The 70891-nt window shown below is 48.0% G+C and overlaps 3 protein-coding genes across 5 annotated transcripts; 2 read left to right on the plus strand and 1 right to left on the minus strand.

The window, feature by feature from the left end:
* Positions 1 to 2153: 2153 nt before the first annotated feature.
* Positions 2154 to 17087, minus strand: amx (TM2 domain-containing protein 3 almondex). The gene is made up of 6 exons (XM_089543825.1): positions 16953 to 17087; positions 16673 to 16820; positions 16413 to 16587; positions 12102 to 12264; positions 9962 to 10037; positions 2154 to 5534 (listed from the first exon to the last, which is right to left on the minus strand). The coding sequence occupies exons 1-6, from the start codon at positions 17059 to 17061 to the stop codon at positions 5366 to 5368; spliced, it is 840 nt and encodes a 279-aa protein (XP_089399951.1). The 5' UTR covers positions 17062 to 17087; the 3' UTR covers positions 2154 to 5365.
* Positions 17088 to 20259: 3172 nt separating this feature from the next.
* LOC149341671 (uncharacterized) lies at positions 20260 to 43581 on the plus strand. Of its 3 annotated transcripts, XR_016282955.1 has the most exons (9): positions 20260 to 20382; positions 21333 to 21451; positions 22809 to 23242; positions 28938 to 29169; positions 29364 to 29716; positions 36360 to 37219; positions 37751 to 37798; positions 39145 to 39202; positions 43463 to 43581. XR_016282955.1 is itself a non-coding variant. In XM_089543826.1 (6 exons), the coding sequence occupies exons 2-6, from the start codon at positions 21342 to 21344 to the stop codon at positions 33412 to 33414; spliced, it is 1230 nt and encodes a 409-aa protein (XP_089399952.1). In that variant the 5' UTR covers positions 20261 to 20382; positions 21333 to 21341; the 3' UTR covers positions 33415 to 33885. The 3 variants fall into 3 exon arrangements, 1 of the variants encoding a protein (XP_089399952.1); XR_016282956.1 differs by lacking the exon at positions 36360 to 37219 and having other exon boundaries at positions 20261 to 20382; XM_089543826.1 differs by lacking the exons at positions 36360 to 37219; positions 37751 to 37798; positions 39145 to 39202; positions 43463 to 43581 and adding an exon at positions 33314 to 33885 and having other exon boundaries at positions 20261 to 20382.
* An 11530-nt stretch (positions 43582 to 55111) lies between these two features.
* LOC149341672 (uncharacterized) lies at positions 55112 to 58211 on the plus strand. The gene has a single exon (XM_089542006.1). It carries the CDS (start codon positions 56604 to 56606, stop codon positions 58068 to 58070), a length of 1467 nt encoding a protein of 488 aa, XP_089398132.1. The 5' UTR covers positions 55112 to 56603; the 3' UTR covers positions 58071 to 58211.
* Positions 58212 to 70891: the final 12680 nt, after the last annotated feature.

The raw sequence follows: 70891 nt of genomic DNA on the forward strand, positions 1-70891 counted from the left end.
TGGTGTGACTTAGAAAGGCTCACAGGTGGGCAGGAATGAATGAAAAAATAAGCTTTTATTGAGGCAGAGCCTGTGGCCATGGTTGGGAGATGGGGAAGAAGAACCATTAGATAAAGTATTAGTTCACTTGCAGGAGATAGGGCTACAAATTGCAAATAGGGTATGCCATAGGCAGCAAGGTTCTCCTTAGTGCTGCGGAGGCCGGGAGAAAGCAGTTGACTAAAGGCAATGGCGTCTGTGGGTGTGTCATGTTTGGTTCTCAAGGCATCCCTACCTTCATCAGAGAAGGAGTAGTATCATATTAGGTGAAATAGATCTGGTTTGCAATTAAGGGAACAGCACAGGCATTTCAGTAATCTGTGCTCATGTGGGATCTACGATGGCGATCATGAGAGATGGGGCGCAAGCAATCTGTGGAGATTGTGGAGGGTTGTAGGCAGCATTAGCGCAAAGCTTGTTAATTGAAGCTTGGTCTGCCTAGGAGAGCTTGGTGGTGTCAGTGAGGAACTCTGAGGGGTGGTGTCATGAAGCCGCCGACAACTGTTGTTCCTGAGGTGATTTAATTGAACATGTAAGATAGCAGGGTTCTGCTCACACGGAGCTTCGGAGAGACGCATGGAATGTCCTCGTTAGCAGGGTCCAGTGGAAGAGCGGAGGTAAATAGACGCTCCCTAGCCACTTCATGAGCGGACTGATTCCCTGTGCCGGCATCCGTGTCGCCCAGAGTCCATATGACACAAATGTGGCCGCGCTCTTCAAATGCGTTTACAATACGATGGAGCTTGGTCGTGACTAAGTTGGTAGAAGTACAGCGGTTTAGCTTGAGTGGCTGCATGACAATCTGTGACGAGCCTAATACGGGGTGAGGTGTCACGCATGCGGGTCAATGAGCCAAATGGTGGTGTTTCAGGGTACTGCAGAGCCCCACAAGATCACCGTTAGTCTGAGTAGCCTATGGGAATAAAACGCAAGGGGCATTTGCTTTTGTCTCCAAACATAATTCTTGGTGGACAGCACTGCGCAATTCACTCACAGCCGAAGTCAACCAATAAAGTTCACAAACATAGTCCACCCATAAACAGGAAAAGCAGTGAAAATCAAATTATTCCAATTAGTATTATAAGCAAGGAGACCCTCCTCGATTCTCGCACATTTAGTCACATCATTTCTTTACTAAGTTGAGGAAATAAATTCCGACCTTTTATATTAAACTGCTGCTCTCCTCTGTGTTGAAATATTTTTACAGTAACTAATGTGTCCTTGTAGTGTCGTGTGGACAAGAAATGCTTTCCAAAGGGGCTCTGAAAGGAGCTGTCAATAAAGTTATAGTATGGTTGGGACAAGAACGGAAAACTGGGCAAGTTGGTAAGGTTTCATGCTTAAGCAGCGCAGAAAACAGGACAAAAGGGAGACAGGAGACGACATATTCTTTAACAAAACATTAAAGAATAACCTTCAGCAAGTATTTTTTTACTGCGTTTGTTGGAAGCTAGGTGATCTGTAGTTCAATTTTTTATTTAAGCATCTTTGTGCCTTTCCCTCTCCTCTCGTCACTTTTTGCACGCTGAAAAGTCGGCACTGCTCCACCAGCCGCACCCACTCGACCCCACCACCGGCTGTCGACACGCAGGGGAATTCCCTTGGGAAAGGGGGGGGGGGGGGAGCTGCCCGAGTCACTGGTGTGACGTGGCTGAATGGCCGTGGCCATAGAGGCTGCGCGATGGCTGAAAGAATCCAGCCAACAGCCATCTCCGACAGAAATATGCAGGAACGCCAGATGGAGGAGGGTGCAAGCACGAAGGAGTAACCGGAAGGGCTCGCCAACTTTCATGTGCGACTGTGGGTTCTCTGCTACATGTAGAAGTGTATTATTTGGCTCAGGTGTTCATGACAACACAATATAATGATTGAGTGAGTTTACATACTCTCCTCAGAAGGTGTTTCAGGGCCCCTTCAAGGAAGTAAGTGGGCACAAGGACGGTTACTTAACTGGCGCAGTGGCTCGGCTCTGGATTTCGATGTTTATCAGTGCATCGAATGAACCCCTTTCTTTTGTGTCATTTCATGCCATAGCACTGGACAAGGAATGTCGTCACACACAAAATAGACAATACTGACTGTAGACCACGGTCATTTCACAGGACTTCCACAGAGAAGCTTCAGAATCTTTATTTCTGGACAGTTATACCAGACCCTCTATGTACATTATTTACAATAACTGATTTGCCACATACTAAGCATAAATCCACATGAAATTTCTGTGTTTCACTAATAGGATATGGCAAGCGAGACTGGTAGCTCAAACCAAGTAATGGGGTGGATAGATGATGATGGGATGGGCACTTCGGTCTTCACCTGAAGCATCTTGTCTTCTTCACTGCATAATTGTCTCTGGTTCGAGCTGCCAGTCTTGTTTCCTGAAGTAAGTATCAACCTACAATCCCATCAACATGAACTGCCGAGTACATCAAAATACTAACATCACATGCGAGCACTCTCACATGCAATACTGCATGTGGTGTTCCAACATCCCAAAGCTGCACACAATCTATGAGGGCCATCTTAGCGGATAGCTCCGGATTAATTTCGACCACCTGTGGTCCTTTCACATGCACCAACATCACAGAGCATAAGAGCTTTTTCTAGAGAAAGCCCTCAGTGCTTCCATAAGAGATGTCTACTGCCTGGCATAGCCATGATAGAGATACCTAAATTAGTCATGGGACATCACACTGCATGCCCATCGTCTATGCCATCGTTATAAGCTTGATTCTGTCACTGCCCATGAATGCGTCTCTTGATGTGTGCACATACAGTAGACTTCCGGTAAAACAAACTCGGTTAAGATGAATTCTCCGATGAAACAAACAATGGCATTTGATTGGCTTCCCATAGACTCCTGCTTAAGATAATCTTTTTCGCATGTCCTTGGGTTAAGACGAACTTTTGTAGCAACCACGGCACTTTGAAGAGTCTGCAAGGCAAGCTAGAGCTTTGAAGAATGTTTTCTCACCAGATTGTACCCCGCAAGAGAGCTTCCTTGCATCTTTATATCACCCCCACAAGGCAACTTCCCTGCACCTTCGCACAAAGATGCGGAGTTGCTGTGAAAGTTTGTTTTAACCTAAGGACACGTAAAACAGTTGTCTTAAATGCTTCCCACAAGGAAAAAGTTACTGCGGGTGCAGGTAGAAAAATCAGGGCTCTTCGCGCTGGCCTGAGCGTAGCGCAGCATGTTGACATAGACAGATCTCAGTCATGCTATGCGTTGCCTACAGCCGATGAAAAGGCTCGTAGGCGCAGAGTACACCTGCTAGTCTGCTGGTCGACTTACACAGTTAGGTGGAAGCCGAGCTTTAAACAGATGCGGTGTTACAACACAGGCTCTAACGGTGTAGAAATCTGACATAGCCACATATCAGCACCAAGTCTGCATCACCTGCAGCAGACGGAAAAATGAGAGGAGCACCTCCTCATATACTAGATAAGAGCCGCGCCGCAGATGGAGTGGAAGAAGAGAAAAAGATGGTCATATGCTTTCAGAGCGTATACTGCGTGGCTAGCCAGCTGGGTGCCTTCAGTGCACTTGAACCCACTTTGGGAAAGCAAAAGATGGAAAAAAAAAAAGAAATAGTGGCCATTGCAGAACGGAGAGAAAAAAAAAAGAGAACAAAAAAAATGAAAATAGACCAGTGCTGTTTTCAAGTAGGATGACGTGAGCATTTTTATTTCTTCACTCTTGCGCTTCATTCATATCTAATGGTCTCTTTGAAATTACCACTGCAAGGTAATTTTATGGGGGCACATGTGATAAAATAAAACTTCTGAAAAGACAAACAAATTTTCATGGTCCCTTCAAGTTCATCTCAAAGGGAACCTATTCTAGGAACAACTACAGCATGATTTAGTACAAATCTGAAGCACTACTAGAACAATGAGTGGGTAACAGGACACATACCAAACTGCTCACTCAATGCAAGAACACAAGGTGCAACCTGCCATTGCATGCCAGCTGCAATGGGAGAGCACGCTCCATCTGCAGTCACCAGACATGTAATGCTGCTGTCTGACAACACGACTAGTCGGGGGAAACGAAACCAAATGTACACAGCAGTATCTGAAGCCAAACACATATGCGGCACTTTAGTGAGCACAATACTCTTCAAAAGAAGCCAGCTAAAGTGCTGCTGCCTTAGTCGTAATATCCCAAGTAAGGGTGCCTAGTACCGCAAGCCACTGCTGCTGTAGTACTCCAACCCGTCATGGTAGGCACCCCCGAACAATATCAAGCACAATTGGCGGGTCGCACCAAATGCTTTAGTACTGATTATACAAGAGTAAGTGAGTGCTGCTTATTTGAGACGAGCACACAGAAAGACATGACAGGATGGGCACTGTTTGCTCGTCTGAAATAAGTAGTGCTCACTTACTCTTCTAGAAACAACGCAACACCAACTAGCCCCTCAACATGTTTTATTAAGAGAGCTTTAGCACAAACGGCCTCGACACGCCTCAAACGAGTGGTAGTGGTGTGTTGTTTGCTGAACCTCAAAAGAGTGAGAAACTATGCAGAACTAAAAAAGATCATGTTGGCCACAAAGAATGCTGAAAAACTGGTCATGTCATTTTCTGCTGCAAAACACTTCTCAAGGCCATTAAGTGTTATGTCACATTGTAGCTTTTGCAGGATTCCTGTGATATAAGAATGTTTCTAAAAACTGTGCATTTTGCTCAAACTTTTACAAACTTTTTACAAACAACACTGTATACAGTATACAGTGGTATTGTAATGTAAACGTGGTATAATCTTTTTAAATGTATTTGCAACTTGGTTTGCTAAAACAGCACACAGCTCCACACAACAAAAAACTGGTTCATCACGGTAGCGGTTTGGGCTAGTTAGTCGTGACATATACATAGTAAAGGTAACATAGTAAAAGTCGCACAGCGCAAAAGGAACATGACACGACAGAAGGACATGGGACGAGCGCTATCCTATGTCTCTTTACTTTCATGTTGTGTAACCCTTACTATGGTTCATCATCACTCAGTATGCAGGAAAAAACAGAGACACTTCCAGAACACTATACAATTCTCTGCAGTCAATGAACTTAAACTATGTTTGTGTGAATCCTTTTATCTCATATCTTTACTGTAACTAATCAACTTGAAGTTGTTTTCTCTGTATAAAATTTCCAGGGTCAGCAATTGTATGAAGCATATTAAGCTGTGAATTAAAGGTGGACCCATAGCTTCTGCTTAGGGTGTGGCAGTTTCGATGCAACTTGGAACTCTATGACATGACTGTGTCCAGTGGATGTACACCAGCTCTACAGGGAATTCTGCCACAGACTAGAATATCCTCTCAGGAAATGTACAGAGACCCATCAGCTGGGCCCAGGTAACCAGCAGCTACGAGAACAACGTCAACCAGTGTCCACACGCCCAGGCCACCAAAACTGAAAAGCTTGCCAATGCCCTCCTGCCACATGCCCAGGTAGAAGCGGTCCGCACCGAAGCCACCCAGCACTATGCTGCAAGAGAGAAGGAGAATCGAGTGGTCAGACAGAGCTATGGCAGCATGAGAGCTCAGAAAATTTATCCTCAGGCTAGCTCCAAAGAGCAATCAAACTGTGAGCACAAATTATTCATAGTCCAGCAGCTCCTACCATAAAGACGTTCTTCCCATTGGCAAAAAAAATCCTGTCAAAACCTGGGACTTGCCACTCAATCAAGGCCTCCAGATTTCCTGGATTGTCATTCAGTACTGGATGCACAGTACAAAGTTATTAGGCAGACAGTTGAGAAAGCCGATTAAATGGTCATACCATGGTCATACAAAATGCACATGACAGCCCAGAAACAGCTGAATGTCAGCAATGTTTATGTTTCGAAATTTTTACAGCGTTCATATTTTTCCCCAAAATTTCCAGACAGGACAGATTCAAGTGTGCGAGTAGTGAAAGTCGAACTATTGGTTTGGCTTTGTACAGTAAATGGCTACAGAGTCAGCCAAATTATAACATGCATCCAATCGCCATATTTACTCGTGGAATAAATTCTTCCAGGAAAGGTGACATCAATTCGGGGGGGAGGTTCACTACATGGGGAAAAAAGGTTTGGTTTGGTTTATGGGGTTTAACGTCCCAAAGCGACTAAGGCTATGAGAGATGCCGTAGTGGAGGGCTCCGGAAATTTCGACCACCTGGGGTTCTTTAACGTGCACTGACATTGCACAGTACATGGGCCTCTAGAATTTCTCCTCCAAAGAAATTCCAGCCGCCGCGGCCGGGATCGAACCCGCGTCTTTTGGGTCAGCAGCCGAGCACCATAACCGCTGAGCCACCGCAGCGGCACATGGGGAAAAAAGTTTATACCGTATTTTTCGGTGTATAAGACGCGGCTTTTTTTCAAAAATCTTGCTGGTGCGTCCTATACAAGAGTGAGTCTTATATGCGAATTTTTTGTTTTCTTTTTGCGAGTTCACAAATTACTCAGGTTCATGTTCAAGCTTTTTTCACTGAAAAAATATCACTACCAATGACCCAGTTGTAACACGGTTAATACTTCAATACGAGGACCACTGTGCGCAACTTTTTTTTAGGTGAACTTAATCATGAAACGGCGAGGATGACGACTTCCGGGATCACAAACACGCGACTGTTTCAGAGGCCCCAAGCAAAAGTAATGTTAAATGCCAAAAGACGGCGACTATCACGCTTCTCGCCATTGTCAAGACAAGCCACGACAAGCCGGCGTTCTTTTTTAGTTTTTAGGCACCCTTTGCAACTTTCTTTGCTCCGTGTACGTAGTGCGAGGAGAATGTTTCAGCCGTGTTGCCTCAGAAATGGGCGAACTTTTTGATAGTGCATCCGAAGACGAAGACTTCGAAGGTTTTAAGTAGAAATAAAATGTTGTTATGGACGTATGAGAGAGTTCTTTCATTTTTTCTTTCTTTTTTCTAAAACGTGGGCGGGTATGGCGTGAGTGTTGCCTTCCTCGATCACTTAGCGTTGCTTGAGAATTTCTCACAGGTACCGTGAATTTCGCGATGGTCGTGCAAGCGAGTTTAATTAAGTCTCAGTAGCCTAACTGGGTAAATTGGAGTGCGTCTTATACACGGGTGCGTCTTATATACCAACTTTTTCAGTGACAGCCTGCATACGAGGTCTGTTAGAAAAGTATCCGACTTTATTTTTTTTTGCGAACACCTGATGGATATGAAACAAGCGCGCTTTCACCAGCCGACTTTGAACCTTCGTGCGCATGCACGAATTTTTTCCGGCCTGCCGATAACGTCAATCGCTGGGACGCATCGTTTGAGTGAGGCAGTGCGCAGTGCTCTCGTCGGTTTTTTATTCCAAGGAAAATGGCGGAGCGACAGGAGCAGCGCTACTGCAACAAATTTTGCCAGAAACTGGACGACAGCCAAGTGGAAACCGTTCGGAATGTTCAGTACGGCTTTCAGTGAAGATGCTATGAGCAGCACACAAATTAAAAAGTGGTACAATTGGTTTAAAGATGGCCGCACATCGGTGAAGAGCGAGCCACGCTCCGGTCGGCCATCAACTTGCCGAAATGACCAGGTCATTGCCGAAGTGAACGCTGTGGTGATGCGGGACCGTCGTGTGACCATCCGAGGAATTGCGGAAGAGGTGGACATCAGCAATTTTTCTGCACATTCCATTATCACCGAAGATTTGGCCATGGAGAGAGTTGCGGCGGAATTCGTGCCGAAGCTGCTCACGGTGGAGCAAAACCAGATTCGTGTTGAAGTCTCACAGGACATGCTAAATTCCACAAACAGCGACCCCGACTTCATCAACACCATAATCACTGGTGACGAGTCTTGGGTGCACAGGTAGGACCCGGAAACCAAATCCCAGTCGCCACAGTGGAAGCATTCCATGTCACCAAGACCAAAGAAGGCCCACCAAGTGCGCAGCAATGTCAAAGTGATGCTGACAGCTTTGACTCCCTCTGTGTGGCACACCACCAGTACACACCCTACAGGGTAAAACAATGACCAAAGAGTACTACAGGAACATCCTCTGTCGCCTACGTGGTGCTATGCGGCGCAAGAGACCGGAGTTGAGGTCAATAGGAAAGTAGCGCATCCATCACGACAATGCTCCTGCACATTCCTCACACTTGATTCAGACTTTATTGCGAAAAACCAGACTCCTGTAGTTCAACAGACTCCTTACTCTCCTGACATGGCCTCCTGCGACTTCTGGCTGTTTGTTTTCAAGAGGACATTGAAAGGAGCGCGATTTCAGACAAGAGAGGACATTATGGCTGCAACGACAGCTGAGCTAAACTCCATTCCCAAAGAGGCCTTTTCGGAATACTTCCAACAATGGCAGCACCGCTGAGAGAGGTGTGTGGAGTCCCAAGGAGACTACATTGAAGGTTATTAGGTTTCCAACGCTCCAGTTATGCCAGTTTTTTTTCTTCGGCCAAAGGTCGGATACTTTTCTAACAGACCTCGTATATGGCGGGTGCGTCTTATACAAGGGTGCGTCTTACACACCGGAAAATATGGTACACATTTTTACACACTGTATGTCTGCCCGTCAGCCCACCCATCCGTCTCTCCATCCATCATTAACGAAAGCACATGGTCAGGCACGTTCATCTCGCCGATGTTAAGCGCTGTTCACATCAAAAGGTATTTGCTGTACGATTTTGTGATAGTTATTGGCGTTGGCCAATTAGTGGCGAGATAAAGCGAACATGCAAAATGTATCCAAGAAAAGCTTAATGCTTAAAAAAAAAAAAAGAGTAAATTCTCAACAAAAAAAGTAGGGGGTGGGTTCATTACACGAGAAAATACAATGTATCAAGTATACCATGTTTCTGAGTCAAAAAGGAAAAAAGTGCAGCTTCTGGCTACAGAAACGCAAATCTTGTGCTGCATGACTGTCATCAGTCAACATTCACACAGGTACTATCTTTGTCAAAAGTAAAAAGGTTTTTTTTCCGTTTACAATGTACCAACTGGCCCGCATTTCAACCCTTCTGCCAAAAGTAACCAAGCTTCTGTAACTGTAGAAAAGGTGGGCTTGCGGTGGAGTGGTTAAGCTGTGGTCACCACCCCTTGTCACCTGCAAGGACAACCTTGTGATGTAAACCAGTGCCACCACTACCCTCCTCTGTATCGTAACAAGTCTCACGATAGCATGAGAAGCAGTATGAGCAGCGTGGTTACTGCTGGTAAAGACACATCACAGCATCAGATTGCATATTATGCTATCATAGAACAGCTATGTTTTTTTTTTTTCATAAGATAAGAATTTATCTTATTATTATTCTCATAACTTTCATGGTATCCGTTAGGTTTGAAACATGATATATTGGGGTAACAGAACACTTAACACTGGTGGCAACAGCTAACAAGTCTTGACAGAGACAAGTTCAGAATTACCCCATCCACACCACAGTTTATGTTCCTACTCCTCAGTCTCATAGCAACAAATTTGCACTTGCTTGTTTTTGCAGTGCAAGCGGACACAAATACAGGCAAAATCATTTCATAAACCACATACGCAAGCGGAACTCTCTGATGATACCAGTTGTGAAACACAGGACCACTTCATGGAGGTCAGCGAACGCAGGCACTACCTAGGAGTGGCAAATAGGTAAAAACTATCGCTATCTGCTGTCAACAGTTAAAAATATGGTGTAAATTTATCCTTCGGACTGTTACGTCTATGCATTTTTGTCTCAGCACTGGTGCTACTAATATTGTTGCCAGGTGCTAGCGCGGTTATGAAACATTTCAGAGTTTGTTATTCGTACACAGTTCATTTTAAAGCCCCCCACCCCACAACTGCTGCGAGTCAGCTAACCTCAGTGGCCCAATCAGACCTCTGGATTTTAGAGCAAGGGCCCTAAGAGTTACATTTTACATGAGCTTCAATCTCTAAATTTAAATAGTCAACAGCAAAAGATAAGAGACCTGAGCACAAGGGCCGTCCACCAGCTGTAGCCCTTTGTCCAATTGCAGAGCAGGTTCTTGTGGAATTGTCGCCTTCCTGCAATCACAAAGACTCCTTGTCACTCAAATGAGCATCAATGATGGCACTACCATGCAATAAATGGAGTTTTTCGTTCCATTAGAAGTTTGCTCAAAACAAAAACAAGCCACCTCTGATGCTGCATTTCGATAAATAAGAATGCATAGAAATACAGTTTCTCAAGAAAATGCTCACCCACTCCCAGTGACTATGGACAAGTAATAATAATAGACTGGCAATGAAAAAAACAAGAACTGCAACACTCATATGTGTGTGCGGCACACGGAGACAACCCAGTGGCTCATGGCAGTGTGCTCGAAGACTACTCTTCTGCTGTACAGCACCAGAAAAGATGTATGACAACGACAATGGGAAAGTGCTGCTCTTTGAGGCACGAGCTGGAGCCCTACGCGCCCTGCTATGCTGTTAGCGCTTTGACACTTCCACAGATGTTCAGGCAGCACAGTGCCAAAAGTGTTGTGAGGAGCAAGACAGCACTGAACATGTGGTCATTCATTGCTCCTAGTTGTCTCTACTACACCCAACCGGCACCACTCTACACAAGGCGTTGGGCTTCACGGCCCCCAATGGTGCTGCATCGTCTGCGGCAGTGATGGCAACTAAGGAGAGACTCCGACAGTGGTGGTGGCTGACCCAACAACGTGGCCTCAGAGACACTGGACCCGACAGTGCAAACCGCAGGGACACTGATGCACGGGGCACTAAGTGAGTCGCACGTGGACAGTTAATGTGCACCCCCCCAAACACACACCCTTTTTCTCCCTCCCTCTTACTTTTTCTCGTCCATGTTTTCTTTGTTTCTTCTTTCTACACAATGGCTAGGGCGGAAAACTGTGGCCCGCCCTATGCAAAGAGCCACATCATCATCACCATCATCATTAGCAGAATGTATTGCAAGCGACATTAATGAGCCAGGAGGAGAGGACGACATAATTTCGCTAAGGGACAAGAGCTGAGAAGCTAGCAGCAAGATAGAATTTGAGGAACGACTAAGAGAAATGAGGGAAAGGCAGTGGGCTAGGAAAGTTTTCAGTTCTTCATAAGGGATGTCCACTAAATACAGCGAACTAGGAAAATTACCAAGCAAATATCTGGACAGTAGTGCGAAAGGGGGGGGGGGGGGGGGGCACATCAGGAATTATTGGATAATAAAAGGTTAAAGAAGTGGAGTCAGTCTTCGGAAAACAAGGGTGCAGACGAAATGAGCACTGGAACATACAGAACATTCGAGCCGGAAATTGCCATAGAAAATGTCTACAATAATTCTAGGGAAAGTTCTTCGATGTCCGAAGCCAAGACGGGAGTACTGCGGATTATGACGTACCCAGTTTAGTACCAAAAGATAGACAAGTTATGCGGTGCGTGTGGGGAGGAGGAAACGGATGAACAATCGACACTTTTTCTGTACTGAGCTTCACCCTACAGTTGAAGGCAACAGGGCTGATTTATCCCATGCATGGGGGTTTAAGGACAATGGAGGAAAAATATATTTTAAATGGGCAGAAATAACCTAGCGACGGCTACCTGACTGGTGGCGAAAATCAAGGCAAGAGTGAAATTTCATCTGCACTCTGCAGGAGTCCGTGGAATGGCTAGCGCTAAAGGTGAAGAGGAACGTTTCCCGTCCCCAGTTTAAGTACAAAATATATTACGAGACAGGGCTAGGTAGTGTGAGCCACTGCTCGATTAAAATGATCCGTCCATCCACTTCAGCTGCATGTTTCGTTTACTTTTGTCCACATCTGTGCACGATCAACTAGTTCGGCACTCTTCGGAAGCATCGAGGGAAAAAAATGAAGAAAACAAAGCACAGCAACTAGTCTCTGCGAGAGTTCTAACATGGGTGTATTTTGTCTCCTGTGTCTTTATAAGCATGCATAACTTTTACACAAATAGCTTCTGGGCCATCGCATGTGATGTGCTTTGTCACAGGCACCGTAGAATGATTTCTGCGCTTTACTATTCATATTATGGCGCACAACACGAAGAGCACTTCTGTGCCCCTACTATAGGGGAACAAAAGTGGCTTCTTAGCTCACCACATTGCATACAGCTGCTCACCTAGGCAAAGGACGTCTGGTCGAACATTGCATGTTGCGATGTAGCGCTGGCGCGGGGCACTGTTCACCTGGCAGCTGCTGTTGTGGTCACAGGTGTGCTCACTAGTTGCTGTCTGGTAGCAGTAACGGCAGACCATCTTGCGCTCGAAAGAACCAGACTTGTCCTGCGTGTTCATGAAACTGGACTTAGCTGCTGTGCAGCTTTCATTCCGTGCAGATCACCAGGGCAGAGACAGACGTATAAGTGCTTCCCATGCCTTAAACAAAAAATTTCAGAGATTGGAAAAAGATCCAATTTGTTTCATCAATGCACAGAGATGTCTTTTAACAAGTTTCGGACAAAGGCAAATTCCAGTATTGGCTGACAAGCAGTGTCTACAGTTCTGTCCACACAAAAGAACCAGTGAGGTGCTATTCGAGCAGAAGATATATTGTGACACCTCTAAGTCCATCTGTTAACAATTGGTGATGTGGAACCAAAATGGCTATTGGTTACCACACAATGCTGACTGAAGTGCAGTGAAAAGCAAATTATTATCAATTATTCATGTTTACTCCGGCTTTTGTAACTAACTTTCATAATTATTATGCCTGGAAGGTCTTTTTTTAAGTAAAAAACACTGGCATGCAAAAATTTTGTGGCAATACGCCATAAACACTAGTTTTCATGCACTTACATTTCATACTGCGATAGCACCTGGCAGTTAACTTTGTCAGATAGTGCATTTAGCCACAGTTACAGCAGTTTGTCAAGTCAAGTATAAGTATGCACAAATGCATGCACCATGGCAAGGCCAAGCAAAACCATTGAGAGCAAATTATTGTGGCAGTATAAAATGAAGTACAGGTATCAACATATGGTGTGGTATGTGGCATGGTACCCAAGATTTAATATCCAAAAGCTTGTGGGGACGCCTTCGTCCTCTGCGTTCGGTTTCCCGCATTGCACACCCCACTGTTGTTAGCTCCCCCCGAAAAGCACAGGGGAGGGCGCTCGCGTCGCAGCAACACCAGCGCCACGGATGGCGTTTTGCTGCGCGCGCGTGAGGGATAGCGGGCTCTCTTCTCCCTGGGCCCGGGAAGCGTGTTGGACGTTCACGCGCAAAGCTCCGCTCTTCGCTGCGGGCGTCCTCGTGTGGAAACGTGTTCCCCTCAGCTCGTCCCGTCCGGCCTCGGAGATATTCCCTTTGCCCTAGCGTGGGCGAACGTTCGCTCGTAGCCGTGCTGGTGAGTCGGACATCCTCGATTCCTCAGTGTATTTTGTTGCTAGCTGGCGTTATTGTTGTTATAGCAATAAATGCCTTGTTTGTGTCAGCCAGTGTGTCGTTCCTTTGTTCCGTAGAGCAAGGCCCGCCGTGGTCGGCGTGCGCTCAGTAGCGCTCGCGACCACGGGGTGGGGTCCGCGCGGCTTTGAACTGTGTCAGCCGTGCTTAAACGGGGAGAACGGATTTATCTCCCCAGTTTTCAACCCCACAAGCTGCACATGGAGAGGTGCAGCAACTGTTCCACTGCGCACCTAAAAACTGCTGCCGTCAGCTGTTTGGGTCACAATAAACGCTAGACCATGTTCTGAAAAATTAGAGGCGCGCATATGATTGATAATATTCCTGACTGCTAACAAAGCCCCATTAGCTGATAAATGACATGAGTGGCTTCAACACAGCGCAGAAGCCCATACCTTAAGTGCAGGCAGGTGGCATGGACAAGCACTACAGGTTCACCTAAAAAATGCTTGCTCCTCTCACTAGGCTCTGTGTTACGGCTCTGCACTGACACTTCAAACGTCATCTTATGTTGCCTACAGGAGACACCATAGTTGAGGGTTATGGCATAATTTTGACCACCTGGGATTCTTTGATGTCCGCCATCATTGCACAGCACACAGGCATTTCTGCACTTCACCTCCTTTGAAATGTGGCCATCGCAGCTGGGTTTCGAGCGTGCACCTTTGGCCTCTGCAGCCGAACACCAGCCACTAAGCCACTGTAGTGAGTATATACATATCCATTATGCATTTTCTCCATGGCCATCCTTTTTTAGGACAACCCAAAAATTTCCAAAAGAGCAAAGTTCTTCATTCACAATGCATGATGAAACTTACAGTTGCACTGAACAGAAACCAGCTCAAGCAAGAATTGTATGAGGCAAACTGGCAGCAGTATTTTTCCAAACGCAGTAAAATGACATGCAAGGTCAGCAAACAATTTGTTCAACAACAGTACTGCCTTAAGCTTTTTTGCAATTATTTGGAAACTATTAATGACCCCAAATACTTTGACACACACACCCTGTACCATTCTGTTACAAGAATTTAAAAAAAAAACTCATAAGATGTGCAATGGCACGTTTTATCACAGATAGCCCTTGATATACAATATGAGGGGGTGCCGATAAGTCTTGGACCAACGGTTTGGTCCAAGACCATTTTTTCTCAACCGTTTCACCCCAGAAAAGCCGATCACCAGGCCGTGGGAAATCTTGTACCCATTAGAAAACCAGTGGGTGCCCGGCGGCACTGGGAATCAAACCCACCATCTCCCGAATGCGTGGTGGATGTCTACCACAAGACCACCGCTTCCGAAGAGCATAGAACTATAATAAACTTCCTGTTTCTCAAAGGGAAATATGCAAAGCAGATACATGATGAAATGTCGCAAACTATGGGTGACAGCGGCCCTTAATATAAAACAGTTCAATGCTTGGTTGTAAATTTTAAAATTGGTCATTTCGGTGCTCAAAGTAAGAAACCCAGTTGAAGGCCTGTCTTCGTCTATTTGCCAGCGAATGTGAAATCCATTCATGATAAGATCAAGGAGGACCACCAAATATCAGCCAAAAGTACTGCTACATATAAGGAGATGTCACATGAAAGAGTTGGTGCCATTATCCGCAACGACTTAGGAATGAGAACACTTACAGCCAAGTGGATCCCGAAACTTTTCACAACCGAACAGAAGAGGAGACGTGTGGAGACATTAGTGGCTGTTTTGTTTTGAAGCACTTTGCAAGAAACGAGTCAGATCACCTGGACAAATTGGAGACTAGTGATGAGACATATCTACTGTCATGATCCAAAGACAAAACAAAAATTTTACATACAGAGGCACAGTGGTTCCCCAAGGTCAAAGAAGTGCAAAGGTCAGTGCAGAAGCAAATGGCAACCACTTTTTGGGACCAGAAGGGAGTTTGAGGACTACTCATGCCACACTGAAACATACAAGAATTCTTTCTTCCCCCGTACTGTGCGGGAATGGAATGTCCTCAAAGCGAATATTGTAGAGGCTTCTACTGTGGAGTCGTTTACGGCGTCGCTTAGGAATTTGTAACAATTTTGCAGCATTCAACATTTCCTTTTTTTTCTTTCCCCCAGTGCTCATTTTGACGCGAGATTCGTCTAATATTGTGTAATGTTGTTTCTTTTCGTCGTTCATTTTTTTTTTTTTTTTCGGTATTGTGTGCTGAGTTGCGTGTGCCTCAAGGAGGTTTTTCTTTTTGTCAAAGTGTATTTTACACCCACTCCTGCTTAAGGCTTTGCAATAAAGCCAGCAGTCTTCAGTAAATAAATAAATAAATAAAGGGTTCAACCATCAATGCAGCACATTACTGTTCGTTATTAACAAAGCTGAGGCAAAATATTAAATAAAAAACATCGACAAAAACTCTCCAAATGTGTCATCCTGTTGCATGACAATGCCCAGTCACACAATACAGGCCTCCTTAGGATTTCAGCTGATGCCCCATCCACCCTATTCGCCCGACCTAGCTCCGTCGGACTACTATCTGTTCCCGAATCTCAGAAAACACCTACAGGGACAAAGGTTTGGGATAGTTTTAGAAGCAACTACTGCTACAAATGGCTGGTTTGACCAGCCGTCAGAATTATTCTATTTGCAGGGACTTAAAAGGCTGCAGGAGACATCTCGCAAGTGAACTGACATTCTGGGGGCATATTTAGAATAGTGTAGCAGTTTCAGCTCCCTCGATCATTTTTTTTTTTTTTCTGAGTAAGGCTTAATACTTATCAGCACCTCCTCGTATAAAAACTTTCAATACAAATCAGAACTGAACTAAAGCAGAATGCATAGTCTCTTTTTCGTTTCTTTATACCCCTTAAAAACTGGGCAACCTCATCAACAGTGGGTGCCTTGATAAGAATGAATTACATTAGCATATTACAGTTCTTTGCACAATGCTTGCACTTTTACGGCCGCCCTAATCCTAGTTTCACGCGCGATCGCTGTCAGCACGGTGCGCAGAAAAACATCTTGGTCAAAGCACTTGTTCAGCATCTACCACTGGCTGTACCACTCACAATGCATTTAATTTCTTGCTTCGGCCGACACATGACTGTCAGCTCCTCGCCATAAACGCAGGTGTAGTTGAACTCGCACTTTAGGCACTCGGCGTTGAGCCTATTGCAAGGCACATCCGACGGACAGGTCTCATGGCCAGCATCTTGAACCAACGGTATCGCCTGGAGCTCCTGCCTGTTGCACAAGCATAAGATGTGTCAACAAGCCGCCAAGGCTGGTTACAGAGGTAAAGCTGGTAAAGCCACTGTGCAACACTCACTGGGGAACATCTCCGATGCTGTAGATCAAATCCGCTTTGCTTCGGTAGACACGGGAAACGGCGCTGTCGTTCGCGAAGATCGAGTGATGAGCGTTACCACTGGAAGGAGGTCTTAATACCTGGGATGTGTCGCTGGAAAGCTCGGCTTCTGCGGTTAATAAGAGAGCAAACGAACTGTCTTGAGACTACCGACAAATCTGGCGAACATGATGCTAATCACCGGCAAGAATATTGAGCGTTGGTCTTATCGGCCAGTATTAGCAGCAGGAGGCGTTCTTACCGTTATAAACCGAACAGCTGCACACGAAAAACGAAAGAATAACGAACGAAAAAGAAACTGTTAACTGAGACCATCGACGCAACAGTTTCGACGCGCCCGCAGCCACCATTATTGTTGTTGCACATTGATGCCAGAGCTTGACCCAACTTCTGCCAAAAAGAGGACAAAAAAAAAGGCAGTAAGCTCTGCTATCATGCTAAAAAGAATATTAAGCACCAAGCAACAGTAAACATTATAATGTTTGCCTTTGTTTTGTTAATTTTACGTTTCAGCAGCCCAACGTACAGCGGGAAGCACGCATGCAAAAAAGGGAGGGAGCACGGCCGCTTTCCTTCCTCCATGGGAGAGCGCAAGGAGCGCAAGTGCGTGCGCCTCCATTGAGCGGCCGTGACATGGCCTCACTCTTTATTGGAGGCTCACCGAACAAGATACTGTCCCATGGGCGCCGCTTGCAGCGTTGCCCCTAATAGGACATTCAGAGCAGCTTCTGAGTGCATCAATGGCAACTAAATGTCCTCATGAGGATGTCCTCTTTGTACCCTGTTGGACGACTCGAGAATGAAAATTCCTCAAATGTCATACAATCGTCCTATCGTAGGAAAAAATTGCGGGACTGAACCGAGATCAAACCAGTTTTATCCCTTTGCATTCGGCTCATTATGTGCCTTGAGGAGATATCTTTGCTGCTACACGTCTTATCTATCGCATATGCTTCTGATGACGTTGGACTCTCTGCTACCCTGGGCATGGTAAAACCCGTGCTGTGCCTCTTCTTTTTCAGGTTAGCTTCTCACATTACGGAACTCCCATGAAGAAAAAAAGCGCTTGGTACAAATCCTGAAGCAGTACTGAACCATCGTAAAAAACCAGCGCTTAAGAACACGGAAAGATTAAGGTGAAACAGACGGCGCTGACTTACAGCTGAATTTTATTCACACGTAGGCAGTCAATTTATACATTTACACAAATTGTCAAACCCAGATACACTGTTACATGCGTAAAACTAGAGAAAACAAAGGAACAGCAATCATCCATTCAAGACACGTGTGCCATTACCTCACCCTCCCTACCTGTCCTCTGTCCGTGTTGGATCACCACCAACTCGCCCAATCCTCAGTTCTTCTGCAGTACTGAAAACTCCCCCGACGTACGTGATCCTCAAGACACCCATGAGTATATGCGCAACGGATGGACAAATCCCAAATACAAAAAAAAAAATCCCAGTTGCTTGAGAGACAACTTTCTCCGGAGGTTCTAGTCACAAAGCAGATCGACAACATGGAAGCGAAATCCTGCATAATGCAGACAAAGTGCCCTAAGAGGAGCCATTAAGAAACTGCCTGTTTGCACTCACGTGCTCTTTTTCAGGTTAGCTTCTCACATAGCTGCCATGAAGAAAAAAGCGTTCGATACAAATCTAGAAGCAGTACCATAGCCTCCGAAAACTTCACCAAACATGATCCTCAAGACCAAGACCTGACATCCTGATTATGTGCAACGGACAAATCCCAAATCTAAAGAAAAAAAAAAAAGATCCCCAGTTGGACTGCTTGAGGACCAGTTAGAGACAACCTGAAGCATTGCCTCTCTTTGGAAGCGATGCCTGAAGACGTCTGAACATCCTGACGAGCGCGCGGATCGCAGCTAGCCTTGCAGCTTACGCCACTGATCTCCACTAGTTCGCTGGATTACAGAGGCTCTGTAGCTGCTTTCCGAGACGAGCGCGAGTGAAGCCACCGGAAGTTGGACGGCTTGTCCCGGAAGTTGGACGGCTTGTCCCGGAAGTCGGGTGTCTGCTGTGTATTTCAATGCAAAAAGTCGCGTATTTCGCCCTTTCGTTCTCAGTTTTTTGCGTTGTTCTCGTGTAATGTCTGCTGTTATATGAAAGTAACAAGCAAGCTGAACGCGAGAAATGTGAGCATTGTGTACAGAACCCTGTAATTTCAGAGAAACCGAAGAAAACAGTCATGCATGTCTCACCCTGCAGCGGCAAAGGAGTACACGTGCATTAAACACTACGTCTTGTCTGGTTCTTGTCTTCCGAGCGTGAAGGAGAAGTAGTGGAATGACGATGAGGCTAAGTCATCCTAAAACCGTATTTTCGTGCAGGAAAGAAAAGGCACAGCGCGAGAGGAACGACGTACTGACAAGAAAGACGAATGCTGCAGTGCGCGTCAGAAGCGCTGTTAGATGTCAACTGCACCAAGCACCACGATTAAAAGCCCATTCAAGCTTAACTTGCTACAATACGAAACAGTACATGACACGCTCCGTCGAAAAAGCAGTACCATACCTTTTGGAGACGCTAATGTGAACCAACCGAACACCGTCGACACATCACAAGATAGTAACCTAGCCCTCGCTCCGGTTCGGTCAAAACATAATTCGGTAAAATGGTCGCTGCGTGGGAACAAGCATCACAGTAAAGAGCAGAGTTGGCGAAGCTAGGCAAACGAGACGACACTGAGCCGAGTAGACGAGGCTCCATACTTGCTGCGTGTAGCGACGTCCTGTCGTCTGCTAGTGTCGTCCCACTGAGATGCAATGGACCCTTATTTTTGAAACGTCTTTCCCGAAGACTTCGCTGGTCTCCTCGCTCAGTTGACGGCGCAACAGGTAGGTATTGTCATATAAAAAGACGAGAATAACGAAAAGACGAAATGCTAAGTAGGAAAACAAAACTGGAACTGAAAAACCGTGCTGAGGTCCGATTTCATACACTGCCAAAGGCTGACTTCCGGGACAAGGCCGCTTACTTTCGGTGGCTTCACTTTCGGGCGCCCGATGCGGCATCCAGCTCCACTAGTGGAGATCAGTGGCTGGGACGGAAGTAGCACACGCGCAAAAAGGTAGGCCGTTCGGTTCAGCGCTGTCAGGGAAGGAAAACGAAAACGAAAACGAAACTGTTTGTGAGTCGATGGTGATACGCCCCCCCCCCCCCCCCCCTTTTTTTTTCTTGGTCGACTGAAATCTATCTTGTTTCGGCTCGTGGCCAATGTTCGTGGCACGATAGGTGCGCGCTTTGGAGAATACTTTCTTTGTGTATGTATGTTTTGTGACGCTTGTTCTCTAAGACCCCCACAAGCCATCTATGATACCCCTGCTACCCCTGCCAGCATCCCCACCCCAATGAGCCCTTCAACCAACTATTCAAATAATGTGTCGCAGATTTTTCTTGTGCAGGGTTCTAAATAAATGATCAGAGTGCTGATTATGGAACACACAATTCTCGTACTGCATTCTGCATATTTTTGTTGAATGCGTTCACCATGGCTTCATTTCATCGGCTTCGTGGAATTTCACAATTTTCATAGCTTACTTACTCATTTCACCGGTAGTGGCGTTCCGATCTGTGCCGGCGATGCACTTCCCGTCATTCATTGCGTTTCTTTCATAAGTTTTGTGTGGGGTTCTACCGGCGAGAAGGAATGTAAGTGCAAATTTCTCCTAGTATCCATATGTGCTGGCTTGTAATTACTTTGTGAAATACTCTGGTATGTTGTCATGCTGTGAGCGAACTGCTCTGAGGCCGCTTGAAATTGCGAGTGAATTTCTTTTTGCGGATTCTGTATTAGGCCTAGCGCCTGCGTCTCTAGCACGACGCACTTGTTCAGATTAAAGTGTTTTTAAAATCGGAGTCAAAAGTTGTGAAGTTCTGGATTTCTGGTTTTAGTTTAGTTGCGTCGTGAGCTAGTTTGCGGCAAGCAGTGTTTCTTTTTTTAGTGAGTAAGTGCTTTTTTTGGTTACCTGTCAAGTCGGCTTAGAAGTAAGCCTACTTGGTGTGCTCTTTCTGGCAGTGTGCAAGATCATGTTGCGCAGCAGGATACCGCGCTAGGAGGTGCATGCTCTTCGTTCGCCGAGTGTTACGTAGTGGCGTTTCTCGGTTAGATTTTCGCACGTGCTGAAACAAGTTAACAAATTTGTTTAAAGTGCTGATCTTTGCAGATCAGTGCTGCGTTTAGTGCCTGGTATGTGCGCGCAGAAGCTCGGAGTTAGCGTCGAAGACTACGTCGTTGTGCAGTACTCTGAAAAACAGCGGAACAGGCTATTCTTGGCGGTCGCGAAAAGTTTTGGAGGCTGGCCTAATGCTATCCGCTGGGAAGCATTAGTGGGGACGTAGGAGCCTGTAGGAGGTAAATCACTTATCGTGATGGCAGCGAGCAGAACGGTTCATGACCAGAAACACGGCTGAAGCAGAAACCGTGAGATCACTGTGCGTTCATTTGTAAGCACTAAATGTGTTGATGGTCATGCCGGCGCGCTCGCGTTGTGCGGTTGCGTTTGTCCGTTTTCGCATCGTTATTGTCTTTTTCCTTTACGCTTTTGCCCTGGTATGTTTCTTGTCAGTTCTGCGCACTAATCGACCATTCCTTTTCACAGCATTTGAAGATGGACGGTGGAGGAATGCGTGGCAGAGGCGGCTACTCCCGGGGTATGAGCAGAGGAGACTTCACGAGAGGGCGTGGGGGTCCCATGAGAGGCCGTGGTGGTCCACCTGGGTGAGCTTTTTGGCTTTACAGTGAAGCAGCTATTTTACTTGAATGCTCGGAAGCGCATATAAATTGTTTTTTAGGATATTGTGCTGTGTATTTCAGTTGGCGGTGAGATTTCTTAATTTGAGCTTTTGAGTGGAACTATGACTGTGAAGCACTTAACTCGCTGCTGCCGTCTGTTCAGGCAGAGGTCTAGTGGCACTCTGTTGTACTGCGACAACTGTTCACTGGGTGGAGTGCATTTTCGAAGAGTGGCAAAGAATCATGGGAAACTCACCTGCTAGACACCTAGATACTTATAGCTGCAACTATTTGGACTCGCTTGTTCTGTCTCTGTGTTGCATATTCACATATATTTGTGCTGTGATATCACAGATTGCACTGTATCCTTGCAAAACTATTGTGTGCTGTGTATGTGCAGGACATGAGTGCAGAAATTGTCCTGGAAGGTAAGAGTGCTGCACTGTCATGGATTGTATGCTGTTTTAGGCCGGGTTTTGTGCTACAGCAAGTTTCAAGTGTGCGTGAAGGAATTTAATGCATGAGCATTATACGTTTTTTCCTGCACTGTGAAGCGATTCAAAATCTACAGAATCGAGGGCTAGCAAAATGGCCCATTACCACGTTGCAAGGTGAGCCCACAGGAAACATTGTCCCGTTTTTGGGCACTTAGTGTGTGTGTGCATGCGTGGGTGTGCACACCTGTGGGGTTGTGATGTCACAAGGTCACGTGACCTAGTTAGTAGGTGAGCGACCTAGACAAACACCGTAGTATACCAGTGTTTAACGATGCAAAAATTGTGGAACACACCGCGCTGTTCACATGTAGCATGATGTCCGTGTGCCCATGATATGAAACATGGACATGGGCAGCTCTGGTGAACACTTTCAAGGTTAGGTTACACACAACATAAATACCTCTGAAGGCAGAAGATAGGACAGCTGTTGCTGTAGCTCAGTTGGTAGAGCAGCGGACTCTCGAAGGTTGTGGGTTCTGATCCCACTTGCAACGCGTGGTCTTTCGTTTTCTTCTGGTTTCTAAACGGACATCTTTCGGCGATAAAATACACTATTAATCTCCCACTGGTCAGCACCACAAATTTAAAAATAAACATTCACCTATGCTTGATTTCGTTGACTATTTGCTGCTTTCATGTGATATGGCAAGTCGTGGCATGTAAGTCATGTGTGCCATCTGCATTTCTGTCTACCTAATGGGCTTTATATTTGTGCCAAAGCATCTTCTAGGAACACAGCTTGTAGCATAGGAACAAGCTGCATGGTGGAAACATCCTGAGCAAACCCACATCTAGATCTTGCCTTTGCAGGTGCCTGACTGACCTCTCATTTTCTGTTCATGCAGTGTGTTCAGGGGTGGGCCTGGAATGAGAGGTGGTGGAGAGTTCCAAGGCCATGGGCGTGGCGACTTCACCCCGCGGGGCCGTGGCGACTTCACCCCACGAGGTCGAGGGGGAGGTGGTGACTTCGCACCACGAGGGCGAGGTGGGGCCAGTGGCGAGTTTGTGCCCCGAGGACGTGGCTTCACAAGAGGGCGTGGTGGACCTCCCACACGGGGTCGTGGGGACTTTGCGCCACGTGGTCGTGGTGACTTCACACCGCGGGGTCGTGGTGACTTCACTCCGCGGGGTCGGGGCGACTTCACGCCACGAGGCCGTGGTGACTTCACCCCACGGGGTCGTGGGGACTTCACACCACGTGGCCGTGGTGACTTCACTCCCAGGGGTCGTGGGGACTTTGCTCCTCGGGGACGAGGAGACTTCAATGCCCCTCGTGGCGGTGAGCTTGTTTTTCTCATCCTCCCCCTGGCAAGTAGTGGTGCATGGCATGCAGCAGAAGCTCACTGCTGCATTGGCGTCAGTTGTGTTCCCTACCATAATTTCCTTCAGACTGCCGGCACATAGAACGAACTTCCCAGACAAGGTAACAGGTAAAATATAAAGGTTTAATACATGATTGAAGGTGAGACAAGAAGGAAAGTAGGTAGACAAGGTTACAAGGTTGAAGAAAAAAGCCTCTTTCCCATGCCGAACAGCGGCTTAAATAGGGTGTCCTGTCCCCAGGTCCCTAGTTGGGGAAATTGGTTAATCAAAAATGTGTCCAATCACTGTGAACTGGGTCACGTGTCCATTCGTAGTGGTCCGCCCACAAGGACGTCCCCCAGTTCACCCTCGCCACTTCTTCGAAGATGCTGTCCGGCCGATCCCTCGCGGCAACGATGACAAGCCGTTGAGTTCGAGCCATTCGTCAGCCGAAACACGAGTCCGACGCCTGCACTTCACAGCGAGCCGCGGGGACGGAGGGCCGGCGTCGCACTTGCGCCGAAAGGTTCCAGGAAGACCGGAAGCCGTTACCGAAGCGCGAGCACGCCAGCACCCGCGCTGGCCACAAACAACACAGAACAGCCGCCGACCCACCATGCCGTCGCGTTGCGTTTGGGTTTGGCACCGCTAATGGGCGTTGAGCTGAAGACCGTTCCCGTGCAGCGGATGTCCCCCCGTAAACCACCAGGGGGTCCCCTTGTTGACGCCGCTCCCTGCTTTCGGGGTACCGGGGCCGCCACGCCGACGCCTCTCCGAAGTCCTGTCTATTGACAGTTTCCAGATGTCTGGAGATTCTTTGTTGCCTGGCGCTTCCCCGTCTTTAGCACATACAGCACCAAGGGGCCGCTCCGATGCTTCGGCGCTTTAGCGGAAGGAGTCGAGCGTAACACCTCCGCACCAACTGTGTTGCATGGTTTTCCTAGCGTGCAACACAACACACCAGAATAGCTCGACAAGCCCGAGCCCCGGCGGCCGGGAGTTCCCGATGGCCTCCCGCGCCGCGTGCAAAGTCAAAGCCTTCTCCCACTTATCTCCCCATACCGCAAAAGAAAAGAGAGAGAGACAGAGAGCGAGAAAGAAAAAAAAAACTACTTGACCCCTCCCCCGTACACACAGAGATCCCGCTGGAGATTAGCCGGCACCCACAAGCCTTGACATGGCGTCGGCGTTGGCATTTTGGACCCCCTTTTTGTGTCCTATTGTGAGGTTGTACTTTTGCAGAGCCAACGACCGTCGAGTGAGCTTAGCACTATGTGGACTGCAAAGGGTGAGGTAGTGAAGAGGGTTATGGTCGGTGATGCTCGCACCTTAGTGCCGAACACCCACTCCTCGAGTTTATCTAGTGCCCAAATGATGGCATAAGCCTCCCTTTCAATGGTGGCCCAACGGGCCTGGGCCGGACTCAGTTTCCTGCTCAGGAAGGACACGGGGCACTCCCTACCCTCCTCGTCGAGTTGCGCTAGACACGCGCCGACGGCGAAGTCAGACGCGTCTGTGGCGAGAACATATTCTCGCGTGGGATCTGGCGCGCGTAGCGCTGTCGCGGACTTTAGCCTAGCCTTGACCTCGTCGAATGCCCTTTGGGCCTAGCTTTGCAAGGAGCTCCTGAGTCAACTTAGCTGTGAAATTTGTGCCCTGATCGCAGCAGATCGTCTCTGGGACACCTAGTCGCGCAAATATCTGAAGTAACCCGTCGCAAGTAGCCCCCGCAGTCAAGGCCTTCAAACATATTACTTTTGGCCACCTTGAATGGACGTCCACTACACATAAAGCATAACGGTGTCCTCTAGCGGAAGGCGGCTCGAGCGGGCCTACACAGTCCATGTTTACCACTTGGAATGCGACGCCCGGTCTGGCTAAAGGTGAGATCGGTACGCGGTCCTGTGTTCGCATAGGGGCTCTCATCTGACAATCATGGCACGTGCGGCAGTGCTGCTTCACATCGCGGGCTACCCCTGGCCAGTAGAATGACGCCTTAATGCGCTGTAGAGTTTTCCGCTCGCCAAGGTGTCCTGCCCATGCGGAATCATGGGCCATTTCTAGGACTTCCTTGCGGCGTTCTGATGGCAGAACGAGCTGGCAGCACTCGTGCCCGGCGACGTGCTCTCGGTGATAAAGCAGCTCGTCGCGCACGAGCATGCCGTGCGTGCCCTCCTTCGCCTGTGCCCATGCTTCTCTCAGCGTTTCGTCCATCCGTTGCGCCTCGCGGAACGTCTGCCGCGTCGTTTGCGCTGCCTCTTGCGAGGTGCTCTCGACGGTCACCTCGCATGCGCGCACTACTTCTTGGCTCTCGTTCTCGCACGATTCCTGCCCTGGGTCTAAGTTCTCATCTTCGCCTTCAGGCTCGCCGATAGGTGGTACTGCCACTCTGTCCTCCAAGAGCTGCTCGTAATCATTAGGGGTTATCAGCGCGTCTATGCCCTTTGCCAACTTGTCGGTGATTGCGCACAGTATGCCCTTCTCCGAGGGGTAAAATGAGATACCTGGAGCGCCCTCCGTAGTCGACATCGGCACGTATGCTAGCTCGGCAACTACTTGCTCTCCAAACGCGCCTGTCAGTTTGATAGTCGACCCTGCGCTGTCGTACCTTGGGCATAGTGATTTGCGAATGACGGTCAAGTCCGCCCCGGAGTCTATTCGCGCGTCGAAAGTTTGACCTGCACTCTTTAGCGTAACCGTGCTGGCCCCGCCGACTTCTGTTACTCGCACTGGCGCGTCCCCCGCCTCAAGTGGCGCGGCTACCCGAGCAACGACCTCTCTGTTCTCACTACGATTTTTCTTTGTCGCCTCCCTCGCTGATAATGCGCCCTGCGGGCATTCCTTTGCTACGTGCCCGTAGCTGTAGCAATTAAAACATTGTTTCCTGCGCCGCGAATGGGGGCTAGCGTTTTCTGAAGGCCGCGCTGTCGGTGTCCCTTCAGCTTTCTGTTTTTCGTTCGCACTTGATGTCCTTCCCGCTGTTACTCTGCACCTGACACTCTCCTCGAATGCCTGTGCTATCGTAGCAACATCTTCGGGTTTAAGGAATCCTCGCTTTTGGCTTTGATTTAGTACAATGTGTGCTCTTGCGTCTGCGCTGAGACAATCCTTCAGACGGTCTGAGACTACCAGCTGTTTAATTTTCTCCAACGAGTTTGCTTCACTGCTTTCGACATAGTACTCCCAATAATTCTCTAATCTGACCGCGAATTGCTCCCACGACTCTTCCGGTCTCCTGCTGGATGACTGGAAGAGGCGCTTGTACTCCGCAGCTGATAATCTGAGTCCCTGCAAAATTTTGCTTTTTAGAATGGCGTACTCTCGCCTTTCATCTGAAGACAGACGTGTAAGGAGTCCCCGCGCCCTCTCACTGAGTCGCGGCAACACAAGTCCGGCCCACCACTCTGTTGGTACATCGTAGGATTCCAATGTTGCCTCGATGTCTTCAAACCAACCCGGCACTAGTGCTTCTTGAGTAGGCATTGTCGCGAGTACCCCCTTCAACAGGCTAGCAAATTTTAGTTTCCGGTCCTCCTCCGACCGCGTATCCGCACCTGAGCAGCTGCTCCCCTCGACGGACGCGACTCCACTTTGCGATTGCAAACGTACTGTTTCTAGGACCCTTTCAGCAATTTTCAATTGTAACTCCAGCAGCCTTTCTTGCTGCTCCGACGCCGTCTGTGGCGAGGCGTTACTACGGCCTTCTACCATTTCGCTTGTTAGTGCCGGCACCTCTCCCCCTTCCCCATCTACACCCGGGTTCTCCATTACTGTTTTTTTTAGCGATGTCACTCCTCAAAACCCAAGGCTTTGACATTACACGCAAACACAAGAAACCAAACGGGTACTCGCCTAGCTACCGAAGCGTCGCTGTCGGTGCCCCGGCTGGGTCAGATGAGCCTGGAGGTCTGGTGGGTCTCCTTGGTAGCTCGGTCGCTCCCTCCGCCACTCTCGTCGTCGTTGTCGCTTGTCCCCGGTGAAGTTCTTCCGCTCAGCCTAAGCAGATCCTGCCGACTGCGCCAGTTGTGTTCCCTACCATAATTTCCTTCAGACTGCCGGCACATAGAACGAACTTCCCAGACAAGGTAACAGGTAAAATATAAAGGTTTAATACATGATTGAAGGTGAGACAAGAAGGAAAGTAGGTAGACAAGGTTACAAGGTTGAAGAAAAAAGCCTCTTTCCCATGCCGAACAGCGGCTTAAATAGGGTGTCCTGTCCCCAGGTCCCTAGTTGGGGAAATTGGTTAATCAAAAATGTGTCCAATCACTGTGAACTGGGTCACGTGTCCATTCGTAGTGGTCCGCCCACAAGGACGTCCCCCAGTTCACCCTCGCCACTTCTTCGAAGATGCTGTCCGGCCGATCCCTCGCGGCAACGATGACAAGCCGTTGAGTTCGAGCCATTCGTCAGCCGAAACACGAGTCCGACGCCTGCACTTCACAGCGAGCCGCGGGGACGGAGGGCCGGCGTCGCACTTGCGCCGAAAGGTTCCAGGAAGACCGGAAGCCGTTACCGAAGCGCGAGCACGCCAGCACCCGCGCTGGCCACAAACAACACAGAACAGCCGCCGACCCACCATGCCGTCGCGTTGCGTTTGGGTTTGGCACCGCTAATGGGCGTTGAGCTGAAGACCGTTCCCGTGCAGCGGATGTCCCCCCGTAAACCACCAGGGGGTCCCCTTGTTGACGCCGCTCCCTGCTTTCGGGGTACCGGGGCCGCCACGCCGACGCCTCTCCGAAGTCCTGTCTATTGACAGTTTCCAGATGTCTGGAGATTCTTTGTTGCCTGGCGCTTCCCCGTCTTTAGCACATACAGCACCAAGGGGCCGCTCCGATGCTTCGGCGCTTTAGCGGAAGGAGTCGAGCGTAACAGCGTCTCTGTCGGTAATCGATTTAATTTCGTGAAGGTGCAGACTGATTGCTGGGCCAAGTCGAGTTCATACAGGCACTGTTTCATAATGATAGTCATCTTAAAGGGGGAAGAGGGTCTGAGAAAAAAATTTTCAATGAAGCCGCAATTATGGAATTTTCAGGGAACATGTTATTTTTTCATGCTGTTTTCAGATATGTCATTTAGTATTATATTAATAATTATAGTATTTACTAGTCCTACGGCACTTATGCAATATGTTATGTAACCTTTTGCCAAGAGCTTTAAAGAAATTCTGCTGCAGGTAACTTGCTAGATTGCATGCCATTGGTTTTTGACATCAAGCTGTGTAATACTGGTAAAATTGTCATCCTGTAGCCAGTGTGTTTGCAGTATGCGCTACACTACCTCTACCTCTGGCGAATGACGCATACCTTACCTATGGCATCATCGGGGAGCAAACGATGGCTTGCACTACTCGGGTGCCACGGGTCGCCGCCCCTCCACTTTCCTTCTCGCACTCTCTTCACTATTGCAGTCTTTATTGCACTCAGACCTCAGTTACGTTTACTACGGCAAGGCACTCCACTCAACCTGTGATTGGGCGCTGAAGAGCTGCGCTCTGAAATAGCCTAACTCAAAGGAGGCATTTTTATTGCCTGCAGTTTTTGAGCATACGAAGCGGGAAATCGTATGAACTAAGAGGGTGTCAAACAGGTGTAACTGTGTAAGACTCAAGTAGAGCATCTGCACTTGCTTTGTCTGATGGCATATATGCTCTTGCCTGGCATGGTGTGCAGGAGGCTTTGCGGGTGGACCACCCGGCCATGACATGCCTGGAGGACCATCGATGCGGGGAGGACCGGCAATGAGGGGTGATGCTCCACCACCTCGGGGAGCAGGTCGTGGCATGCCACCTCATGGAGGGCCGCCCATGGGGGCTGGTGGACCACCTGCCAAGCGAGGCCGTTGGGAGGGACCGCCAAGTGCGGCCTCCTCCTACCAGGACTCGTACTACAACAATGGCGCAAGGTGCTCCCTTGTTCCCTCTTGCCTCTGCTTAAGTTTCGATATTCAACTACTTGGGCCGGTATTTCATAGAGCATTAAGTTGTATTTTTTTCTTTCTATAATTTTGTAAGGCCCGTTAGTGATTGTATTGGTGCAAGGTGCTCAATCTGGTTACTCTTGTGGTTACTTAGGACTTCCATTTCATTTCTTCTGCAGTCAAGACTATGGAAACAGCGGTGGCTATGACGATGGTTATGGGCAAGCACCTGTCAGCCAGAACACCTATCAAGACCCGTACAGTGCGCCCGCTGACATGATGGGCAATGGCTACCAGAGCCAGGGAGGTGGCAATGCAGGCGGATATGGCGATGGTTCTGGTGGCTACAGCACAGATTACTCCAAACCGCCCATGGAGAGGGGAGGCGGCGACTTCAGAAGCAGTGGCGCTGGATATGCACCTCCTGCCCCTTCCGGTGGTGGCTATGCTAGCAGCTACGACGACAGGGGATATGGGGGCAGGCAGGGCAACTACGGCGGAGCACGTCCAGCAGCCGACAGCTTCAGTGGAGGTAAGATTTCAGTGTGTTGCTGCTTTGGCTTAGGGGCTGCTTGCGAGGAGCCATCACAGCAGACTCTGTAGATGCATGTGCCTCAAAGGATAATGTGCTTGCAGTGATCTAGTTGCCATGGAGGGGGACCAGGGGTGTGATGAAAATTGCACATTGGTTCGCTCTGCTGGTTACCTTCGCCATGAAGCTACAGTAAAACCTCGATAATTTGAACCCTGTTTTTACTGTGTGCAATATTCGAATTAACCTGGGTTTTGAATCATCTGAAATTACAGTGAAACGAGAAAGGAAAGTGTGATATGCTGTTCTACTGCATGCAGCACTTCGTGGCTGTTACCATTGCACTCAACAAAGCTGCTGTCAACGGTTAATGATGGAGTCGTATACTTTAGGGGACTGATGTTTCGGACTTGGTTGATAAATGTTCGCATACCCTATAGGAGTGTGTACATATTCATGACGTATATACATTTTCAAGTCCCTTGGGAAAACAGGTTTTGTGGTCTGTGGGGAGAACATGGGGGAGCTTGTCCAACTCTTTCCTGTACTACAACCACAGACAAGGTGGCCCAATGCGATGGCCATTGACCTCTATTTAAAAAGCTGAATATATATGTAGAATCGGCAATCAAAGGTATATCTCCATGCCAATTTTCAGCATGATATGTTAGGAAATAAAAAAACGTTTTCAAGACCCTCGTCCCCCTTTCACTGGGGTTGTGCCAGCTCTTTCGAGTAAAATTTAAAAAATGCGAGATTGCAAAAATTCAATGATTTATTAGGATTTCAAATTGACAGTTAAAAATTTAGGTTTTACTGTATGTGTGATGCTGCAATATGATTCATGGTGTTGTATGCAAGCAATCTTTGCCTGCTGTTGTTTAGGAGAGGAGCTGTAGTCCCGAATTGAGGGCTTGCACAATCAAGGGGTTCTTTTTGTTACGTGAGTGGTCCATAGCAGCTGTTGGCAAAATGTGGATCTCATTCAGCACTTGTGCTACTCCAGCTGAATTGAGGCTTTTGGTTAAACTCTCGACCAAATATTCCAGTGTTCAGACCGTTTGGCTCCCTGCTGCCCTCAGTTATGTTTCCCTTCTGTTGGCATCTTCTCAGTCACTCTACTAGAGTACAGTCTGTCAGTTCTTTGTGTTACGTGTCTTTCCAGTGTCTGTTCCCTTTCTTTTTCTCTAGCTAAATTATTAACTTGCATTTTTTCTGTAATCCAAACTGCTGATGTTGCACCTGTTATCGCCTTGTGCTGGATTTCATTGGTCATTTGGGAGTGACTTGTTCCTGTGTTTTGCTGGTGATTGTGGAGCAGCTTGCTCCATGGCAAAGCGCATTCACTTTATCCATCGAGCAGTGATGCAATGCCATCACTTCCAAAATGGCCAGGGCAGGTTTGCCTTTTTTTAGCATGGTTTACAATATTGCTGGATAGCAATGGGCATTTGTTTGCATCACTGTGGCTTACATTTCCCACAGGTTGTCACATTGTTAGGTTAGATCTAGTAGTTTATCTTCGCAGCATGATTTGGAGAGACGAAATAGCTCAGCACCAGTAGCAGTTGTGGTGAAACACACTTTCTGAAATATTCATGCAGAGAATGTTGTGAACTGCCTCAGAACGGTAGAAAATCACCAGCTACATTGATGACAAAGCATGCAGCTATTCGACCTAAGAGTTATGCATACGGACAGGTGCCACATTCAGTGCTGATTTTGGTCAAGATACCAAGCGCCGCGTGCTGGCCTGGCAGGCTTCCAATTCCACGCAGATGCTCGTGCAGTTTTGTCTGTAATATCCCAGATAATCTGGCTGGCGGCGTGCTCATCACTTGGTTATCGTATCTGAGTCTTTCTATGCACTCAGTATGTGAAAACTTAGCGGCGCCCGTATATTACGAGTAGATTTGATTCACCTGCATTTACTGCACCAGTTCTGTAAAGTTCCGTGGTGGTGCTGTGAGCATGCAGTGCCAGTTCCTGCAGTTCAAGAGCAGCTTGGCACTGGCTGCTTCCAAAGCGAATGGTCGAGAGCAGGCCTGGTCGTCCGCTATCCTCGGCGTCACCATTAAATTGCAGCCAGCATCGTGCTGCCAACATCCCGAACCGCGTGAAGAATTTTCAAACAGCACATAGCAGCGGAGTGTTGCCATGAATCAGCCTCGTTGCAACTGCGAGGCAGCGAAGCGATATGCACAGGTGTTTACTTACTGAGCACGACTGAGATGTGCGTGCGCAGACTTGCATGTTAGGCGGTTTCTGGGACAGCGGGAATCATGCTTCATGCCTGTTTGCTTTTTAGTTAACAAAACTAGTTTTTAGTACTGCTGAAACTTTATTGGTCTAAATGAAAGGCACCGGTGTTGGGTTTGTTGGGAAATGCAAAGGTGCAGGTTGCTGATATGAGGCACATGCACTACAGAGCTGGCTGCGAGGCACTGCAATTCATGTGTGCATGCATTTTGATGTGTACTTCGTATTAGCCACTAATGTTGTCTCTGATGCTTTCTGGGACCTAACCTGTAAGTAGCAAATTCAGCATAACATGCCTTGATTTCTATGGAGCTGTGTTCAAAAGTCTTGTCTTGCCAAGAATGTGGTCATTCCACAAAACAGGCCAACAAGAAACCCACAAATGTATTTCCTTATGAAAGCCCTAAGCTGGCACCAGTTGAAGAAAAATACCTGACAACTCAAATGGCATGCCATTATCGCTTCCTTTGATATGAACTCTTGTCTCATAACCTTGAATATAGTTGAAATGGTTTTATGAGGAACCACGCGTGAACTGCTTAGAGGGACTGCGTGCACGACGTTTCAGCTCCCATTGAGCTGTTGAACTGTTGTCATAAATGGTGGCATTGTTTAATGAGCTGTGCTTAGAAACTTCTGACATAAACAGAGCCACCCATTTCTCTACCAAAACATCACTCTAGCAGCCTGTTACAGAATGATTGCCACACACTACGGGCGACACGGCTCATTTTGGATGGCTTTTTGCCAGTTTTAGATGTTCTAAGAACACTAGTGAGTACTGAAGGTGGCAGCCCACAACGTAGTGTGAGTGCAAGCACTGCCTAAGCCGTGACAGAAGCTTCCAGCGCGCTGTTGAGACTTTTTTGCCAGTTTGTCATAGACCTGGAGCAGAGCTTGTATATGCCTACGTGCACAAATGACTTGCATTTATTGTTGCGAACAAAAATGATGCATCACAATATAGCAAATGCTAGTGGCAGTTGCCTCTGCTTCCAGATATCCTCTGCAAATAGTTCTCTCGGAGAAAATGATGGTTGCAGTCATGTATTTATATTGTATCCCTGCAAATTTTGAAGTGCACTGGCAGTGCAAGTTCATTGCCGACAAAAACATCGTTAACAGTCGGCGTTTAATTTGACTCAATGACAGTTGTCTCATTGCTTTACTTGCCAGCATAAGGAGCAGTGACAAATGCCCATTTGAAAGTTGCGAGTTGGAACAAAAAGGGCAGAGGCCAGGTGCTACACGCCTAGTTAGTACGTTTCCTGCCACATGTTGGAATGCGCGGAAAGTGTGAAGCGGCATAACAATCTCGGTGTCTGTCGTTGCTTGCAGGTGGTCCCCGATCAGACGATCGCTATGCCTCCTATGACAGCTATGGTGGCGGAGCGTATGGCCAGTCTCGGGATAGCTATGGAGGCGCGGGCCGCTATTAAGAGTGCAGCAAGCTGTCTACTTTCTTTTTGAGAGCAGGCTTAGAAGAGCACCAGTGACACTTTTTTTCACGTCTGAAAGAGCCTCCGCCGTGCCCGCCACCATCCATCTTCAACTTACCATCACGGCCTTGCTCGGAGAAATTTAGATGCAGGCACTGCACTTATTTGTTTCCCCAACGCCACATGTGAAGATCGTGCTCTGTAATTTACTCTTCATTTCTCATTTCCTCACATGCAGCATTTTTTTTTCTTAGCATAGCCAGGCGGTTTGGAAGGCCACATGTGCACTGTAATAGGCACTCCCAAGTCTTTATTTTCGTCTGTTCATGTGAACCTGGCATTCTGTCATATGAAAACTTGGTGTTAGTAAGCGCTCCTGTCATGAAATAAGCCCATGCTACCATTGTCTATGTATGTATTCAAAGTGGTCCAGGTGGATCAAATGAAATAAAATGTGGAGTGGAACCCCTAGCTGCTGCCAAGTTTTATTGTAAAGGTGCTTAGTTTGCAGCCCTGGCCCTTCTGTAAAGTGTAATAGAGACCCTAGCTATGTTCTGAAAAAACGGAGAAGAGCTCTGCAGGGCACCATGTGCCTGTCTGAAGCTGCTTTTTCTTTGAAGACAGCCGCAGTTTTACAAGACTGCGTAGGCTATCCTGGTCACCAAGCCGCCACTACCCAAGTGCAGCAAAGCTGTATGTGCCGTGGCTCTACTACCTTTGATTGCTGGTCACCATTACCTTGTACACTTAGCAGGTACCATTCCGCATGTGCCTAAAATGGCACGCTAGCTAGCTAGCTAGTAGCCAGCAGCTGCAACCACCAAAAAGAATCCACAGAATTGCTGTTATCATTGTTGCACAGTGCATCTTGTCCTCGAATGAACGCTATTGGAGAGCGTAGTTTTAGTGCCTTTCACTATTCGCAACTAGGCTGGACTACAAATGGCCGGTCCAGGCTGCATTTACATGTGAAAAACAACATAGTACAATGTTGAATGAGAGCGTGGTTTTAGTGCCTTTCAGTATTCGCAACTAGGCTGGACTACAAATGGCTGGTCTACAAATGGCTGGTCCAGGCTGCATTTACATGTGAAAAACCACATAGTACAATGTTGAATGAGAGCGTGGTTTTAGTACCTTTCAGTATTTGCAACTAGGCTGGACTACAAATGGCCCGTCCAGGCCGCATTTACATGTGAAAAACCACATAGTACAATGTTGAATGAGAACGTGGTTTTAGTGCCTTTCAGTATTCGCAACTAGGCTGGACTACAAATGGCCAGTCCAGGACGCATTTTATATACATGTGAAAAACCACATAGTACAGCGTTGAATGAGAGTGTGTTTTAGTGCCTTTCAGTATTTTCAACTAGGCTGGACTACAAATGGCCTATTCAGGACGCATTTACATGTGAAAAACCACATAGTACAGCGTTGAATGAGAGTGGTTTTAGTGCCTTTGAGTATTAGCAACTAGGCTGGACTACAAATGGCCTATTCAGGACGCATTTACATGTGAAAAACCGCATAGTACAATGTTGAATGAGAGCGTGGTTTTAGTGCCTTTCAGTATTTGCAACTAGGCTGGACTACAAATGGCCCGTCCAGGCAGCATTTACATGTGAAAAACCACATAGTACAATGTTGAATGAGAACGTGGTTTTAGTGCCTTTCAGTATTCGCAACTAGGCTGGACTACAAATGGCCTATTCAGGACGCATTTACATGTGAAAAACCACATAGTACAGCGTTGAATGAGAGTGGTTTTAGTGCCTTTCAGTATTAGCAACTAGGCTGGACTACAAATGGCCTATTCAGGACGCATTTACATGTGAAAAACCGCATAGTACAATGTTGAATGAGAGCGTGGTTTTAGTGCCTTTCAGTATTCGCAACTAGGCTGGACTACAAATGGCCTATTCAGGACGCATTTACATGTGAAAAACCACATAGTACAGCGTTGAATGAGAGTGTGGTTTTAGTGCCTTTCAGTATTTTCAACTAGGCTGGACTACAAATGGCCTATTCAGGACGCATTTACATGTGAAAAACCACATAGTACAGCGTTGAATGAGAGTGGTTTTAGTGCCTTTCAGTATTAGCAACTAGGCTGGACTACAAATGGCCTATTCAGGACGCATTTACATGTGAAAAACCGCATAGTACAATGTTGAATGAGAGCGTGGTTTTAGTGCCTTTCAGTATTCGCAACTAGGATGGACTACAAATGGCCGGTCCAGGACGCATTTTACATACATGTGAAAAACCACATAGTACAGCGTTGAATGAGAGTGTGGTTTTAGTGCCTTTCAGTATTCGCAACTAGACGATTACAAATGGCCCGTCCAGGACGTATTTACATGTGAAAAACCACATATTACAATGTTGAATAAGAGCGTGGTCTTAGTGCCTTTCAGTATTTGCAGCTAGGCTGGACTACAAATGGCTGGTCCAGGACGCGCATACAATGTTATATACAGAAGGACAGTTCTTCAGTTTTGCTTTATTAAATTGTTTTTGGTCAGTTGAATTAAATTAAGCACAAAACTTTACAGTGAAATCACTGGCCTGAGTTTGAAGTGTTCCGATGCCTGAAGAAGCTGTACCTGGGCACAGCCACATTTAAAGTATTCTACTGAGCTCTGTCTTGCATTGAAACTGCCACGTGCATGTCGCCATGTATCTTGTGACATAATGACTGACTTAACAGTTGTTTCAAAGCTTATGCCACTCTTAGTACGACATATTACTAAACAGCACGTTGCCAGTTGCTTACATTACGTAGCGTTTCTTGGCTGTGGTGGCAGCCTTTGATTTTTTGCACTGGACAGTGCGGCTTAGAGCTCTCAGCAAGCTAACTCTGCACTATTCTTGGGGTAGCAGTCTCTGTCATGAGTTTTGACTGTGGATATGTCTGCAAGGCCGTCTTCTTAAATTCTTCACAGCCTATGCAAGCCCGTCATTCTATGGAGGGGGCACTGCTCCAGTGGCACCGCTGGCATACGGCCAAGTGTCGCACACTACTACCCTGACATGATCTCGTAATGCAGACCAGGACTCTCAGCCATTGTTGGTGCTGTACTGAAGGAAGCCTCGTGATAAGCACCATTTTAAACTCCTCATATCCCACACCTTTGAGTTTGTATAAAGGAATTGTAATACGTGCACATGGCTGCGTGTCTTGCTTTAGTACTAAGTCAGTGCAGACGGTGATAGCATTGAATGCGCGAGACGTCAGTTGCACTGGTTTGCATATGAGATAACAATCTGTGCCAGTCTTCAGCACAGTTGCTTTTGAGGAAAGGATGCCGAAATCAGGGCTATGAACTTAAGCATTTTTCTATAACTGAAAAAATCGCTGTCAGAAAACCAGATCCTAATTCTTTAAAGCTGTTTGATGCAAAGTACCGTTTTTGGAAAGGCTGTTCATTACCAATGACGCTAGTCGCCCCTCAGTGCCACATTTAGCTTACTTGAAGCAACCACTAACCTGAGTGCAAGCCTGCATTTTTACAATGTTGGGAATTTACCACACATAACCTTTTGTGGTACTCAGCCGATTGGCAAGAGTATTATTAAACCTTTCCTTGGTAGATTGTCTGCTGAAGCTATGCATCTTGAAACATAGTGCAGTGAAAATGACCTCTGTGGAAGCAAACATGCCATGCTGTTATAAAAATACAGCCTGCTTATTGTATCCTGGTGCTGAGAACGTGCAGCCAGGCGTTGCACGCGAACACTAGACTACAAAGCTTGGTTCCATGATGCTGAAATCAAAAGCATCCAAGGATGATAAGTACCACAGGTGGGTTAACAAAAGTTTCATTACATTGCCTATCTCTTTCACACTACCAGGCGCCCTGCTCAAAGAAAAGTGAGAAGTTAAATGGGCGCGTCTGAAACTTAAATCGGTGCATCAGAAACTTCGACAATACCCGACTATCTGCTGCTACCAGTACTACTGCTGGATACTATTGGGAGACTGCTATTACTGCGGAATGGCAGTTGTAACATTGTTACTCCCGCACTCTTGTGTTTTGTAAATTTGGCTTTCAAATTCATGGCATTCATTTGTCTAGTACGTGCATGCCGAGTAAGCTTTGATAAAGGCTGCATCTTGTACAGCTGTGGATCCATGCTGATAAGCGTTTGTAGTAACAGATCAGATATATGCTCGCATGCGGGGCCTTCGAGCAGATTCATTCTCAAAAGGAAGAAAAAGTTTGGCTCCTTAGGTAGTAATGAACGTAAATAAAGGTTGGAAAATTTAGTTGAATCATGAAGTAAGTCATTCCTGTTGTCAGTACTCTTTCTAAAATGCTTTTTTGTTCTTTAGGTTGATGGCCTTTCCTGTGGGCCTGTGAACTTCAAAAAAAATCAGTGGGTGAGTAGATGCTGTATGTTTTTATGCATAGCTTATTGCTTTGTTGTGAACTTTGTTGTGGTGTTTTCTCCAAAAAGGAACCTTGTCAAGGAATATGAGTGCATTTGTATTTTGTAAGGAGGACCCTGCTCTAAAAAAAAAAAAAAATTATGCAATCTTTAGAGAACACATGCAAGTCCATACCTGTCTACTCTTTTGATTTTTTCATAAAATGTGCTAATTTTGACCAGTCTTGCGATGTTATGAATCCTGCCTGAGACCTTATGGAAGCTAAATTTTATTTGCAATAAACATTTAAAGTTCTGTTAAAAAAAAAACTTGCCTGTGGTAACCTTGTGCCGCCACGAGAGAGGGATGTGTGTACTGTGTGTGCAATTACCAGCAGCAGAACTGCCATACCACGACATTGTGTTGAACATGTATTATTCCTATGGGCGCTAAGTGTACTTTTCACTCCCAAGTTTTCGCTCCAGCCGGCAACAGCGGCGCCCTTGAGTCTTGCTTTCGTCACAGATCAGTATTGGGGTGTTGGTCCAGAAAGTTTTACATGGAATTAAATGACATATATTTAGAATCTGCACACAAAAATACATGTTCCCTGAAGATTGCATAGCTGTGACTTCCTTAATTTTTTTTGAAGAGCAGGGCCGCCCCTTAATTGAGTTTTTCTAATTGTGTATTGTTGGATTAAGGTTATGCAAATATTTAGTTTTACTTATGCAGCTGCTTGCACTTCTCGTTCAGTATTAAAGGATGCTATCGCTATCAGCTAGAAATGATGTTTTTATTCGTTGTTGGCTTAATGAATACCTTGTGGCATTTCTAGAAATTATACTAGATGTTGCTGGGAACTGCTGTGTTGCTTAGCACAGTATGGCGCTATACCTGGTGGGGGGGAGTTCACAATACTTTTGAGGTTCACTGCGGTCGTTGCATGGGCCCTGCTTCTCACCACCCTCATAAGTGGTCATCTTTGGTTCCATCTGTTGCATTGGAAATTTCGGTAACTTCAAAACTTTTATAATAATAGCCAGGGGCTCAGCATGCCAAAAAATTCGAAATCCATTAGCAGGCGAGCTGGGGTGGTGCTTTTAGCTTCCCTGTCAGTGGAAGCCATTCCTATCCAGACAGGCGTCTGCATTTTTTTAAATGGCACACAGCTGCTTAGCAGGCAACTGCCGTAATCTGCCTGCTGCTCATGAGTGTGTCGTGCAAGGAGCTTTATGCACTAATGAAACTTTGGTTGCCCTTTGCAATTTTTTTAATTATCAGCTCTGAAGTTGGGTAAGTGGCTTGTGTCGGTACATCACACGGTGTTTTTTTTTTTTTTTTTTTGCCACATGCAGGACTGACACTATTGCTGGGCGACCAAGCCAAGTTCCTCCTCTGCACCGTGACTGTGTGGTAAGTTCATTTTTAAAGCACTCCACTGATGTCTCTGGCACATGTGGATGCGTTGGGAGTTTATGGGATGAATTTTTCTGCTTGGTGCTGGAACTAGGCAACAGTGTGAAGGTACACTGGCCAAATGGTACTTCTTAAAGCAATGGGGGAAATGTTGCACAAGTTGCTCCAAACTGCACCATTGCTCTAAGCCTGCTTAATGTTGCTACAAATGGCTATTTTTCTATGAAATTGTGCCAAAGTACGGTTTCAGTAACCACTGCCCACCCAGGCCGGGTCTACCACCTTATACACAGGCGTGGCTAATTTTCTTATTGCTCTTTTGTGGGCTCTTCTAGTGCTGGCGTTGTTAAAAGTCTAGGAAAGAAACTCTCCCTCCCAAAGAGGCATAATGTGGTGGTGGATATGATCCATGATGGTTACAGGGGTAGAGTGAAGCCAGGAGATGGGTTTCTTACAACACAAAGTTAACCGGGGGGGAGGGGGCAGGGTGCCTGGCCAGTGTTTCGACAAGAGGATTTGTGTTCCTGGATAAAGGCAACTCCCCTTGGCTGAGCACCCTGACGCTCACTCCTCCCTTGTTTACTTTGTTTGCATTTATGGTGTCATTGCTACGGTGCATGCTACTGCTGCTTGCCATTGTAGTATGGGATTTCAGCTTTTGCTTGTCATCGCTGTCTCATGTGTTTACTTATTCTGCCTGTTCCATACTTGCCTGCAAACTTCTTGCTGCAGCCATCCAACATCCATACCAGTCTGCATTCCTTAGCCTTCTGGCATTGGCATAGAAAGCCCGAACAGAGCACAGTTACCATAATCTCTTTGCATGGGAGACTATCTGGGCATGTGATGCCCTGCATGTGCAAGCGCTTTGCAGAAGCACAACTGGGATCACCCTAGGCAAGGGACCTCTAGTTTTAGCAGGTATGCTCTGCTGAAACTCTGTAGTTTGTCAGGACTACCTGCTTTCACACACAGCCAGATGAACCTGCACAGCAGGTGTGCGCATGCACAGTTGATGCCTCGCCGCAGTAGATCACGCCTGTGGCGCTGTGGGTCGTGCGGTGCAAAAGCTCTATTCTCGGTACAGCCACTACCATAATTTACAGACTACATCCACACCCGGTGTGTAGTCCGCAGGGGCAAATTTTGGCTGAAAATGTTCTTAAATTTTTCGCAAGCAGTAAACAATGGGTAAGCAAGCATTTTACAGTCTAGAAGTAAAACTGCAAGTTTTATTGACAGCATTGGTTGCAGCCCTAGAACCCGTCGAAAACGCTTTCCCCGGGGCTGTCTGAAAAACAAATCAATTATGTCAGATTCGACAAGAGGCTTGCCAATTTCTTCATTGCCGTCAGAATCCGATACCTCTGTTAAAGCTGTTTTTAATCTGGCTTTCCTGGAGCCGTTTCCGCCACGGTGGCTCACTGGTTACGACGCTCTGTTGCTGGCCCAAAACATGCGGGTTCAATCCCGGCCGCAGCGGCCGAATTTTGATGGAGGCGAAATTTTGGAGGTCCATGGACTGTGCAATGTCAGAGCTCCATGTGATCGAAATTTTGTCTGTCGAAATTGTAACCAAAGCATGGCACCATCAGTAAAGGTGAGACAAGCGAGATATTAGGGACGCTACAGCATGGTTGCAATTTTGTTTGCTCGACAGCTCTAACCAGTAAGTAGCATTTGCCTATTCTGCGCACTTGTTTCGGACATTTTTTTTTTTCTTTCAACTCCGCGCTCAAGGGATTGGTGAGAATTGATTGGAAGGGCTGCTGTTCCTGTCACAGTGGCACCGCCACTGGCAGTGCTGCATGACGATGGAAGAGCCGACGCCACTCGCGAGTAGTTTCTCTTTGGCTCTGTTAGATGCATTTGACAACTGCTGGCCAGCTCTTAATGTGGTGCTTCATCGATCGTCATTTGTGCTGCAGGCCCGGTGAGCATCCAGCGCTTGTTTACAGCTACATTCAAGATGGTTTTGTTTGCATTCTTTACTACAAAGAAATTAGCTGCGCGCTGGGCCGCAAGTTAGAAGTCGCGGAACGGGTGCTACAGGCAGGTGTGGCAGGTGCAGCGAGGCAAAATTTTCAACTGTTCCATTCTGTGTCGTGGTGTGGCTGTTTGCGAAGTGCGGGGTTTTGTGGGACGACAACGGGCTGTGGTTGCAAGCGAAGTGGGGGATTTCGCGGGACGGCAGTGTTATAATGACGTGCTGTGGGCCCTTAGCAGCGATGACGACTGCACCACTAGTACCGTAAAAACCCGCGTATAGTACGAACCCGAATATAATACGAGGCTAAGTTTTAGAGACGCGAAATGGGAAAAAAAAGTTTCACCTGCGTATAATACGAGTAACACAAGCTCATAGAAGACATTTATTCAAATCGCATCCCGCACTTCACTTCAATTACTTTCTTCTTCAGTAGCGCTTTCTTCGGACATTTCTTTGTCCGACAAATCATCCCAAATGTACTCATCTTCAGTGCCATCGAGGGCGTTCGAGATGCCGCACTTCTTAAGCCCGCTTCAGCCGCCCGGTTGGCGTCACTGCAGGCTCACCTGAGCGCATCCACTCTGCATAGCATCGCTTGACTGCGTCCTTGAACGGTTTGTTTACACAACCATCAAGCGGCCGCGAAAGCTTCGTCGTATTCCGCTGCACGCGAAAAGGGCTTCTTTCTGTTGTGGCCATCCACGAATGCTTCCTTCGATGACTCCAAACTGCCTCCCGGCCGCACCGTTGCCGATGTTCTCCGCAGCTAAAATCACTTGAAAGTAGCCGAGTACTGTTTTCGAGACCGTGACATCGTGCTCCCTAAAACAATATCCACTTCACGAAGCGTGCCTTACATGCGAGCACGGGCGTTGTCAACAGGCGCACGGCACACCGCGACCCCCCGGCGCACCCAACGGATCAACAAACGACGTCATTTGTCGAGAATAACAAAGCCAAGCCGTAGCCACGCCGCAAAAACGAAACCAAAACTTTGAGCAACTTCGAAAATTTTTGTTCGGATGCGCAAATAGTACGAGGCGGAAATTTAGGACACTAATTATGGGGGAAAAAACCTCGTATTATACGCGGGTTATTACGGTAATTGCTGTGACTGTGGAATGTGCCCACAGGCACGCCCGCACGTGGCTGCGGATAGCAGCTGACAGTAAGTGGTGGCGGCTTTATATCACTGCTGGAACTATCTCTGCTAATTATCATTATTTGGGTGGAGGTATTTGCGTTCTTGAACATTGGAGCACTGAAAATAAAGTCGGGTGATTTTCAGTCTTCTGAGTCCGTTTTTTTATTTCCTGTTTTTTTTTTTCAGTAAACTGGCAACTTAAGAAAACTCTTTCCAATATTACTTGATTATAGTAGTGTTGTGGCAGTCTTTCTGAAGCAAAATTATGTGAGAAACACTGCTGTGCAAATTTATTTCTTGCTCAGGACAAAAAATTGCAAAAATTGCCCTTATTTTCCAAACATAGCTCTAAGAAAGCTGAGTCATCCTTATCATAAAGGTTGCATGACGTGCTCTATACTTATTTTGGAATGATGAAATCTGGTGGAGACTGTGCCAGCAGTGATATAAACTAGCCCTGCAAGTTTCAGTGAAATAGAGCAAGTAGTCCAAATATTCTCTTTAGGTAAGCGGTCCTTCAGGCAGATGAAAATGAGTTCAGGCGCCTTGTTCTCAAAGATTGCTTCTTTGGGAATTTGCAGGCCTTATTGGAGAAGACAAACTAAATTTTTTACCATCCCCCTAGTGGCTAATTTAGAAAGCTTGGCTGGTATAGTGCATGATTTCAGTGGCTGGCCTCGCCAACTCAATTTCAAACTATGCATAGTGGCAAAGTGCTAGCTGTCTGTGACTGCAAATCTCTCATCTTGTTTTTCTTTAATGACTCTTTTGTTTCTTGTTTTCGGTGCACATTACTACACTGAACTGCTTGTCAGGCCTTCAGGGTATTAACAAAAGGCACAATGCTGTACCAGTCATGAATTTTGAAAATGATTCCACATTGAGAAAATGACAGCTGCAGGGAGAATTAGCATGAATGTCAATGGCCTGCACTGCGAGTGATTTTAACTGAAATTGGCTGGTGGCATTTTATCAGTTATCGTTTAACAAAATAGTGAGAAGGTAGTGCCTGTGTGACTATAAATTCTTTTGCAATGCACATAATAGTGTTGTTTTCTTAATTACTAGTATTATTGTGTATTTTGTGCCATTGCTTTATTGTGTGCACGGAATTTTTGCGCAGGAAAATTGTCCATGGCCTTCCTGCAAGTACTGAAGGTGGCAGTGCCTTCCTGCGAGTGAACACGTTGCATTCCATCCAGGCGTACACTTGCTGCAAATAAAGAATCTGTTGTGCCATTACTTGCACTATCTGTATTGTTTCGTAGCAAGAAATTTAGAAAAGCTTTCTTTTTCAGCCGGCTTAACATCCATACTTTCCAGGTCAATCGCATGCCTCCTCGAGTCCGTTTTGCTGCCTTTGTGGATTGGCCCATGAATGCGAGTGGTGAAGTGACCTTCTCAGCATTCTCGTTTTCATAGTTAATAGAATTTTCACAGGTCCTGTAATTGAAACTTGTTTGTGCATCTAAAATGCCGGGATAAGTAACTGCAAGAATGAATGCTTGCAAGAATGAATAGGCCCATTGATAGTTCTCTTGAAAAATATGAGCTGATGCCAGAAGAAACCACTGCCACAATTTTTTTGGCCATTGAGGGAGCTGAAAAGACGAGCACTGGTGGTGTGTGCGCGTGGGGAGGGGGTGTACTTCTTATTCTCTAGTAAAGTTTTGTCATAGGAGACCAGAGGAAGGTGGGGGGGTTAAGGGAATGCTGAAAGGGGTGTACGTGCCGGGCGTATTCATCGGCAGTTTCACTGGAGAAAGCTATGGAATGGGGTTGGGGCTCTGAAGACGGGCACAGGGCTTTTTCTTTTTGAGAGGAGGATAGGGCTGTAAGTGTATGTTGGATTTGTTTTATGAATTCCTGTTAAACCTGGAAAGCGCATAAAAACAACGGACAACAGAAAGAGACAGACACACGAGCGCTTACTTCCAACTGATTTTTATTTTCATGCGAGAGCAGAATATATGTACACTTCAGATCACCTGCGCATGCGAAGAAAACTCAAACAAGATAAAATATTATCTGGCTGCACATGCAAAAGAAGAAAGATATGCAATCTCTTTCTCAGACAGCAAAATTGACGCACCACTTACACATTCATCGCCAGATCGTGCTATCTCACTTGCCTCAACAATTTCAGGCGTTGTTTTACACTTGCTTTTATACAGAACTTTGCATTGATGAAAGAGAGGACGACAATTCTTGCTTTTGCACTTGAGGCAATGAATGCTCAAATGCCCACCTTTTCTGTTTTCAACAACGTAATTGTGTTCACCTAATCTCTCATTCAGGCATCTACCAGTTTGGCCTATGTAATATTTACCGCAAGTCAAAGGCAACTTGTACACAACCCCTTCTGTGCATTTTACAAATGGTTTTTGGTGCTTGATCATGCAACCTGACTTCAGCCTGTTTTTTGACGTGCTCTGTTTGCTTAGCGCACTCAGCTTACTTGGGGCAGAGAACAACACATTTACATTCACTCGGTTACCAATTTTTCTTAGGTTGTGTGACAACCTGTACTTATAGGGTATGACTGCAAACTTTCTTTTATCTTTTGTCTTATCCGGCTCTTGCTTTGAGTTAGCATTCCTTTTGTTTGTTTTTACAAGTCCTTCTGCAACAGACACCAGCATGTGCAATGGGTAGCCCGCAGGCTGAAACAGGCTGAAGTCAGGTTGCATGATCAAGCACCAAAAACCATTTGTAAAATGCACAGAAGGGGTTGTGTACAAGTTGCCTTTGACTTGCGGTAAATATTACATAGGCCAAACTGGTAGATGCCTGAATGAGAGATTAGGTGAACACAATTACGTTGTTGAAAACAGAAAAGGTGGGCATTTGAGCATTCATTGCCTCAAGTGCAAAAGCAAGAATTGTCGTCCTCTCTTTCATCAATGTAAAGTTCTGTATAAAAGCAAGTGTAAAACAACGCGTGAAATTGTTGAGGCAAGTGAGATAGCACGATCTGGCGATGAATGTGTAAGTGGTGCGTCAATTTTGCTGTCTGAGAAAGAGATTGCATATCTTTCTTCTTTTGCATGTGCAGCCAGATAATATTTTATCTTGTTTGAGTTTTCTTCGCATGCGCAGGTGATCTGAAGTGTACATATATTCTGCTCTCGCATGAAAATAAAAATCAGTTGGAAGTAAGCGCTCGTGTGTCTGTCTCTTTCTGTTGTCCGTTGTTTTTATGCGCTTTCCAGGTTTAACATGTCTAACCAACTCGCCCAAACGCAGCCATTATGAATTCCGTCTGCCTGGTGGCGGCATTGGTGTGTGTAGTGACTAGGGCTGTGAGTTCAGTGATCTGCAGTGTTTGTGCCTGGATTTGTTCCAGGGCTTGGCATTGCGGTATGGTGTCGGAGAGGAAGGCGGGTAGTTCATGCTTGTCTCAAGCGCCTGCATTTCGAGTTGAAGCTGGGCTAGGGTATCGGGTTGTGTGGGGTTGGGGGAGTGTGCCGGTGCGGGTTGTGGAGTGGGAAGTGGCCCACCTGGGTGCGGTCGCGGGTGGTTCTTGGCCCAGAACGCTGGTTGTATCCGCACTGGAGACTGCACAGTACTGCATATTTGGCGAGTTGGTTGACATACATCTTGCAAAATTTTAGCGCGAAAAACACGGAAAGAGTAGACGACACGAGCGCTCGTGTCGTCTACGCTTTCTGTCCGTGTTTTTCGCGCTAAAATTTTGCAAGCTGGAGACTGGGCTCTGGGGCGAGATGGGTTCTTGGAGTAGGCTTGGTGCTGCAATGGTCGCTAGTTAGGGCGTCAGGAAGCATTGGGTTGGTGGCAGTGAAGGTCCTTGCAGGACATCTGCACAGGTTTTGGTAGTGCCAGTGTAAATGGTGATGGGAAGGTGCTTGCGACAGTAGAGGTTTGGAGTCGTTGCGGGGGTTTCAGGGCTGTTGCCTGAGAGATGGCTTGGCGGTGAGTCACGAGGTCTTCCCTTTGTAGAGGGCTGCGCTCGGGCTTGGTCTTGCTGCTTGAGGATCGGGAAGGTGTCTACGAAGGTAGTACATGGTCCTTTCGACTGCAGGGCATAGGGGTGGCCAGCGTTCGGGTAAAGGTTGGCGGTACAGGCAGGGCAGTGGGCTTGGTTGGAAGGGCACTGAAACTATCTGTGCCTGTACTGAAGGCAGCACAATGCCCGGGGACGGTGTGGGTGGCAGCGGTACGCTATTTGTTCGAAGTAGACTGTTCGTGCGATAGTGCGGCCCTCAAACGTAACCAGGACAGTGTTCGTGGATCCCAACATCCGTACCGCGATGATGATGTGTGTCCGGGAAGAGATGCCAGCCATGTGTGTGGAGTGAGTGAGCCCGGTGCGGTTGATCCGGAATATTCCTCGGGCTGAGTTTGCAGGGGGAGTTCGTACGGGGTTAGATGGTGAAGGGTCGAGCTAGAAAGCGATGAAACTCCAGTTTCTGATGAGACGCCAGGGCCCAATGAGCCGCCGAAGACCGCTGAGACGCCGGAGACTGGTGAAACGCCGAGAAGGCGTTTTGCAGTGTCGTTGGATAGTCCGAAGCACTGGAAGCCTTTGGTCCAAACGGGTGTGGGCAGCGAGGTGGGCGGCGGACGTGATAAAAGAACATATGACTCATCGGTGCAGCTATGAGTGTGGCAGGGAGGTGAAATCCAGCTGAGATGAGCGTGTGTCGATGACTGGTTGGCACGGGAAGCTTGCGGGTTCTACAGCCGTACATAACATTGGTGAATGGGGTGGGATCTTCTATGTCTGGAAGCGGAGAGATGTTGGATAGCAATGTGGGAGCAGGCAAGGCTTGTGGTGAGGCCAGAATCGTGACCGACGCAACGGCGTCTTCGGCTACTTCCATCGCCTGCATAGGATGTGGCGTGGCGGACGCGGCGGCTGCCGCTTCGTATTGAAACGATAGCTTCACTCTGCTAGGTAAAGCCGGGTATCTCCGTTTGTCCAACATTACGGGCATGACTCTGGCAGGTGGTGCCCAGAGAGCAACCTAGGAGGCAGGTGGGCCACCTAGGTCACGTGACCTTGCGGCGCCATCACAGCTACCCAGCTGGGCCGCACTAAAGTCCCTTTATGAGCTTTGGCCGCGCAAGGCCCACCGTTGGGAGCACCTGCCATCGCAGAGAAGTGGTGCATCGCTGCGCCATGAGTAGTATGAGGACTCCAAGAAATCTATGAATGTGGAGTAGAGAATGACATACTGCATATTTGGTAATTAACTCATTAACACTATCGTGTCATATCACTTACGGTGGAGCTTAAGTGTGTCCGTTTTCAAAAGAGCTCTCCGTGGTGAAAAAAGGTCTGATTTCCTAAATAAGGGTGGTGGAGCGATGGGCAAGATTTCAGGCAAGCTTGCAAGATAGCTTTGGGCCTACCCAACAATTCATCGACGGGACGTTTAATGGGTCTGGGGGTGCAGAGCACCTTGGATGAGTTAAAGGAGGCGCACCTAACGATGCAGATGGCTAGGCTCTTGAAAACGGGCTGGGAGAAACATTCTAGAGAAGATCGGCATAGGGATGTAAGCTGCGCGGGGAGACAGAGAAAACACAGCTACTGAAGGCGGTGCGCAAGGGGTTTTACATCAAACCTCTGCCGAAAAACATGTATCCGGTTCATCATGAGAGAAGAAAGGAGAGGGTGAAAGCACTCTACGCAAAGCATGGGAAATACGAAGGGGCTGCCTACGTGGACGCTGCTGAGTATGGAAACAGGCAAGCATTTGCGATAACGGTAGTGGACGCGCGGGGACGCTCGATTGCTTCTGGGATGGTCAGAACAGGTCCTCCGAGACGTCGGAGGAGACGCCAATCGCTCTAGTAATAGCTAGCACAAAGGCTGATCTGGATTGCAGTGACTCGAAAACGGCCATCTGCAATTTCGCGAGGGGCAGCATATCGGCTGTGGCATCTCCGCTTTTGAGCCGTGTCAGACATGGAGGTATGAGAGAGGTTGAGGCGGTATGGGTGTCATGGGTACCGGCGCACTCTGGAAACCTGGGGAACGGGGCGGCTCACGCACAAGCTCGAGGCTTCGTCAACCGAGCATGTGAGTCGCCTGAACCAGGAGGGTTCACGAGAGTTGGGATGGTGTCCTTCCATGGCATTACAAATCACTACAAATTGAGCCGGAGGGTTTTCCCGCCGCCGGATAAGGCATTGGTCAAAGAACAGGAGTGTGTTTGGAGAAGACTCTAGACAAGATCTTTCCTCAGTCCTTATATACTCAGCAAACTATATCCGCAAGAGGTGAAACCGGAGTGTAAATGGTTTAAGGACCCGGCGCCATATGATCATATCCTGTGGGAATGCAAAAAAGAGCCGCCCCCCGTGGCTCTGCTACAAGATCCTTCTCTTGAGCAGTGGGAGGCCGCTTTGGCCAGCTCAGACCCGGCCGTCCAGGTCCGGGCCGTGGAGTGGGCCGCCCAGATCGCCGTCGCTCGAGGACTGATGGTCATCTAGCACGGAACCATCTACGCGTGCTTTTAGCGAAATAAAGTTTTTCCTCCTCCTCCTCCTCCAGCCAGTTGGGGCAGATTGGAGGGAGCTCGATGTGAGGCGGTCTGCATCCGCTAGGCGCGTTCGCGAGACGCGGGCGAAGTGGGTGAGAGAACAAATGTGCGTTAATGACATTTTGGTCGAAATCAAGAGGAAGAAATGGGCTGGGGCAGGGCATGTAATGCGAAGGCAAGATAACGGGTTCAGACGAGCGGACCGGATCGCGGATCGTCCGCGCGCGTTAGCGCAGTTATCGTGACACGTAGCCAAGCGTCCGCGAGTCGGTCCGGACGTCGAGCATTCACACGCGCTTACAATCCGCGCTTACTCTCTTCCCCAGCGTGCGTACGCCCTTTGTGCGGCTCCGAAAACTCAGCTACCGAGAGTTTCAACATGGACGCCGAGCGTAAACGTCGTCTTGCTGCACTGGCTGTAGCCATTGAAGTGTCTGAGGTCGACGAGGAAGCTTTCGCGGCTAAAAAGCGGTTATATTGAATGCGACCAGGCAGAGTACAAACTAGCTGCGACTGAATCCAGAGCAGTTTTACCACATACTGACTCGGGTGACATCGAATTGAGCGAAATGACACTATCATATGCAGGCATCCGTGCCGGCTACAAGTGATGCTTTGTTTTCTTGCATCCGGTGAGGTACTTTATCTTTGCAAAAAACAAATATAGTAGTACCAAGTTGTAAAATAGATCCAAGTCCGCGCATAATACGACGCAGTGCAGCAAATACGGAATGAACAACGCAGTGAGCGAAACACGAGAAGTATACCGTAATCCACGGGACAGCGGTGAAATTTATCATGACAGGACTTCAGCTTATACCGCCTGGCTACATCTGCGTGTGCTGAACTATGAGCAATTTTCAGTTTTACTTAGCAAGAGAGCACAGTTGAGCGTCGCCGAGCTTCTGAATGGGCCTTTAAAAAGCACCCATATTCTTCTTTTGTAAGCCGGAATGTTAAAGGAGGATAAAGTAAATAACTGGGCAATCGGCCTGCGATCACACGCATGGCCACACCACATTCGATTGCAATTGTGCACAGTGCTGAGAGGTGAATCTTCTTAAAAATGACGTCACGCCATAACGTCACTAGCGCCTCTAGCGGGAGGAGCGTGGCGCGCCGTGGCAAGCGGCCGCCGTTACCCGACGAACCGAGTTGGTAGCCCGTCTCTCGCTCCTGGTATGGCGTCACGCTGTGACGTCACTAGGTATGGTATGACGTCAGGGGTCATTCTAAAGGTCAAACGTGGCAAGTGGCCGCCGCTACGCGAAAGGCCGTTCTTGGGAGTAGTATTGTTTTCGCAATAAAAATTCATGGGGGCACTTTGTTGACTTAAAGTACGGTGAAGCGAAATCCTTCAGCCCACAAAACGCCATCGCCCGTTCGGCTGTACGCCTTGCTCGTCGGTAAACTGGTTTTTGAGGAAAGGAAATGTACCTCAGAAGAGCAAGGTTCTGGGCTAGTTGGTAATGCATTTAAAAGGAAGAAACAGCGCCAAGAAACACGGACACACGAAGAAACGACACACACGGCGCTCGTGTGTGTGTCGTTTCTTCGTGTGTCCGTGTTTCTTCGCGCTGTTTCTTCCTTTGAAATGTATCTGTCTCGCATATCTCGGTGCACACCTGAACCTCGCCTTAACGGGAAGGGAGGAAGATGGGAGTGAACGAAGACACCATATTCACTAGACGCGCCTTTATTCATTGCAAACCATCGAGCTGGCATGGTGGAGTGGTTACCGCTAGCAGCTAAAATCCTGCAAGATAGCTACACCCGTGGATACCAACCCACACACAGCACTTAATATGGGTACCAGGTTACCAGGGCATCCCAGGGAACAAGAGCGCACATGCCTCAGCCCGAGCATTTCTCCCCCGGGCACCCAGTGCGGATGCCGTGGAACCTCCTACCCCACTACTAACTTACAATGTCATACTTCAGCACTTAAGATTATCCCGTCGGTTCTACCCTCCGCCGGCTAAGACACTAGATAAAGGGGAGGAACAACACCTCCGAAAACTACAGACCAACACTTACAACAACCCACGAAGACTACACGCAATACACCCGGAGTCATTTGACTCACAATGCAAATTCTGCGGGGAGAAGGCGGACCTGTACCATGTGGTATGGGCCTAGCTGCCAACGAAATCAGGCGATCACTGTTAATAACCAGCCAACGCAGGAGGGGTGGGAGGCAGCTCTGTCCAGCTCGGACGAAAAGAGTCAAAAGCAACTCATCGAAAGAGCCCGGACAGCAGCCTACGCCAATGGGGTTCCGGACTGAGAGCTCCAACCACTGCTACAACCTCCTAAACCATTTCATTAAAATATTTTCACCACCACCACCACCACTAGTGTGCTCGTCTCGCACTCCGAAGATCTTGGTTCGATTCCCCAACTCGACCAATTTCCTATACGCGGTTTTATTTATTTATCTGGTCTGACTAGAAAGGTTAATTATCATGGAATTATCAATTATCACAGAAAGTCTTTAATCGCGTTCCGATATCATTCGAATGCCATCGATTAACTATCAATTGAGTATTGATTGGCATATGCCCATATAAGGCACGTAACCGAAACGCGAACACAATTGCCGACACAGCTGCCGACACGGCTGCTAACGACAGCATGAGGCATTAAAGGCCTTCGCCTTAATAACTGTGAACACATATTCCTCCATTCGGCAGAAATATCGAGCCCTGAAAAGCAAGCTTGTTTCTTGCTGTCGCTCCCCTCTATACTTCTCCTCACTATCCTCTCCCTTTCCCTTTCGTTTCCGCCGGCTGCAGCTCGGGTGCTTAAGATATTAGATAGCAATTGCCGCGGCCGGCAACACTCTTTCTCTTCACTCTTTATTTTTAAATAAACCACTACCACCACCCCACCAGGCATTGCCCCGCTTTTAATCTGCAGTTCGACAACAAAAGCGTTCCACAAATGACTTTAGACGGTGACTTGACAGAATAGATATGAACGCGTAGGTAGCTGACCGCGGTTTGTTCACACATTCGAGCCGATGCGGGCTGTAAGGTGAGTAAGTGAGGTGGTTGAACAAAACTTTTTCTAGTACCGACACTTTCTATGCGCACTCACACGAAGCTTTTGTGCCGTCCGACAGCTCGTTATTCGCGAGAGCCGGAGGAGCATCTTGCAGCCATCGGAAGGAGAAGGCCCGAAGACCGGCGATGGCGGAATGGTCACGTGACCAAATATGGCGGCGCCCGTGCTTCTGTGTCTAGGAGCATTATGGGTGCGTCGTGAAGCTTTGTTACTGCTGGAAAGTTCCTTTGGAAGAGTCGATGTTGAACTATGGACGCTGCTGAGCTAGAGTCAGCCACGATTTTGAGCGTAATTGCATCCTTTCCTGTTGTTGAGGAATGCACACTTGGTTAAAAGATGCTTGAGAGTCATCTTCCTGAGTGTACGCTACTTGTACTTCCCGTACTCGAGACAACCACTGTCGGCACACGGTCTGAAAATGACCGATTCTGGAAGAGTAAAAGCATTCCTTGCTCCTTGCGGGGCATCTTGCTGATGATGCGTTGTGCTGCATGGAACCACAGCGAGAACAATTCCTCGTACACACTTGCTGACTGTTGCTCGCTCGTTGTCGGTTCTGGAAGTTTCTTTGAAATGATAAAGATGACCTTGACGCTAGATGCGCTGCTCTTGATAGTCCCATCTGACGATGTTGACTAGTGGAAGTCAGTAGCTGCTGCGGACGTTGGCTGCTATCCTGTTGACTTGGGGAATACCGACGATAATTTTCTTCCGACTCTATGTGTGGATGCTGGTTGTGACTCAGTGACAATATGGTAGTTGTACTGCTTGTGCTAATACCTTTTCAACCTCATTAGTCGTTTGTTCATATTGTGTATCCAGTTGGAGCGCTCCTCTGAGTTATTTTCGGTCCTTCGAACAAGAGTCGCACTCTCACACATTTGGACGATACGCCCGTGACGAAACGGTCTCGAATCATTGTTCCATGTCCGTATAGCCGCATGCGTTCGCTAAATCCCTCACAGCAGTTACGTACTCGGAGATCGACTCTATTGAGTATACGATTCTGCAAGCGGCGACTCTACAATGGCATTTGGCATGGTGGCGGGCTCTTGTTCCAACAACGCGAATACAGCACCCTCTGTTTCACTTGATGCCATAGCCGACACGGCTGACTACGTATTTTTCTTCACATAATATATGCGTCTGCCTTCTCCCAAATGATACAGCTAGAGTGCAGTTTTCTGCTGTGACGATAAGCGTGAACCTCCTTGCAGCGTTAAGTAAATCTTGAAGCGCTGCATCCACCGTACCCAAGCAACCTCGGGCCTGCCGGGCCGAGGTAAGAATAAAAGGGGGGGCTTGGACGTGAAACGTGGTTGAATTTTCCTGAACCACTTTGTAGATTTATGGTAATATCCACGTTATTGATTTTCTTGAGTTCTATCTATGTTATTAAGCATGAAATGCATTTAGCTCCCGTTGTCGGCAGTGTGGTGACGTCACGCCGAGACCGAGAGCCAACATCCTGGCACTGAATTCCACTCATCCGGGCACTGAAACGTGAGCATCCGGGCACCGTACGAGATTTAACGAGACTCTCTAAGAGAGAGGGCTGCGCTTCCACGCCGTCCCCAAGGATGGCGCTGCGGTCCCACACTCACGCATGTAAAAGACCGGCTGCTGGGCCTTCAGCTCATGAAGGTCCCCCCCCCCTTTGGCAGGCAGATGCATATTAAGGCGAAAGCCTTTAATGCCTCATACTGTCTTTGTTTTCTTTATTGCATTTTCACAACGGGTACAAACAAGTAAAACATGTCAGCAACACTTGCACTGACACGGCAGGTTAAAATTTTTTCAGTTCAACCAAGTCATCCAACACATTTAACCAAGTTGGCTGATCAGGCAGTGCCTGATACACTTCCCTCAGACGTATGACGTCGTCAATGAAATGCTCGCATGGAGATCTCACAACTACATCTGCATTGTTGAATTGTGTCCTTGTTTTCCAGACGCGTCGGCAGATTTGTCCGCCTTTCGGCGTCACTGCTTAAAAAAATGGCTGAGGCTTAGCTTAGGTTAAGCCTAGTCAGATGCGAAGCATATTGTCGCCGAGTTGCATATCGAGCACGCCGCTTGGCTAGACGTTCTTCACGCTCTTCATCAGTCTCTGTAGCACGCCGCAACTTTTGCTTCTCATTCCAACGAGCAGCCCTGTCTCCAGGAGGCATCTCTATCCCGTGTACGCCTAGCAGAGGCAGGCGCACCCCCTTGTATACCGCCGCTCCAGCATCACGTGTTCACTACAGCGCACTTAGCGGCAGAAACAGGAAACACATTGGTCGCGACGCCTCGCGCGACGGCGCGAGCTGGGGCCCCGTTTCTCCTATGTCGTTACGTCACGCATCACGTGGTCCTCCTTGGTCGCGACGCCTCGCGCGACGGCGCGAGCTGGGCCCCCGTTTCTCATCTGCTGTGACGTCACGCACCACGTGGTCATCCTTGGTCACGACGCCTCGCGCGACGGCGCGAGTTGGGCCCCCGTTTTTCATCTGCTGTGACGTCACGATTCACGTGGTATGACATGGAGGTCACGAAAGGTCAATGGTAACGACACCGCCGCGCTCGAGGAGCTGGGTTGGGCTATTTTAGTATGCTTCGCATAAAAGAAACTGCCCCGAGGGTGGGAATCGAACCAGGGCCTTTGGCATTTGAAGAGGAGACGCTACCACTCCGCCACGAAGGCTTTGTTTCGAATCATCAGCCTGCCGCCATAACAACTGATCCACCGCGGCTTCCACTTCGCAATTAGGAAAACTGAACGAAATCCCAGCTTAATAAGCGTGTTAGGTCTCAAGCATAGTAGGCACCCTCGGATCTTGACCCACTCCGCCACGAAGGCTCAAGGTTCGAGCATGAATAAAGGCGCATCTAGTGAATGCATGGGTTTCATAAATAAAATGAAAGAAATAAAGTCAGGAAAAGGAAAAATGAAAATAAGGAAATAAACAAAAATAAAACAAAATAAAATAAGATATGAAAATAAAAATAAAAAGGAGCAAAATTAAAAAATATGAAAAATAAAAAAGTAAATAAAAACGATCAGTGCGCCAGGGACGCTTTCCGCTTGCAGCACTTTAGAGAGCCAAAGTGCCCCCTGAATTTCTTCATTACGGCCCCTCTTTCACTTTCTTCTTTCACCCCACTTCCTCCCTTCCTGTACTGTGCGGTTCAGGTGTCCACCGAGATGACAGAGAATTGCAGCGCCATTTCCTTTCCTCAAAAAGCGTTGCGTTCAAAGGGCAACGCATCGCGCTGAACGGGTGCTGGTGTTCCGTGGACTCCCTGGGAGCGCTGCAACACGCTGTCGCGTTCCACTCCTAAAGGCAAAGATTAAGCGTCATTAATTGGCAGTTAATTAATGCACCAACAGAATGTGAAGTGAACAATCGCGTAGCAGAATGCAGCACTCAGGCTTTCGCCTTTCACCACTTTAGCCGCTAAAGTTCCTCGTAATTTTTTTTTCTTAGTTCCGTTGCAATGTTCACTATTTCGTGCTATAGACTAACTTCAGGTTCGATTAGGCCTGCGAACTGACTACCAAGCGTCTATGAACTCTATGAGGGATGCCGGGCGTTTGGTGTCCGCCATTTTGTGCACTCACTTGGAGAAATCTGACGGCTCGTCACATGGCTTTCGTTTACGGATTGGAGACGGTTATTTCATTTGTTACTTCCTTGTATTATAGATGTGATCCTCTCATCTCTATTCCATGGACTGTTTTAACTACTTGTTGACATTTGCCTTGCCGATTCTACATCGATGAAAATGGATTCTGTGCCAGCTTCATGGGGTGCGATTACATCATCGTGGTGGCATCCAATGTCGGCGGCCTCAGCTTATTTTCATCACGAAGAGCCGACGCAACTGCAACTGCATGTTGAGATGTGCTGTGTTGCACAAAAACGCTTCTTTTATGAGTGCCGCATCATAACTATTCTTAGTGTTCCAACTTCTGGACGCCTGCTCCAGTGACGCCGCAGCTATGGAGAGAATGTAGAAGACTCACCTATTGTGATGACGATGAAGCGACCAGGGGACTTCTGTTGTCCTCTTCGGTAGTGGGCGACGCAAGCAGCCATCCACCGGCGCCGCTAGACGCGGTCGGGTCGTAGGCCTGGTTCGTCTCCGTTGTGATGTTGGGGGCCAGACGCGTCCCGAAGGCCAGAGCATTGAGGTGAAACGTAGAACGACCCTTTATTCAGGTCCGTCACACTATTTATATAGCCTCGGGTCACATGACCCCTTAATTGGGCAACTTCAAAGCACACACATACACAAATGCAGCCGTAAGTAAATTCAGTTGTTGTTGTTTAAGACTTTATTTGTGCGCAAATTTAAAAGGGAAGGGTGATGAGATCAGGCGGACGGGAGCCCTTGAGCCCCGGCGGCCTCCGCAACCCTCTTGCATGCCGCCACTTGGACGGCTGGGTCTGAGCAATCCCATATCAAAACTAACAAATCCAATCCGATACTACAAATACAACGTATACTGGTGACATCTTCGATATCGGTGGAGGCAAGATCACCACAGAGGTGTATGAATTGTGATGCGCTGGGAAACGTTAACTCTCCAACATGTTATTCGACAATGGGTAAATAATATGCAAGAGGAGGCGAAATTTGTAATCGACAGGCAGTTCTAGCCTTCTCAAACTTACGAAGTTACGCTGCACCATCCATTCGATGTCAGATGATGATGATATCAGGTGCATACGAGCGCAAATGTCAGGCTGTCTACGCGCTGTACAAGAAAGAGGAGGAAGCCTATCGTCTCGGCTTCGAGGGAACAGCGGCGGCAAGATGTCCGGCCAGCGTATCGCCCAGGAGTCTGTGCACTACCACGACTCGGCCTCGGGATGCGATTCTTCGAAGCCGCGACGCCAGCAGACTGCCTCGGAAGAAACCGTGTCCAAGCGCAACCGCCTGCTCGTGCTGGCGCTCTCGACATGTCTCGTCGTTGCCGTGGCCGCACTTGGCCTCCTTATGGCGCCGCTAATCGCGCGCAATTACTACCTCGAATCGCAGACCGACGCTAGCCTGGGCGTCGCGGACGACGAGCAGGAAGCCGCCAGCGCGCCGTTGTTCCAAGACGCCCCGCGTGTCGAGCGCGCCGGGTGGCAGTACTCCCGCGCCTCGACACGACCACCCGCGCACCCTTCCGCCGCCACCGAAGTCGTACCTCCGCCCCAAAGCACAATTTTTTGCGTGCTGGACCAGAAGGTTGCGGCCAGCAGCGCCACATTGTCCGCACCGTACCGGTTCTGCTCGCACGTCGTCGTTTGTTGCGGCGCCGTGGATCTGACCTGGTTGGACGTAGAAGGCGCCTACATGGGCCTAGCGGCTGCGTCACTCAGAAGGAGCCATCCTAGTGTCGGGCGCATTATGGGCATTGGCGGACCGTCCACGAACGCCACGGTGCTGAACAGGGCCTTGAACAATACTGGAAACCTCACCAGACTGGTAGCCAACATCGTAAGGACCGTTAAGCGCCTGGGATTCGACTGGGGAAGCCTCGTCGACGTGCGGCATCCGGAGCTTCTGGAGGAACCCGAAAAACTCGCGCACTTCATCAGGGCGCTCTGTCTGTCGGCCGCGCGAGAGTCCCTGCAGACTGCGGTAGTCCTGCCCACCGACCCCGGCGCCGCGGCTAAGCTGTACGAAGGCCTCCGCACTGGGAACGCGTCTCGTCACTTGACTCTCATCAAGTTGACTGACGCGACGAAGCTGGAGCGTTTGGACCCCGTTCCGTGCCCTGTTCCCGAGAAGGTCCTCGACGTGATTGAAGTTGAACAGGAGGTGACACAGCGGCCCAGGTGGTTCGTGGCCCTCTCGGCAGCCTTGGCAGAATACGGGGACACCGTCGAAGGGGACGACAAAGCAGGAGTGAGGTTCCGGAGACTGGTGAGCCGAGCCGAACTCTGCAGAGGCGAGGGCTGGAAGGTGCGCCGTACCGGCGGCTGCGTGGTGGCCTCCTCGGGCTCGCTGTCCCGGGTTGCGCAGGACCCGCACTCCGACTGGGGCTCCTGGAGGAAGGCCCAAGGTGTCGTCATCTTCGACATGAGGCTTGATGACACCCGTGGAAAGTGCGGCCCTCCGTACTCGTTCACGCGGTCCGTGTACTTTGCTCTGGAGAGTCACGCGGGGCGGTGACAGTGGTCGTATTAGAGAAAGAAATCTGCAGATGCGTGCATGAACAAGATTCCTTTTTCTTTTGTGATTTCTTACCACGCGAGGCACATAGTCGCTGTTTGATAAGCTTGATTTTATTTTGCTTTCAATACATGAGATTATTACGCGCAGTCTACTCTTACGCTTCCTTCGGCTCGGCTGCTGACCCGAAAGACGCGGGTTCGATCCCGGCCGCGGCGGCTGAATTTCGATGGAGGCGAAATTCTAGAGGCCCGTGCACTGTGCGATGCCAGTGCTCGTTAAAGAACCCCAGGTGGTCGAAATTTCTGGAGGCCGTCGCTACGGCGTCCCTCATAGCCTGAGTCGCTTAAACAATGCCTATATTGACGGGAGGCTCTGACATAAGCAGTAGTAGCGCTGTTGTCCTTTTACCAATGACGTAGTACCACCCGATTGACGCGCGATTGCAATATTCAAAATTTTTGTCTAAGAATGTTGGACACGCCACTTCTTACGCAGCCAGTGGATCCTGACTAGCCAGTATTAGTCCGTTCACCGTTTGATTTTGGTGCACTACCGCGACGACCGCCATTCCCTGTTCGTGACCCGCAGTATCGATGTATACAACACGCCATCGCGGCCGCCGTAAGTGCCTTTCATATAGCTTCGGCTCGTGCCTATCGTCTTGCTTGGTGAAAATCGGGGTACATATTCCTCGGTAGTGGGATTGCCTTGAATTGTCTCCACCATGAGGCTGGGATGTTGTTTTTGGTGTCTAGCCGTAGGGGTAAATTTATGTGTAAGCAGCTGAGGACTCGTCGGCCCGTCCGAGTAGGGGAGAGCCGTACCACCTGCGCCGTGAGGCGTGCCTCAGCCGGCTCGTCTGTCGTGTTATGGACGCCCCGTCGTAAGAGCCTGTCCGTCGACGTCGCGAGAGGCCTTCTTCGCGAGAGGCCAGGGCCTTCTTGTTGGTCGTTCCGATTATGACGTCGAGGTTCCTGATGTCCGGCTTCTTAAGGCGGAAGTATTGTCTTGCATAGACGACGTGGCTGACGACAAAAGCATCCCTGTTTCCGCGTCATTATCCTGGCTGCCATCCTGTCGACTTGCTTGCTCACGACACGGAGATTCTCGAGTTTGAGGGGGTTGTTGCCCTTCTTGCAGATGTGCAGACCCAGTATCTCGAGTGTCTGAACTTCCTTGATGAGTGTGTTGTCGACGTGGATGTCGCTGGTGTCTTGATTCTTGCGTTGAGGGAAGACTATCAGTTCAGATTTTTCCGGAGAGCACGTTAGTCCACACGTCTGTGCATAATTCTGCGCTGTTGTTGCCGCTATTTATAGTTTGTCTTCAGTCATTCCTATACTTCCCGTGGTTGTCCAGATGGTTGTATAATCCGCGCAGAGGGCTTGGCGTAAGGAAAGTATATGCAGCGCAAAAAACGGACAGCAGAGAAGACAAACAGCGGGACTGGAGAGTCCTGTTTGTGTCGTCTCTGCCGTCCCGGTTTTTTGCGCTGCATATACTTTCCATACGATGAGCCACCGACTAGCCTACACCAAAATTTTGATCGTGGCGTATGCCCTGTACTTTATCGAGAAGGGGCGGGAGATTGACGAGTATCCCCCATAGGGGGCTAGAAGCATTAAGTGCAAGGCACGTCACAATTCGAATGAGAATCGCCGCTTCACGGGTCACACTGCTGCCGAGCAATACCAGCCACGGCATGCATTTCAATCCCAACGCCTCTACGCACAAACTTACGTCTACCCACAAACTTACAAACTAACACAATAGCGAATTAACTCGCGATTATCCCGACGTTTCGCATCACAAGTTCCTCGGGGACACCGAGCGTATGGATTCTGTCGGAAAGATATCGGTCCTTGTTAGATTTATCTGCCTGGTTTCAGCCGACAGACGTCAGTCCTGTTATGCAACCTGCCTATTGACGCTGCTTCTGCTCTCGCGGCGGCGCTGTGCCGGGCCTCTCGTCTTTATCCCGACCGCTTTCGTATATCGTGCCCTCCTCGGTCCCGCTTCTAAGCCCGGCCGGCTCGTCTAATTTCCGCCAGCTTGGATGGATTACCCGCCGCGTCTCACGCTGAGACGGCTCATCAAGCGCCCGGCCCGAACGCCTTCGACTCTGCAGCCGCTTTCGTCTGCTCTCCCGCTTCCTGCGCGTCCGTTTCCGGTGCTGCAGCTCCGGCTGCTTCGGGCGGCACGTGCCCGTTGGGTCCGCGTGTGCGCTCATCTCGCCGCCGAATGGAGCTTGAAAACGGGCCCCTCTGCAGGGAACGCACCAGCCTGAAACGACAAGCAGCTGCGCATACAACACCAATAGTTCTGCCGAAAGAGTCACGTTTTTTCGTCGAAATGCAGACCTGATGACACTGTTGAGGTAAAACACTGTGAGGACGGGGGCGGAGAGAGAATTCTGATTGCTTCGAGAGTGATGTGTCACTTCCCAGGCCAGCCCTGCACCACTTATATGCAATAGTAAGCAAGACTCGCCCTGTGCAGCTTTTAAACAAAGTAAAAAACAGCGCAAGGATCCGGACGAACGAGACGACAACCACGGGCGCTGAACACGAGCGCTGTGTTCAAATACGGACCAACATCACGCCTTAGTGTCCTGATATGCATCGCGGATTTTTTGCCGGTGGTTCGGCACGCTTTCATTGATAAACAATGCAGGGCGGTATGCTAAATTACCAACGTATATTTTTCAGCTGTATTATTTTGCTTCGAAAGCATTGTCTCCGTCCACCCCTAGAATGAAGTGACGACAGTCGTACCTTCGCCACAACTCCGACAGGGCTTACCACTGATCTCCACTAGGGGGCTGAATAGGGCATCAGGCGCCCGAGAGTGAAGCCACCGGAAGTACGTGGCCTCGACCCAGAAGTCAGCCTCTGGCAGTGCACGAAATCTGACCTCAGCACGGTTTTCCAGTTTCAGTTTTCGTTTTCTCCTTGGCATTTCGTCTTTTCGCCGTTCTCGTCTTTTCCACGAACCTGTTGCACAGTCAACTGCAAGAGGAAACCAGCAGTCTTCGGGAAAGACGTTTCAGCGACAACGGTCCCTTGTTTCTCAATGGAGTGGCACTACAGACGACAGGACGTTCCTACACGCACCACGTACGGAACCTTGTTTTCTCAGCTCTGTGTCGTCCCGTTGCGCTAGCGTCACGAACCCTGCTCTTTATGTTCGTGTCCTTGTTACCGCGGTGCTTAAGCTGCAGTTGCATCGCTGTCATCAACACGCTGACCACTTGACACCCCTTCCTCTCGTTCACCCTAATGCAACAACCCAGCATTAACTAACATCCGCCTTCTATGATTCAGATTTCATTTGTGTTTTTATCTTAATTTTTTTAATTACCGATTGTATTTACTTCTGCAAACACAGCTATACTGGCTTCGCCAGTAATTAAGGACAATTTATGCTTCATTACTGGTTTTAATGTTTAGGCTCACAAAAATGCCAAGGCATAATCTATGTGGCTTTTGACCGCACAGGTATACCACACTATATTCCTTAAAAAAAAAAAAAAACTGCGAATTAAAAAAAATAAAAGCCGAATAATCTAACCCTTACATGTCGAACAATATATATACCGGATGTTTTCCCAGAAGCCCGCCACTTATTTATGAAAATCAGATTTTTGAGGTAAAGAACAGCTTTCTGAGGCATAGTAAAGTGCTGGCTTAGGTCAAAAAAAGAAAAAAGAAAAAGGAACCATTCTAGCTAGTAAAGTAAATTAACTGAATTCTAATAGTTAACTTTTAACTATTCCGATAGGCGGGATTGCAATTAGCGGCTGGTAACCGGCCGTTAGTAACAGCTACATCAGTTTATAAAATTTGAGAAATGCGATTACCCTCCCCGCTTGGCTCAATAAATTTTGGCAATTTCTCGTGCTATTCGAAAAACGCTAGCTAGCTAGTTAGCAAGCAAGCAACCAACCAACCAAACAAGCAAGCAAGCATGCAAGCAAGGACATCACGTTGATGCCCCCCACTGACTAGAGCATTGAACTCCTGCGAGCTGGCATCTCCGCACTCAGCATCTTGCTGTGGCAAAGCCAACACAAGTGAATAATCGTTTATGTTCGTGCGTTTCACCGCGATAATCCTTTTTTTTTCGGCTTTCTCGTGCAATCAAAACGCCTTCTTTCGCTTCAACCGTTAGCATGTTTTTCAAACCAATATGTTCATGTGGCCTCGCGGCAATAATCGCTCTCAGCTGTGTTTTCTTTCCTTAGTGAAGTGCGCAGTTTGCTCTGCTATTGGCAACGTCTCATGCTCGCGACGTTTCAGAGGGTAACAGGGCAAAGCTGGTGACAGCTCTCGTGCGGTAAAACCCAGTTGTGCTCCCCCCCCCCCCCCCCCCCTTCATTTTTTTTTTTTTTAACCGCAGTGGTTGCCAATAGCTGTGAGCGTCCGCCCTGTATGGGAGAGTTGCTGGGTTGCTCGGCGAGAGACGTCGAACGCAGGTGGTGGTGGTGAAAAAGTTATATTTCATTAAAAGGAAGCTGGGGGACCCGTCCTTCGTTGTTGTGTGCTGTTGCATGACGAGTAGCGCGAGGAGTATTGCGAGGGGAAGAAGATGTGCTTCCGGCGGAAGATCGGGAAGGAGTTCGTCTGGACTCTGGAGCTTGGGCCGTGGCGTCCGCTCTGGAGAGGGATGGGTGGGGTGGTTGAGGTGTTCTTCGTTGGAGTCTGTGCTATTCGAGGATGTGCGAGTACGTGAGTGGCTTTGTCGGCAGAGTGTCGTTCAGGTGTGACTGCCTGTCACCTGGTGCCCGACCTGTAAGTTCTCAGACGAGCGTATGTCCGCTCTTGTTGCCAGAAAGGGACGCCTGGCCTGAAGCGCAGACGATGCGTACTATGGGGAGTTCGTTGGGGTCGGGGAGGTTCTTGAGTAGCATTCTTGTACGATGCCTACTATGAAAAGAGAAGGGGCTGAGCGCAGCTATTGTATCGACGCGCGTGACCAGCGCCGGAGACGTGCCGAATAGGAGGAGGTGACGCCAACACGTGCTGCACAGAATGCATGGGACCTTCGCCTCTGCCGGACGCCGCCGCCGCTCCGTCGTCAGCCCCGTTGACGCAACTGCAATGAACGTGGTCGCGGTCGCGACCGCAGTGTGTAGCGTGTACTGTAACTCTATTTGCTCTTCATCGGATGCCAGCTTTGGTCACGCGGGTGACAGCCCTCCAAAAGCGTTGAAGGTAGCCGAGCGCTCTTGAGCTCACTAAATGAAAAGTGAAGCACGTGTCTGATGACAGAAGCTTCCAAGACTCGGTAGCTACCACCATGTCTGAGCCGTCCAGCTACAAGTCTTCTCTGCAGTGCTTTCTATGCTTATATGCTCTCGAGGATGAGGTAGACCTACTTTTTTTTTTTTTAATGTATACTCCACTCAGCCTGAGCTTCGAGAGGAGAGCGACGCAGTTGTCAAAAATGAGAACAGGAATGCCGAGAAGACTTAAATTATTTTACAGAAACCTTTAGTAGGCGTTCCTGTGTTCCTTTTTGGCATGAATTTACTACGCGACCAGACGAGGTGTCGTCAAACCTTAGATTTTAATTTGTATCCCTTTGTGTAACAGAAACGCTGTAGTCCATCTCTTAAAATTTGCTCTCTAATATAGGTCATGTGGACTACCCAATTTTTGAATTCTTCACTTAGTACACGTTGACTTTTCCGTTTGTGCAAAAATCTCCAAGTTCAAGAGAAATTTTCGCTTATAATGCTAATACTATAAAGTTTAGCAGATCACATTATTATTTCTGTACAATTTCTTTGGCCGTGAACACAGTCAGACAATATTGCGCAGTTTTTCTTGTTAAATGCCCGAAATAGTTTTTAACGGGCCGACTCGGTAGGCAGCGAGTTGTTTTGGAATCATTAGGCGCTCTATACAGGCTCTGCGATCAAAGTTCACCCCGCAAAGTGGCTTTTCTCCAGTGCTATGTCAAGAAACAGTTATAAAGAAATGCTATTTGTAGTAAAAGTGAGTGCTTCAGGAAATGCTCGCAAAAATCGTCGTTTTACCGAAACACGAAAAGGGGCGATCATTACCAAGTGCTGGAAATTACGTACAAACGGGAACACTCGGAACCAGTCGACCGAAACTGACGTTTCCGCGGCTCGTTGCTGCTCGTAGGCAATGCAGCGAGCGGGCACGCGTTGCAAGATATACTCTAAGCGACTTCAATGTCGACTGCATTAATTTACAGCACTGCGAATGAACGGCCACGATCAGGGATCACTTTCTGTTTCGCGGAGTTTGCTTGTGTCTCCTGTCAGTGACGAGAGATGGCGCTAGCTTTTGGGAAAACTTATTTTGCCGGAATCTCTACAGCCGATGCAGACCTTCGATTCACTGTGGCCAAACCAGGCAAGGATACCATCATAAGGCCGTGAAAGAAAACAGATCGTCATATATGCCGCACAACGTTCGCTGTTTGCCGTACTTCGGAAACGGATTCTGCGCACATGCACGTTCGTGTCCCGACGGCTGCGCAGTCTATCGGCCTGGTATAATCGCTCCTGTAAATTCGAATAGCTTTACCACAGTGCCAAAGCTATGGGACTGCCAGGCTGCATCTTAGCCTCCGGGCTTTCAGTTCACGCCCTCCGTAATCCGTTCAGTCCCATTAGGCCCGGCTTGAGGACGGATCTCAGTTCCCGGACCTGAGTCCGATAAATCGTAGAGTCACTGAATTATCCAGTGACTCTAGTAAGTTGCCTATCTAAGCGACACGCCTCAGTGAGCACACGTCGTCTGCTACGGAGCTTTTTAAACTCTTGTGACAGCTCTCTTGTAACTCTTGTAACTTTTAAACTCTTGTAGCTTGGTACTATTTTTCTAACAAATGTGGAAATATGTCACGATTAGTTTTATGCGTATCCAGCAGAATAAGACGCAGTCTATATCCACAGCAAAATTTCACTACAGTTGGCTTTACTCATCTGCGCATGTTTGCACTCCTTAGAAATGCTTCTGCGGCTGTGGACTGAGTTCGTCTGCCCGTTCATGATCCCCATGCACAGAACCAGCTTCACAAAATCCGTTTCCTATGTGCAAGGATAGCAGTCGTTGGCAATCTCTGATTATTTTGTCATCCTGCAAAGCAATGAAAGCCGCACTGTGAATGTGCGCAGATGAAACTTGTTTTATGCGTTTCTTTTAATTTCGGGAGATACATTGAAGCAGATAGCACGACTCTCGATGGGTTTTGTCCTTACAATGGTTTGCGTATAACTTTAATGTCTGGACTGGTTAAGAGATGCAGTCATGACTATTTAAGCGCATTTATTTATTTATGTATTTATTTAATTATTTATTTGTTCATTTATTTATTTATTAGTTACCTGCATCGCCCCGCAGGGCATTACAGCAGGGGGGGGGGGGGGGGGGTGCAGACTTCATTATAGGTATAAAACAAGTATTGCAGTGCATGCAAAAATGCATCATTAGATGCGATACATACAATGCTCGATGGCAAACTGTTCCAGTCCCGAACAGTTCTAACAAAAAAAGAAAAACGCAAGACGTCACCCTTGCAAGAAAATTCCCTGACCTTCAAGCAGTGGTCCAGTCGCTTTGAAATATAATGAGGTGCCTGGATATATTGTTCGCGGTTTATGCCATTTCGCACTGGCATCGTGTTCGCACTGTTTTTATATTTGACGTTGCGTGGATAGACTAGCCAATGAACAAATTTTCTTGTTCCGGGGACTTTGTTAGTTACAGAGCAATTTTTTTTTGTGGTAACCGTTTCCATCGAGTTAGTTTTAACCAGTTCTTCAATATCACAGCGCAAATAATTTGTCGGATCATCGAGCCTATAATTCTTCCTATTTGCGTCGCCTTTCAGGATGACTGCCATTTGGATGAGCATGGAGCTAGTACACGCATATTCTACACGCTGAGACTTCCTTGGTGTCCGTATGCGCATGCGCGAAGATGGAACAGGAACGATGACGATGGCTGTGCTGATAAAAACAACACAGAAGGGTATATAGAGAACAGCACTGTCACGCACCGGCGCATTTTCCAGCGCTTGACGCAAAAACGAGGCTACACCGCATTCGCAGCTGCGTATACGCTTTCGCATATGCGCATCACGTTCGGTGCAGAACGGTCGCAAGAACAGAAAAGGCACAGCTTCAGCATCGCCGCTGGCTCCGTATCATCAACCAATTAAAATTCTCGCAGCCGCGGTCGTTTGGTTTCCACTCCAGTCGTGAGTCACATGCGAGAAAGAAAGAGAGAGTGCGGGGAAGAGAACGAGTAGGACCTGTCCATCGCTTTTCCTTTCCACTGTTCCATTACCCAACTCGATAGTTTCGCACGACGCACACAATCCATACCACAATACTGCGAGTCAACCGTGTCGGTTCTCTCTGCTGTGGGCGCACTGCCTTCGTGCTGAGAGAAAGGGGAGGGTGGGAAGGCGCTCCCTGCCAAAAACACAGGACCAGCGAAAGGTGAGAAGGTAGAGAGAGGCAGTAGTGCGAGGCTGAAACGCGGAGCGAGGAGAGGGGCGTTGTCCCTCGGCTCAGCCTCTTCCCCTCATTGGATCCCCCGCTGCGACCTCGGGGGGTGCTGCTCCGCCAATGGGAGCACTCTCTCGCCCACCAGGCGCGTGTCATTACCACATGCACCGACCCCTGTTGGCGTCTCCCTCCGCTCGCCCACTTTTTTTCTTGCTTCATTTTTGTTTCTTTTTGCTCGCTGGGCGCATTTTTGTTTTTCGCGGGGACGATTTGGGGAGCAAGTTCCAGCGGCGGAAAGACCCGCAGTTTATGCGTATCATACGATTCTCTCGGCAGAGGATGGTACGTGCGTAAGGCATCCGCCGGCATAATAGAGGCCCAGGAACAGCGCATGTAGGTGCAGATTATGTTACAAAACACGCGACGCGGCAAAGCTTTCGTATGCACCGCCGGTGTCTCCTCATTCACACTCGCCCCTCGTTTCTTGTTACTTTTGATTCCCTATTGTGTTTTTCTCTAACGCTATATGTACACTCCTGTCTACCTACAACAGAGCATCCATTTCAGAGGTGTAAACATGCATCTGTCATATAGTCGTCAAATCATTAAACGCGATAACCGCAGCGCCTGGCTTTTGGTAGGTTCCTCTCTCTGATGAAGCTTATACTCGCTTCGTAGGACGATAAAAATATGGGAATAGCACATAAGCACTCCTGCAGGTCCTATTTTAAAGCTGCTGTCTAACAAAGACCCCCCCCCCCCCCCCCCCCCCCCCCCCCGAGAAGGTTTCACACAGTGGCGGATACATGTCAGGCTGCATGCGTACTCGGCTGTGTCGAGTTTTATCCGTTGCCGACATTCGCATCCACATAAAGTCCGTGAAGGGCATCTTTAGTTCAAGCTCGACATCTCCTGCTCTGGTATATACCAGTCATAATGTTAACGCTATATGGGGGGTTTTGACCTGGAAATTTTAAGCTGTCTGCGAGTCAAACGCAATGCCGTCACAGAGTTCTAAGCTCGCTCCTTGGGCGATTGGCAGGTCTCGAGTGTTCCGTAATATTGCCTACATATATCCGCACTCGCAGTACAGAGGTAACGTATACTGAGACTGCACAGTGCTCATTTCCGTGTTGGAGCACTTTGCTCTCGGGTAAAACCTAATTTTTCTCGATTTTTGTGCATCAAGGAGTTTTCTGAAAAATCGCGTTAAACCCGATTTCTACCCAGAAATGAGACTTTAGGAAAATCCATGCAGTTTGCCAGAGCACAACTCTGAAGGCATCGCACGAAAGTAATGGATGTCGTACTTGTCAGTTAATTACTGATGATCTTAAACTTCTTTTCACGCTTGTTATCCATGAGTTGGCCTAATGGTTGGAAAGGTGCGTTTTATAAGCGAGAGGACAGAATAGAGATATTGTCTGGGCTTCTTACTGGCACGACTGTATGAACGCTATTCCCACGCTGACGACATACATTGCTGTGGGAAAAAACGAGAGAAAGAGGACGAAGGAAGACAGATAGGTTCTGCATGCCTGTTTGAAATGGCAGACGATGCTGCATGAGGATTTTCGCAGCGGATAAAAAAAAAAAAAAAACAAGTGTATGGTAATGAACGCTGCGAAATAACTAGCAAACGAGAGAAGAAAGATATATGGTTGGTTTATTGGTTGGTTTATTGGGATTTAACGTCCCCAAACAACTCAGGCTATGAGAGACGCTGTAGTCAAGGGCTCCGGAAATTTCGACCACCTGGGGTGCTTTAACGTGCACTGGCATCGCACAGCACGCGGGCCTCTAGAATTTCGCCTTCATCGCAATTCAGCCGCCGCGGCCGGGATCGAACCCGCGTCTTTCGGGTCAGCAGCCAAGCACCGTAACGACTGAGCCACCGCGGCGGGGCGAAAGATATATGAATTGGGTGAAGAGATTTTTTTATATGGCCTGTGATTGGGTACTCCTGTAGCAAATAGCGCCACACGCAACCTTTTCTTTTTTCTATCAAAACAAGTCAGACGTTTAATGCAGAACACTTCTCCACCTCCTGGCGTGAGGTACAAAGAGGAAAAAACATCAACGCCAGCTAGGGGATAATTAGTCTGACCGCTTCGTGTTCGACAAGCCTTTATCCTTTCCATGCATTTGACATGTTCCAGTACACTTTTCCGAGCAACAACTATAGAGATAACGGCAACCTGTTATTTGTGCTCTCCCCACTGAACTAAAACTAATGACAACAATATGAATATTTTTTGTGCTATCTTTTTTTCGAGAATACTCCAGGCCACTTTTGGTGTTGATTTGCTTTTTAAAGTCAGCACCATCCTTTGCGCATGCGTAATTGGGGTCGGTTATACTCCCACGTGTTGGTATGAAATGCAGGAAAAGAAATGGCTTTCTGTCTCGTCTTGTTTAGAAAGTAATGGAACCAGTGTAACAAAAAAATCTTGTTTACAGATAAGGAAGTTTAATGTGAAAAGTAACTTCACTGCGAAGTTTTCTCTTTGCCAATAGTTGCTGACCCGTTTGTTCCGTAGACATCACCTGCGTAGTCATCCGTGATCTCATTTTTGCGTTTTTTTTTTTTACCAGTGGTTCTTAACCTTGTTTTCTGATTTGCTGTGCAGCTTCGTCAGGAAAATAAATTCGACGGTGGTGAACCTCTTTCTATCCCCTCAATAATGTTTATTTCTTCTCTCGCTCTATATATTTCTAGAGACAATCTGTGGACCGTCCATACACTGTTGTCTATAAAGTCTATAGACTGTCTATAGACAAATCTTAGAGAATAGTACATAGTCAATACAAATCCTACAGGCAGTTTACAGACAATCTACAGATTTACGGTCATACACTTTTACTTTTGTCGATATTTAGTCTATAGACTGTGAATAGACAAAAGGAGGCATCTGTATAAAATCATAAGGGCTCGGGCTCTTGAGAGACAACACGGCTCCCGACCCGGTGTATATTATGTAGACGTAGCAGGCCCATCGCCCACGGGATTTTACACGGCCGCTGTCGTTCACCAGGAAATGCACGTTGATGGACTCTCTTTTCGAGCCCCGAATTCAATGCGAGCCGAGGAAGTAGCGATAGCGCTTGCTGCCGCCCACGCCAATTCGAGAATCATCATTACGGACTCCCGAAAAGCATGTGATCATTACTTGGCAGGGGAGATCTCCCCCTTAGCTGCTTGCATTCTAAGACGGACTGCCACTGATCCAACACCCAAAAGAATCATTTGGGCTCCTGGCCACCAGGGCTTACGAGGTAATGAGGCCGCTGACGCGGCTGCCCGAGCGCTTACTCACCGGGCTCCTCATCCCAGCTCTTCTGGCTCGGAGACTAACCAGCCGCTGCTGCGATTCAAGGAAATTATAACGCATTATAGCGACATCCACCGCCTTTTCCCGGCCCCTGCAAAGGGGCTGAGTAAGACGGAGGAGCGAACTTTAAGGCGCCTGCAGACAGGTACTCTACTCTGTCCTGCAATCTTAAAGCATTACGATCCTAACACGGATGGGCGATGCCCACACTGGGGGGAGACCTGTGATATCTTCCACATGGTGTGGGCATGTACTCAAAATCCCCACCTCCCCCCTTCCCCTACCCCTTCCAGAGAGGCATGGGAGACTGCCCTTCTCAACTGCTCCTCGCTTGAGTCCCAAAGGGCTCTCGTGAAACGGGCTAGAGACGGGGCATTGTCATGCGGTGTCCCGGACTAGGGACGCCGACCATGTAGCGTGGCCACTCTGTGGCTCCCAAACTCTATTTCAGTAATTAAAAGTTTTCACCACCACCACCACCACCATAAGAAGTCTACAGACTGTCTATAGACTTCTTATGGACTCTATGCCTGTAGACAAGTTTTATAATAGATATGGAGGCCATGACGACGAAGTGTCGCCACCAGGCTTGCTGACTCGAGCCCCCGAGGCTCGCACTGCGATCACCATGGGACACTTCGTTTGGCGCTTATTTGGCGTTTATGAAATAACGCGGCGTAGAATTCACATGCAGTAAATTAAAATTGTTCCAAATTCTAATGATTAAGCTAAAGCAGGAGATGCATTTATTACGGGAATCAATGCGACATCAGGTCCAGTTTTGCTATCTACTCGCATATAAGTAAAATGCATATAACTAACTGCGAGCACTGGCAGCCTAAGTCACTTCGCTACGACACGAATGCTGACAAAGTAATTCGGCTTGTGTGTTATACTATATGAGGCAAGCAAATATACGTTCCACGCACGGTGAGCATAAAGCTCGGCGGCGAGTTGCTTATTCCAAGAGATATCGGCGGGCCGTTCCATCAAGG

The sequence above is a fragment of the Amblyomma mixtum genome, chromosome 5, assembly GCF_055824585.1.
Source record: "Amblyomma mixtum isolate Tamu chromosome 5, ASM5582458v1, whole genome shotgun sequence".
NCBI lineage: Eukaryota > Metazoa > Arthropoda > Arachnida > Ixodida > Ixodidae > Amblyomma > Amblyomma mixtum.

Excerpts from the sequence above, each read along its gene's own strand:
- amx (XM_089543825.1), bottom strand. The coding sequence starts at position 17,061 with ATGGTGGCTGCGGGCGCGTCGAAACTGTTGCGTCGATGGTCTCAGTTA. Across the intron at positions 16,588-16,672 it reads AGCATCGGAGATGTTCCCCA|GCAGGAGCTCCAGGCGATAC; the intron begins GTGAGTGTTGCA and ends CTTGTGCAACAG. Across the intron at positions 10,038-12,101 it reads ACCAGACGTCCTTTGCCTAG|GAAGGCGACAATTCCACAAG; the intron begins GTGAGCAGCTGT and ends TTGTGATTGCAG.
- LOC149341671 (XM_089543826.1), top strand. The coding sequence starts at position 21,342 with ATGGACGGTGGAGGAATGCGTGGCAGAGGCGGCTACTCCCGGGGTATG. Across the intron at positions 21,452-22,808 it reads GGCCGTGGTGGTCCACCTGG|TGTGTTCAGGGGTGGGCCTG; the intron begins GTGAGCTTTTTG and ends CTGTTCATGCAG. Across the intron at positions 29,170-29,363 it reads TACTACAACAATGGCGCAAG|TCAAGACTATGGAAACAGCG; the intron begins GTGCTCCCTTGT and ends TTTCTTCTGCAG.
- LOC149341672 (XM_089542006.1), top strand. The coding sequence starts at position 56,604 with ATGTCAGATGATGATGATATCAGGTGCATACGAGCGCAAATGTCAGGC.